The sequence below is a fragment of the Rhinatrema bivittatum genome, chromosome 5 (assembly GCF_901001135.1).
Source record: "Rhinatrema bivittatum chromosome 5, aRhiBiv1.1, whole genome shotgun sequence".
NCBI classification, from domain to species: domain Eukaryota; kingdom Metazoa; phylum Chordata; class Amphibia; order Gymnophiona; family Rhinatrematidae; genus Rhinatrema; species Rhinatrema bivittatum.
Window position 1 is genome coordinate 153325303 of NC_042619.1, and position 72089 is coordinate 153397391.

The window sequence follows — 72089 nt, forward strand, 5'->3', positions numbered from 1 at the left end:
AGCTCCACCGTGGAATGCTGGGGATCATGTTGTCATGAATTCATGAACCAGTGAAGAATGCACTCCCAGTTGCAGGCTCCTCTGTTCCCTGTTGATCAGGTTGAATACACATATATCCTCTCCCTGCTGGATGGCACAGCAGTGGCCTGGGCGTCTCCCATCTAGGAGTGAGGGGAACCCCTCTTGCTCACCCTACAACAGATCATGGAACAGTCCTGTACTGTCTTCAAGGAGCCAAGCCATGTAGTAATAATGGCCTCTGATCTGCTACACCTCCATCAGAGTTCCCAAAATTTAGTTGAATATGCAGAGGAATTCTGAACATTACCTTTAATAACAGAGCACTCCAATTGTCTATAGGTCACCAAGACAATCACAAATTTGGATCTCATGGGTACATACAACCTCATCTGCATCAAGCCTAGCGATGAATGGAAAACAGTATTTAACACTTGTGATGGACATTATGGGCCAGATTTTGTAGCTACGCGTGGGCGTAGATTTGTGCGCGCAACCCAGTGCGCACAAATCTACACCCGATTTTATAACATGTGCGCGCAGCCACGTGCATGCTATAAAATCTGGGGTTGGCGTGCATAAGGGGGTGCACACTTGTGCACCTTGCGCGCGCCGAGCCCTAGGGGAGCCCCGATGGCTTTCCCCATTCCCTCCGAGGCCGCTCCAAAATCAAAGCGGCCTCGGAGGGAACATTCCTTCTGCCCTCCCACCTTCCCCTCCCTTCCCCTATCTAACCTGCCCCCAGCCCTATCTAAATCCCCCCCACCTTTGTTTTATTATTTGCGCCTGCCTCTAAGCAGGCGTAGGTTGCATGCGCAGGCCGAGTTCTGGCATGCGATCCCTGGGCCCAGCGGCAGTGGTGAGGCCTCTGGCCATGCCCCCTACCCACCCATTTTTAAAAACCCCGGGACATACACACGTCCCAGGGCTTGCGTGCGTCGCTGAGCCTATTCAAAATAGGCTCAGTGTGCGCAAGAGGGGTTTTAAAGGGTTACACACGTATATTATGCATGTAACCCTTTTAAAATCCGCTCCTATGAGTATTTGGTCATACCCTTTAGACTTTGCGATGCTGTGGAGGTTTTCCAGAAAACGGTGAACAAGTTCTTTTGGGACCTACTGTACCCTTGTGTGATTATACACTTGGATGACATATTAATCTTTTCTCAAATGCTGAGCTCCCACTGAAGAAATGTTTGCATCATACTGCAAAGCCTGCAAGAGAATAATCTCTATGTCAAACTGCTCCACTTCCTTTCGTACATAGTCTTACAAGATGAATAACGGATGGACCCTTAAAAGATAAAAGCTATCATGGGTTGCTCTCACCCTGTGGGCCTCTGGATCTTGCAAAGGTTCCAGGGATTTGCCAGTTATTACCATCAGTTAATTCCAAATTACTCCTCTATGGCAGCCCCATTTACTGCTCTTACCCGCAAGGGTGCAAACACCAAAGATTGCCTGCCCCAGGCTATCAACATTTATTTATTTATTTGTTTGTTTGTTTAATTAAGAGTTTTTGTATACCGGGATACGTTGGGAACATCATCTCGGTTCACAGATAACTAAACATAGCAACAGGCTTTACATAGAACGAGTTACAAGGTGAACGTTAATAAAGGTAACCATGATACCTTTATTAACGTTGAGCAAGTAAACAATAGGCTATAACAGAACTATAATAGGCTATATATATGGAACTAATTACAAGGTAGCGTTGATATAAGGCAGTAATGCATGAAGACTAATGACAGTTTAAGTTTTACAGAGAATAAAATTGAAACATGTGAGTTAATAGAGGGTAACAATGAATATTAGCGACAGGTAATATAAATGGGGGCTAAAGCAGAGAGAGGGAGGCAAAGTGCACTGGGGTGTACTGGAGTATACCTGGAATAAGTGGTGGCTGGGAATATGGAGGGGAGGGTGGGAAGGGCAGGGGGAGGGGGATAGGAGGAGGTGAACTAGCTGGGGCATATTGAATAATGCAGTAATATTTCAAAGGAGCGAAGAGGAGTTTATAATGAAATTATGCAGGGGGGTTAGGTAAAAAGTTAAAGAAATCCTTTGCTGACAAGCCCTGCCTATGTCACCCAGATATTACATGACCCTTCATCTTAGAGGTAGGTTCCTCTACTCTGGATTACAGGCTGTCCTCAGCCAGCACATCCAGAAGGGCTAGTCCATCCATGTTCCTTCTTTTCTAAGAAGTTCTCCCCAGCTGAATGCAATTACAGCATCAAAGATTAACAGCTACTGGCTGTCAAAGTAGCTTTCGAGGAATGGTGCCACCTATTTGAAAGAGCTCAACACTATGTTACAATATGCCCAGACCACAAAGTACTTTGAACAGGGGCAGCTCAAGGCAATCTGCTGCCTGAGGCAAAGGATGAAATGCCCCCCCTCCCACCTATGGCCCAGTGCAGGTAAAATCACAAAGGGCCAGGGCAGGGTGAAAGCAATGGAAGGTGAAGTGATTTGCCCAATGGTAATAGGATTTGAACCCCAGCTTCCCTTGTTTGCAGCCCACTGCTCCAACCACTCAGTTTTTGGGCCTGCTATATTTTTGTTCTCAGTCTTTGGCATCCACACTAGGGGGTGCCGAAAAAATGTTTATTGAGGCAGGGTGACCTTTTGCCACCCCACCTCCTGGGTCAAGAAATAGAAGTCCTCCATTCCCTATTGCCCACCTCCCACCCTTCTCCAGGATCTTCCCCCTGGTGGTGTGAGAGGATGGTGAATGGTGGGAGTCTGTATGTGTAACACACTCTCTCTTAGGGCTGATACAAGGGTATTAGAATCCCTAGACAAACTTTACAACCTTTCATTCCTCCTTCCCTCTCCTAACTACATAATTAAAACATGCATTCTTTTCCATTTTAAAATTTATTAATTTCCCTAACCTAAAAAGGCAGATTACATATGGAAAATAGAAATCAAAGTACAATCTTCTGAAGTAAAAATATCACTTACAATAACATATGTATTATAGAGATGTGCATCACCCGAACCATTCGGTTCGGGCTTTGGTTTTGGCCTGCTGCAGGAAATTTCATTTTTCCCGCAGTTTGGGCTTTTTTTGGGGAGAGGAACCCAAAATTTCGGGTTAGCATGCACTAACTCCCCGTTAGTGCACACTAACATTTAAATGTTAGCGCACAGTAATGGGAGTTAGTGAGCACTAACCCGAAAAACAAAATTTTCCACATTTTTAGAAAAATCCTGTTCATTTTTCGGGTTCCCCGAAACAGGATGAATTAGGCAATTTTGTTGAAATTGCCTAATTCATCCAAAACAAATGCACATCCCTAATATATTATATAGGCATAGACTGCAAAAAAACACACTTTGAATAATAATAGTTTAATAGACTTAATAAAATACTTTTCTCATAGTAATCAAGGTGGCTTTCTGGATCCCATATGGTATTAGGCCTATGGTAAAGTGCACTGGGAGTGGACTTGGCCCACAGAAAGCCAGGAATAAACTGAACTACAATTCTAATATAGTAAACATTCCATATCATAACTGCCAGCACTTAACTTATGAAAAAGCCATACTGCAAATATTACATCAGGCTCTAAACACCAATACACCTCCTATTTGGAAAACAGATTAAAGCCAGGTTGTTGTAAATCCCTACACAGAAACTACATGCTAGCAGAATACCTAAAACTTCAGTCACACAAGCAGAACACAGATAGACTCTCATCAAATACAGAATAAAGAGATCATAAAATATAAATTGAAATGTGCAGACAAACCTGAACTGAAAATCACAAGAACCCTAACTGTGTAAGCAATGCAAACACAATAAAAAAAATATAAAACATTAAACATACCATAAAAAGAATGTCAAATCCGCTAATAAATTCACCCAATTAAAAACATATAAAAATGTTTAAAATATTATCAAATACTAATAAAATATTTCAAAACAGCAGATACATAACATCCAATAATTAAAACTAACAAGGATAAAAAAAATCTCCCACTCTCCATAGCTGGGAACTTTAGATTTCCATTCCTTTCCATAGATTGGGGGAGAATGCACAAACTTTGACCTCTCTCACACACATATATGCAGGTACTCCAACACACGCATGCAAACACATACACATATACACACACAAAAACCCTCTCGCACACACATACACCACCCCACCACCCTCTCATACACGCACACATACCCCATCTCGATCCCCAGGACCCTGGGCTGCAACCACCATGCTGCCCTGCTCTCTCTTGCCATGCTGCAATTTGTGCCACAGCCACCACGCTGCCCCACACTCTATCTACCATGCTGCACTCTGCGCCGGCACTGCCACTGGACCTTTTTGTGGAGGGGAGAAACCCTGCCAACACGTCACAAAGCCATGTCACCGTGGGATGCCAGGAGCTATCTTTGGCTGGCAGGGAGTAGATAGCCTTCCAGCATGTTACAATTCTGTGCCGCTGCAGGCTGCTGGGACCTTTCTTTTGCTGGCAGGGAGTGGAATCCCCACCAGCATGTCCTGCTCCACTCCACCAGAATTTGCCTGCATGAAGGGTGAGATGGCTGTTGCAGGAAGATTTCAGGGGCAATTGTTTTGCCTCAAAATCTTGTCGCCTGAAGTGGTTGCCTCACCCTGCCTCATTATAGAACTGCCCCTGACCTTGAACCTCTACAACAAGCTCAGCAGCTTAATGCAAGCCAGGCCTACTGGTCTTAAATTTTGAATTATGGTATTGCCCAGTGATCAAGAGCAACAGGCATATGTTCTCTCTCACTCCTTACAGTCTGAGGATATTCCAGAACCTTCAATGTACATCAGTCCTGCAAAGATATTTCTAGCCACTATGATACTCTTCTCTCTAGGAAAGACAGTCATACCTGGAGGGTAAGACCCAAACATTAAATAGCATCGGATCTACTTAATGTTTGGGTACTTGCCAGGTACTTATAACCTTAATTGGCCACTGTTGGAAACAGGATGCTGGGCTTGATAGACCCTCAGTCTGACCCAGTATGGCAACTTCTTATGTTCGAGATTGCATGAGAATGTGTTGAAATTGTCCCATGACTCCCATGTCTCAGGTCACCCTGGACAGTTGTGAACCTTTGAATTGATTCAGTGACACTACTGGTGGTCCCCAATGAAGCAAGACATCAAGGCCTATCTTGACTCATATCCCACCTATGAACAGCAAAAATCACTGCATGGCTGACCTTGGGGGATGTTACAGCCATAGCCAGACCTCCCCCCCAGGGAACCCTGGACCCACCTGTCCACGGACTTTATCATGGATCTCACAGTCTCTTAATGGTGCCACCATTCCACTTAGACTGATCTCAGTCAGTCTTTGAGTTAAAATTTCTAAGTTAACTGTTTCAAAAGCTGTGGAAAAATCTAAAAGGACTAAAATGAAAGATTCTCCATTATCAAAACCTCTAAGAACAATATCGGATAATGCTAAAAGAAGGGATTCTGTGCTAAAATATTTTCTAAAACCAAATTGTGAAGGGTATAAAATTTTGTACGAGTCTAAATAAATATTCAGATAATTGTTTTTGAACAGCTTTTTCTATTACTTTTGCAAGAAAAAGGGAGGTTAGAAATTGGACAAATATTATTGGAAACTGTGACATCTTTTTTGTTGTTTTTTAAAATTGGTTTAACTATGGCACAATTTAATGGCACTGGAACATTACCTTCAGAAAGAGACAAGTTTCCTATGTCAGTGATAGTGGAAGTAATGCAATCAAGGCAGGATTTAAAATATTTGAGAGAAATCCGATCCCATGGATGATTGGCAGGTTTTAAGTTGGATAAAGTGGATCGAATTTCAAGAGAGCTAACAAGTTCGAAGGATGACCAAGTTTTAGCTGGCTCACTGGGTAATGTGATCTTTGTATTCGATTTGAAGGAAATCTTTAAGAAATTCACAATTATTTCCTTAAAAAACTTAGAAAGGTCTTCACATTTCTTTTGTGGGTTTTCAAAGTTAAGGACTAGATTCTGACCAGATGGTGAGATAAGAGCTTATAAAAGGGGAAAAAGAGCTTTAGGATTAAATTTTAAATCATTAATTTTGTTTCTGTAATATATACATTTAGCATTGTTGATTGCAGTTTATTTATTTATTTATTTATTTATTTAAAGTTTCTTTTATACCGATGACCGTTTACACATCGCATCGGTTTACAGTTAAAAAGGAACAAATGGGCAGAACCCTTACATATAACATTGAAAAAACAGGTTAACTTTTGGGCAGGGCCCTTACATGTAACTGAGAACAAGGTGGTTAAAAGTGGGATAGGGTATAGAGCTGACTATGCCGCGAGCGTCCGTGATATCAATAAATAGATACAGCAAAATCAGTAAAATCACAACTATTTACAAAAGCTAATTACATAAGTAGCCGAGTCAAAGTACAAAATCGATGGGCATGAGACATATTCCGAGAAATAGATTCCTAGTCATGTAGCAAATTCTTAGTTACTCAATTTTTAGTTAAACAGTGGGGGTTTATGTAATGGCAGGTGATGTGTGGTAAGCTTGCTGGAAGAGCCATGTTTTCAGTTTTTTCTTGAAAGTGGGTGTGTATGTTTCCAGGCGTATATCGGGAGGCAGGGAGTTCCATATGGAGGGGCCAGCGAGAGAGAAAGCTCTGCTTATGGTAGATGATAATTTGAAAGATTTGATGGGTTGGGCACGTAGGGTTCCTTGGAGGGCTGTACGTGTGGGTCTATTCGAGGTACGGGGGAGGAGTGGGGGGTTAATCCAATTGAGGTTAGAGTTCAACAGACTTTTGTGGATGATGGAAAGGGCTTTATAGAGAATTCGGGAGTGTATAGGGAGCCAATGAAGTTCGATAAGTGTGGGGGTGATGTGATCTCTTTTTTTTGAATTTGATAGTATCCTAGCGGCAGCGTTTTGTAGTAGTTGTAAGGGTTTGGTATAGGTGGCGGGAATGCCTAGAAAGAGTGCATTACAATAGTCTACCTTAGATAAAATGATAGACTGGAGTACAGTGCGGAAATCAGAAAAGTGTAGCAGTGGTCTGAGTTTTTTTATGGTTTGGAGCTTGAAATAGCATTCCTTGATGATAGATTTGATGAAGGGTTTGAAAGTAAGATGGTTATCAATAAGGACACCAAGGTTGCGAACGTGTGATGGGAAAGATGTGGATGAGTATGCAGGTGGGATGTCTGGGAGCGGTGGCCTATTAGATATGATTAAGAGTTCAGTCTTGCTGGGATTTAGAGCTAGTTGCATGTCATTTAGTAATTTGTTGATAGAGGAAAGACAGGCTTCCCAGTTAAGCAGAGCAGTATGGAGAGAGTCAGAGAATGGGAAGATAAGTTGCACATCGTCGGCATAAATGAAATGCTTGATGTGGAGGTTAGTGAGGAGGGTAGTGAGGGGAAGCATGTAAATATTAAATAGGGTAGAGGAGAGGGAGGAACCTTGGGGAACACCTTGGGGAAGATTAATGGGGTCAGATTCATTGTTATCTACTAATACAGTGAAAAGGCGATCCTGGAGATATGATCGTATCCAGGATAGGGCATTGCCAGTGATCCCGATACTCCTGAGTATGTTGAGGAGGGCATCGTGATTGACTGTGTCGAATGCCGCCGAGATGTCAAGCATGGCAATAAGATAAGAGGTACCTGAGTCGGTTCCTTTAATGAGGGTATCGTGTAGGGAGAGCAGCAGGGTTTCAGTACTTAAGTGCTTTCTGAAACCGTGTTGTGTAGATGGGAGAATGTTGTTTTGTTCCAGGTGATCGGAGAGACGGGAGTTGACAACTTTTTCAATAACTTTAGCTAGGAGGGGTAGGTTAGAGACAGGTCTGTAATTGGATAAGGTGTCTGGGTCAAGATTGGGTTTTTTGAGTAGGGGTTTTACTACTGCTTGTTTAAGAACTTTAGGGACTGTGCCATGCTCTAGGGAACAGTTAAGGATATTTGAGAGGGGTTTGGCAATCACCTCGGGGATAGCTAGCAGGAGTTTTGTGGGGATGGTTTCGGAGGGATGAGATGATGGTTTTAATTTTTTAAGGATGTTTTGTACTTCAAGGGAGGATGAAGAGTCAAAGATGAGAGGGAGACTGGAGAGTTGATGGTGGGCAGACAGATATTGCTGTTATTCTGTGAAAATTGTGCAGTGATGGAAGAGACCTTGTTTTTGAAAAATTGGGCTAATTCATTGCAACGATTTTTAGAGGGATTAGCAGGTAGTTGTTTGAGGGTAGGAGAAGTGAGGTCCGCAACCATGGTGAATAGGGCCTTAGGGTTATATTGCATACCATGTATTTTTTTAGCATAGTAATTACGTTTAATCTGAAGGATGGAATTTCTATATTCATGCATTTGTTGGTAGTATAATGTTTTAGTTGCGGGGGATTGGTATTTGCGCCATGACCTCTCAGCTGTTCTGAGTTGGGTTTTAAGATTCCTAAGTTCAGGCGTATACCAGGGTTTTCTGTTTCTATGGTTTGGGTTGATAGTTTTTATTGTGAGGGGGCAGTGTTTGTCAGCAATGCTGAGGGTGAGGTTGAGCCAGGTAGAGATGGCATTGTCTGGGGATGAGACGTCAATGTGACTGTCTATGTCAGCGCATGCTTGTGAGATGGTATCTATAGCGCATGGTTTGCGGAAGTTAAATGAAATGGGCTGATGGGGCGTGGTGGGGGAGATTTGCGGGAGTGAGAGTTTAGTCTGAATAAGGTAGTGGTCAGACCAGGGTACTGTAGTGCATGAAGGGGGATTGCTTATGTTGATGGGGGAATTGACAAAGATAAGATCAAGTGTGTGGCCAGCTTTGTGTGTGGGAGAGTTCACTATTTGTTGGAAGCCCATTGCTTCAAGGGAGGAGAGGAATGCTTCACATGCTGGGGATTGCGGGGAGGTATCCACGTGTAAGTTGAAGTCTCCTAGGAGAATTGTGGGTATGTCAGGGGATAGTGAGTTTGCAATAAATTCGATAAGAGGGGATGAATCTTTCTCCAGGAGACCTGGGGGTGTATAAATGAGACACAGTTGGAGTGACTTCGATTTGAAAAAGCCAATTTCGTACTGGTTTGGAATATCACATTTCTGGGATAGTAGTTGAAATTCCTTTTTTACAGCCAAGAGTATGCCGCCACCTCTTTTCTTTTTCCGAGGGATAGAGAAAACATCGTAGATTTCTAAAGGTAGCTGGTTGATGAGGGGAGTGTCATGTTGTTTGAACCATGTTTCTGTGACAGCACATATTTCTGGTTTAGAGTCTGTAAGAATATCGTGTAAGAGATGGGTTTTCTTTTGGAGTGATTGTGCGTTAAATAGGATAATGGAAATGAGTGATAGACTGATGGCTTGAGTGCGTGTGAGGGTGTGTATTGGGATAAGCCTTCTTTTGCTGAGCGTGGTCTTGCGGTGTGTGGCCTGATGAGAGAAAGTAAATGGATAAAATGGGATGTGTTGCAGGTGGCAGGCTAGGGAAAAGTTTCCAATTAAAGGGGGCATTGTTGATCTGTGGTGTATTGAAAAACTAGAGTTGGATGAGACAGTTGTAAGGCAGAAACTACCGAGAGCTAGTATCATGCACTTTACAGGCAAAACACCATTCTAGTATAGTTCCAGGCAGACTGATAAATAAAGCATGTTGTACATCCGTTATACAGTGATGACAGAATATATCTCGTTTTAGGGTATCTGGATGAGCAAAGAATGTGAAAACTTGATATTGCTAACGTACATATGCATTACAATCTAGCAAAAAGGCATGAGAGTGGTTTGTTCCTGAGTAAATCCTGATAAGGCACAGAAAACGCATTAATCCAACTAACGTGTTGGGAAAGAGAGAAAAAATGGTACTGAGTGCTAGAGAGACTTCAAATATTAAGCAACAGACTCATGAGGCACATTGAATTATTGTCGTTTAGGAGTTCAGATTACCAGTGGCTCACTGACAGGTTTTACATACTTTGCTAGGCTTACTGTTAGATGTTGTTAAACGTCCGTACTGTTAAGCTTTTCTGTGCTTGGGCTGGACCCGCTGGGTCATGCGGGGAAAACTTTGGTGTTGATTCCGTTACTTATCAGACAAATAGTTTGAGACTTACTCCGACCTCTTTAGATACGACTGGTTATGACAGTCACACAGGCGAAGTCCTTTCGGCCTGTTGAACGGGGCTGCTCGAAGGGGCGCTCAAAGGGGCAGGCCCCTTTGACACGCTCCTTAGACGCGCGACGCCAGGGATGTGAATCGTGTCCTCGATCATCTTAACGATCGATTTCGGCTGGGAGGGGGAGGGAATCGTATTGTTGCCGTTTGGGTGTTTAAAGTATCGTGAAAATCATGAAAATCGTGAGCCGGCACACTAAAACCCCCTAAAACCCACCCCCGACCCTTTAAATTAAATCCCCCACCCTCCTGAACCCTCCCCAAATGCCTTAAATTACCTGGGGGTCCAGCGGCGGTCCGGAACGGCAGCGGTCTGGAACGGCCTCCTGCAATTGAATCGTGTTGTCTTCAGCCGGCGCCATTTTTCAAAATGGCGGCGCAAAATGGCGGCGGCCGTAGACCAACACGATTCGACTGCAGGAGGTCGTTCCGTACCCCCGCTGGACTTTTGACAAGTCTTGTGTGGGTCAGGAGGCCCCCCCAAGCTGGCCAAAAGTCCCTGGGGGTCCAGCAGGGGTCCGGAAAATGATCTCCTGCTGCGAATCGTTTTCCGTACGGAAAATGGCGCCGGCAGGAGATCGACTGCAGGAGGTCGTTCAGCGAGGGTTCCCGCGGGAACCCGTTCGTTCAGCGGGAACCCTCGCTGAACGACCTCCTGCAGTCGATCTCCTGCCGCGAATCGTTTTCCGTACGGAAAATGGCGCCGGCAGGAGATCGACTGCAGGAGGTCATTCAGCGAGGGTTCCCGCTGAACGACCTCCTGCAATCGATCTCCTGCCGGCGCCATTTTCCGTACGGAAAACGATTCGCGGCAGGAGATCGCTTCCGGACCCCCGCTGGACCCCCAGGAACTTTTGGCCAGCTTGGGGGGGCCTCCTGACCCCCACAAGACTTGCCAAAAGTCCAGCGGGGGTCCGGAACGACCTCCTGCGTCGAATCGTTTTGGTCTATGGCCGCCGCCATTTTGCGGCGGCCATTTTGCAAAATGGCTCCGGCTGAAGACTACATGATTTAGTGTGTCGGTTTCCTGCTCTCCCCCTTCCCCCGATTTAGCTACGGACCGCCGCTATGGAGGTAATTTAAGGCTACGGAGGTAATTTAAGCTACGGACCGCCGCTACGGACCCCCAGGTAATTTAAGGCATTTGGGGGGGGGGGTTCGGGAGGGTGGGGGATTTAATTTAAAGGGTCGGGGTGGGTTTTAGGGGGTTTTAGTGTGCCGTGTTTTAGTGTGCCGCTGGACCCCCAGGTAATTTAAGGCATTTGGGGGGGGGGTTCGGGAGGGTGGGGGATTTAATTTAAAGGTTCGGGGGTGGGTTTTAGGGGGTTTTAGTGTGCCGGCTCACGATTTTAACGATTTTCACGATACTTTACACACCCAAACGGCAACAATACGATTCCCTCCCCCTCCCAGCCGAAATTGATCGTTAAGACGATCGAGGACACGATTCACATCTCTAGTGACCAGTGCACAGCACCTCCGGCATTGTGTTCGAGCTCTTCTGCCCATGCCCCCTAATGACATCACAGCTGGGGAAAAGCCAAGGTTGGAAGGAGAAGGCAGTCATAGTTCCGGATGGCACCAGTAGTAGCAAGGCAGAACAGGAAGGTTAGAAGGTGGGCTGGAGGTATGAGAAACCAACATCTTTTGGCCTTGGTGGCTTAAGAAGCAAGCAATGTCAGTTCAAAGCAAGGGGCCCTTTAAGAATGCCTCTGGCATAGCGTACAAGCTCTTCTGCCTGCGTCTCCCGATGTAGTGTCATCAGCATCCTGCTGGCAGTATCCTGTCATGATGAAGAGCGGCATCCAGCTGCATGTATGACTGATGGCATTTGCCACATTGAGGGGAATAAAAGCCAACCCAGCCGGGGGAGATGAATGGAGTAGTTATGCAAGGATAGCCTGTTGACTGACAAATAGAAGAGTACTCCTCTCATAAGCTCCCTCCCTGAGGTTCTGGGATTCCTGGGGTACTGTTGATGAAAGTCATTCTTGAGATTGGTGTCCAAGATGGTGAAGGATGGTCCCAAGAATTTCCTTCTGGGCCATAGTTTTTCCAAGAAATTAAGTACTCAATCTTTTCCCCCCTCCGGTGGGAATTCAGGACTATTTTCTCCTCTAGCGGGAATCCAGGACTTCTTGGGCTCCCTCCTGGTCCCTGGGTACGACTGACTGCTGCCTGCCTCTGACCATTGACTGGACCCCAGATACAACTGAATGTGTGCATGCCTGGGGGATGGGGAGGGAGTGGTGTGAAAATGAATGGGTGCCTGGCTGGGGGTCAGTGTGAGAATGACTGGGAGCTTGCCTGTGTGAGTGTGTTTGTGTGAGAATGATTGGGAGCTTGCTTGTGTGTGTGTGTTTGTGTGTATGTGAAGGAGCCAGTGAGAGCATGAGTGTGTATGAGAAAATCCAGGGGAGTAAGAGTGTGTGTGTGTGGGGGGGGGGGGGTGTGGAGTAGGAGAGAGTGTCTTACAGCCTGAGAGTGTGTCAGTGTCTATGAGAGCAAGAGGTTATGGTGAGTATAAGAGCATGGATGTGTATGTATGTGACAGTATATGTGTGAGAGAGAATGAACATGTGAGTATGTGTGAGAGAGAGAGAGGATAACCTCCTAATCCTCAACAATATCAGGGTGACTGGAAATCAAGAGGTCCCGTGTATGGACAGGAGGAGCTTTTTAAAATCCTATTAGTTTTAATTATTGGGTGTTATTTGATATATATGCTGTTTTGAAATATTTTATTGTTGTTTGGGAAATTGTAAAAAATGTATATGATTTTAATTAATAGAAATTAATAGAAATTAATAGAAACTACTCACTAACCTTAAGCTAAGACATTACCTATACGCGGATGATATTCAAATCCTCATCCCTATAGAAGACTCCCTACACAAAGCCATATCATACTGGAATAAATGTCTGTCTGCTATCAACAATGTACTCACCAGCCTCAACTTGGTCCTAAACAAAAACAAAACCGAAATCCTCATTATAGCACCGGAAAACTATACCCCCCCTTCACATTCTAACACTAATCAATATCCGGACACCACCGGGCACTTCATCACGCAACAAGTTAAAGATCTGGGAGTCATCATAGACAGTAGACTCAATCTCAACAAATTTGTCAACAACACAACAAAAGAATGTTTCTTTAAACTTCAAACATTAAAGAAACTTAAACCACTCCTCCTATACAGGGACTTCCGCATGGTTTTACAAGCCATCATACTCCCAAAATTAGACTACTGTAACTCTCTCCTCCTAGGCCTACCAGCATGCACCACCAAACCACTTCAGATGGTCCTGAACGCCTCAGCAAGAATTCTCTCAAATGCCAAGAAAAGAGATCATATCACCCCAATCCTCCACTACCTCCACTGGCTTCCAATTAAATTCAGGATCCAATTCAAGTCTCTAGCGATGATACATAAGGCCTTATACAACATTGCGCCTCTCAACTTAACATTTCAAATTCAACTACACACATCCGTAAAACCTACCAGAAGCGCTTATCAGAACAGACTAATCACACAACCGGCGAAATCCGCTCTAAGGAAACGTGCACTGTCGACAGCGGGCCCTTCACTTTGGAACTCGCTCCCTCCAGAACTGCGTCTGGAACCATGTCACACTACATTTAAAAAGAAACTTAAGACTTGGTTATTCAAACTAGCCTTCCCCTAGAACCAAGAACAGGAAAAAAGTCTTTTCACTCCCACAATGATATTTTTCAGATCTTTTTTATTCTTCATTATTCAATTAGAGATTCACATATTCATGCTGTCTACATACAGTGTACATACATATATTCATGTGGACTTACATATCTCCATGTTATTTTTTGATTTATTAACCGCATGTCTATTAATGGTTTAATAGTATTTACTATTTGCCTACTTCTATTAATTTGTTTCAAAGTAAAAACTTGTTTACTTCGTTTGTTTCAATGTTAAAACTTGTTTACTTATTTTTGCTCAATGTTAAACTTCGTTGTTTAATCCTGTTCTATGTAAACCGCAAAATGTAGCGATTGTTACTGTTCTTTGTAAACCGGGGTGATATGTATATTATACAGGAACCTCCGGTATATAAATTATTTAAATAAATAAATAAATAAATTCTATTTATCAGTAGTTTTAAAATATTCTTTTATTAGTATGGTTTTACTATTATAACTGATGCTTTATATTTCTTGATTTTATTGTTTTATGAGGAATGATAGTTCTGTTTGCCATTGTTAATACACAGAGTCTGGCTTCTTGGGGTTTCCATTTCAGATTTTTCTAATTTGTGCTCCTTTATTTTGTATTCTGTATTTGGTGAGGGTCTGTCTCTACTCTGTGTGTGTGACCATGATGAGAGATTCTGCTAGCATGTAGTGTCTGTATAGGGATCTATAGCAATCAGGTTTATTTTGTTTCCTCAGTAGGTGGTGTATTGTTATTCTAGGACCCAGTGTAATATTTACCCTTGCTTATTCACAGGTTGGGTTATTGTTATTTGAGTCCTTGGTGTTATTACTGTTATGTCATGATGGGATTGCAGTATAGATTTTGAGTGTCTTTTTTGCGGGGTTTTGTGTTAGTTTACAATGTGTCTGGCAGTGGAAGGTGTTTGGTGCTGCTGTTACTGTGAGGTGACACCAGAATTTGAAAATATCTTTTAGTATGATGAGCTGTAAGGGAAACAACCAAGCTCCATTGTTTGGGGGAATTTCAGTGGATGCACAGTGTTACAGAGCTGGAGGTGGAGGATTTGTATTGACATTCTGTCCCTTCCTATATATTCCAGACTTCACTCTCATAGTCATATAGAATTAGTTGAATGAGGCTATCAAAAATGTTATAGTGTGAAACCGGCCAGCTTTTTAAAATTACGCAGAAGACACTTTGGACTTTTTTATTATACTTTTATTTTATAACCAGTTTTAAAGCAGGATCCATGCTATAGAGGTGGGTGTGATGAAGAAATGTCATTTTGGCTCCCCCCCCCAAAAAAAAAAAAAATTTCTTCTGTCTAGAGACACCACTGATTTTCTGTGACCTTAAGCATTAGCACAATAAGGATTACGGGGGGGGGGGGGGGGGGGGATGCTGGAGAGGCACACAAATGCATTGGCCCCCGGGCGCCGGAGCCCCATATGGCTCGCACCCCATATGGGTGCGAGCCATATGGGGCCACAAGTGGTGGTAAAAAGGACTGGAGATTTGGCAGACCTCAAGCAGTGCCCAACCTGCTCATGACCCAGAAAACCACACAGTCAGCAGGCGTGATCGAGAATGAGGTAGGAGTCGGGGCCGAGACTGGGGGGTGGCGGCGCAACCGGGAGGGGGGGGGGTGCAAGGGAGAAGGCCCACCTAGGGCGCCAAATCCTCTTGCACCAGCCCTGGGTATGGGCATGGTCTGGTGGGGCATGGGCATTCTCCATGTGTAAATTAGTGTGTAAATACTTATGCACACAGACCTGCACTGGGGTCCTCTGCTGCATAATGTTACTTCTACTATGGATTATGTGGAAATTGTAAAACAAAAACTTCTAGGTAGATGAGCGGGGTTTTAAAGCTCGGGGCTCATAGGGGAGGAAGGAGGTTATTAAACTAGGGGTGTTTGGAAATCCTATCCCTTACTTTGGCAAACTGGGAAAGCTGGTAATGGTGTCAACGCATGTGTCTATTAAAATCTCCCTACTTACACAGTAGAAATTGAATTTGTGGGCATATGTGTGTGTCCACTTAACATTGCACACACATGCACATGCAGTCAGCCTATTTTATAACATGCGTGAAATTATGTGTAAATGTTAGAAAATGGCCATGTCCTTAGGCACGGGCCGACAAATGCATGTACATGTGTGCCAGCACACAAGTTTAAAAGTTATTGTCATAAAGTTTCTTATAAAGTCAACATTTTATAAATTGTGTATTTGAAGATGAATAAGACCTGTTTTGAGTTTAGTTTATATGACTTTCAGATAGTATTCAAGCAATAATCTTCACACATTTGGATTATTGCAATTCAGCTTTTCTTGGTCTTCCAGCAAATGTATTGTATGCCTTACAGATTGTTCAAAACTTGGCCACCCACTATTTTAATTGGTAAATCTATTAGTGAACCTATCTTTCCATGCCTTTACTCCCTGCACTGGTTATCAGTGAAGTGGAGAATTAAATATAAGGTTGCCATATTAATTCATAGACTTAAGTCTAAATTCTTCACCTTGGGTAAATGCCATGCTGTGAATTTATAAACCCTGTCAATCATTAAGATCAGCACAGCATGGTTTACTAGGTGTCCCATCTCCTCATCTCACTAGACGAATGGGCTTTTTCTATCACTAGCCCCAATCTCTGAAACAGTTCCCTGATGTTATATGTCTCTTGGCTAATACTCACTGCTTTAAGAAAGCCTTAAAAACATATTTGTTCCAACAGGATTTCCCATCAGACCTACATTAGGTAGATGGTTTTGCCTGGTTCCTTCTTGCTTCATCTCACACCATTTGTTTAAATCATGAATGTATTTATATATTGTTTTTGCATATTGTTATTTTGTTGCTGCATTGTTCTTTTATGTTTGCATTACATATTATTTTAATATGAATGTATGTTTGATTATTGTTCCCTACTTTGAACCTTGCAAATGTAAGGGTTATATATTTTCAAATAGATAAATAAAATAAATTAATGGTAAGAATGCAATTGATTAAGGTTGGGGAGTATGCACAGTGAATTTTATGGACAAAATATTGGTAAGCAAGAGAGAGAATGACAATAAAACCATGAACTCAGTTTTGTGTGAAGGTATAATTACAGATGTTGATCTCTCCTTACCTCTTTCAAAACATTTTCCCCTAAGAGTGATCTTGTCTAGTTACAGAGGTTTAAAAAAAATGCCTAAAAGACTTATATAGAATATTACTGTTTTATTAATTCTAATTTTTGTGCAATCTCATAAGAATTTATACCCTTTTTTGTGTTGCTCTATCTTGAGGAAAAGAAATACAGTATATTGATTTTTTCCTGAGAAAAGCACTATATAATACAACGTGATGTGGCTGACTGGCTTATTTCCAATGTGAACTCGAATGGTTTTGAAACAGCCAGTGGCCAAAAAAAAAAACAAGGTGGTAGTGACTTTGAAGTGGACTAAAAGGCTTTAACCTCTGTGTGGAAGACTGCAGAAACCCTTCCAGCTGCTGGCACAGGTAATTTATAGATTGCATTCTTCATTAAAACTAAGCCTGCATATCATTTGATCTTTTGACAATAAAAAAAAAAGGGTCCTGATCCTGTATCTCCTTCTTTTCTATAGTCCTGGCCTCCACCAACACATTCTACAGAATACCCTCATTAACTGCACTCATAGCAGCACTTTTACCCATCACTACTACACCCCAACCCACCTCCAACAATACACCCACAGTCACCACTACTACATCCACACCCAGCACCCATTCTGCCATACCCACCATCAGTACACTCTGACAGTTCACCAGTTCAGCTAGACCCTCTACCTGAACAGCTGGCACAGAGACTGTCCAACAGCAAGCAAACACAGAAGGAACACACACACTGTCGAAAAGCAGGTACACACAATGAAGAAGCAAGCATACAAGCTCACAAACAGAGAAGGCAGATAAACTGATACACAGAACAACATATAACTGACAAATATAGAAGAAATTAAAGAAAAAGCAGGCACACAAACAACAGATAATTACAGTACTTACAATAATTCTATAACAAACTACACACAACAAACTTTAGCATCAACCACCATTTCATAAGTACATAGGATTTGCCATACTGGGTCAGACCAAAGGTCTATCAAGCCCAGTATCCTGTTTCCAACAATAGCCAATCCAGATCACAAATACCTGACAGAATCCCAATGGGGTAGATAGATTCCAAGCTGCTTATCCCAGGGATAAGCATGGATTTCTTTTTTTTTTTATTGAATTTTAACATAATTTACAAGAACTTTCTTGTTCTGGCAATTTTGGTGCATTACAGCAATTATTCATGTATGAAAACATTAATATATATCAAAAGAAAAAAACAGCCACCAAATTTAACAAAAGGAAATGTGGGAGCGAGACATCGAAACTATGAGCATCCAAAAAGTAACTTTCCACAAAATATCACAATGAACTACCCCAACTTAATACTTAATGTCAGATGCTCAAATCACAAACCTAAGAGCCCTTTAAGTTGATCTGGATCTGTGAATATGTGATTTTCATTATTATATATGACTATACATCTGCATGGATATTTAAGCAAAAACTGTCCCCCTTTATCAAGTACATCTTTATAGGCAAGGGATTTTTTCCTGCACAACTGAGTGTTTCTGGCTAAATCTGGATAAATCCAGACTTTCTGACCATAAAAGGTTAAATGTCTATACCTAAAGAAAAACCTTAATACATTTTCTTTATCTGTTGAAAAAGCAAAGTTCACTATAAAAGTCCCTCTTTGTTTAATCTCAAAGTCTTGAGAGCTTTGAAGGAATTCCGATATATTCAATGATGTATCTAACGGTGTTAAATCCTTTCTCTCATTTCCTTCGAGTTGCATTTGTTCTTTCTTCTGAGGGATATAGTAAACTTTAGTTATCACTGGCATACATCCTGATGGCATCTTCAAAACGTATAATATATAATTCTTGAACAATTCAACAGAGTTCATCTGCTTTATAATAGGGAAATTTAATATTCTCAAATTTAATGCCTGTATATTATTTTCAATATATTCCATTTTTCTCACGGTTTCACTCAACCTTTATTTGTTGAAATTGAATTTTTTCGACTTGGTTAAGATGATTATCCAAACTCTCAGTTTTCCCTTCTTGCCTCTTTAAAGATTTAGTATTTAATTTTAAAGTATTATTTGTTTCTGTCACTGCTTGAGTCAGCGAAGATATCGAGGAATCAAATCTAACGATTAGGTTCCATAATGTTTCCAAAGTAATTACTGGAGGTTTGATAATTACAGTCTCACTGACCTGTGCTCTTGGGTTTGCCCCCAGTTCCTGCCAATTTTCCCGATCAGTGTCCTTCGAAACCGGCATACTAGCCTCCATAGGTATTAGGGGAAGTGTTCCGAAGGCCTCGGAGGCAGGCATCTCCAACATTGCCTGCCAGCCAGATTCCTTCTCCACACTCAGGGCATCCTCTCCCCTTACTCTCTCCGAAGGTCCACTGATAAAATGGCAGTCTATCGGGTTTCCCCCGGCTCTTGCCCTAGAGTCATTTCACCAGCGCCGGGGGGAGATGGTATATCTGGAGCTCCAGGGCTTAATGAGATCTCCTCAACCTGGAGGTTGAGACCTCGTTCCAATTCCCCTCCCTCAGTGGTCCTCACATTGGGAGGATTTGGGGGCACAGCAAAACACTCCAAAATGCTCCTCTGCATCGTATCCACACTCGAGGTAATTGAAGGAAACTTTAACTTTGCTTTTCTTTTCATGTGTGGGATATTAATTGTCAAATAAGAAATATCTTCAGCAAAAAATTAAACTTGAGAACCAGAGCAGAGTGTTCACTTGTTGTTCAAGGGGCAGCCATTTTGTCTCCCCTGACAAGCAATGGATTTCTATAACCCCACCTTAATAATGGCTAATGGACATTTTTTCCAGGAACTTCTCCTAACTTTTTTTTAAATATACTTATACCAATACTTTCACCATATCCTCTGGCAATGAATTCCAGAGCTTATTTATGCATTGAGTAAAACATATTTCCTCTTAAGAGTTTTAAATGTATCATCTAGTAACCAGGTGCCAAAAAACAAGTGAAGTTTACATTCCACAGGTTAAACAGCAGGTGCAAAAGTGTGCCCACAATGTTTGATGATGTATTCACAAGCTACACATATAAAATACATAAAGATCGGTGCACTTACAAACCCCACCCTGGAAGGTGCTTGGAATGCCCTGTTTTATGTACAAAACAGCAGTCCACACAGTTTGCCGAGCTTATGAAAAATAACTTGGACAGCACAAAAGCGACTTATGTGCATACATTCCACATAAGTCTTTGAAAATTAGCCCCTAAAAAGCAAAATATAGGAGGTAAATATAAAATTTTAAAATATTAGGAAACAAACTCACAGGAACTAAAAGTGTGTAACATTGTATTTGCCTGGACATTGAGTTAATGATTATTTTCACCTTACAATTAGATAGTAGTATAAGTGAAATGATGGCAGGGACATGACATCTAGCACTTGACAACCTCATTCCATATTTACTTTTAATTCTTCTCAGAAGCTTATTATTTTCAACATTCCAATGCAGGTCTTTACTGCCCAAGGTAGCTAATTAAAGACTATCTGGATACTGCATACACACAAGAATACTGAATAATACATGAAGATTGACCGAAGTCAATATCTTTATATTTTTTTTTATCTTTTATTCAACAGGATTTTAGAAAAACAAAGTAAAAAAATGAAATGTCACCATGCTTCACAGTTTTCAGCAGCATTTTAAATAACACTGAAAAGCAAAATTGACGAGTTAAAATATCTAGAACTAAAATCCTAATAAGCCATCAAAGATTTGCAGTAATCAGTAAGTTTAGTGTGGCTATGTTCAATATGTTCTGTTAAGCTGACCTATTATAATATGAGGAGAATTTTCAAAGGCACATATGTGCATACAACCTGTTTTCTTGTAAGTAGATGGCCCTACGAATATAGCCTTGTGCTTATGTGCACAAATAATGCATGAAACACATTTTATTTCTGCTTTTACACACATGCTGAGCAAGAGTTCTGGTGAGCAGACTTAGGATGGGTATTTGGTATTTGCATGCATATTTTTGATTTTCTGAATGTATGCATGTAAATCCACATGCACTAAATTATACCTTCTCTGGAGCATATGTAGCTTTTTGTTTGTATGCCACATGGAGCTCTATGCAAATTTGTACATTTGAAAATTTTGTCTAAAGTCTGCAGGCAAAACGTCCCACAGACCTTAGCCTGTATGCGCTGTTTGAAAAGTACTCTCAATATGACCATTCTACATGGTGGTATTGAAAAGAATGAAGATGAGCATGTCATTGTATGGATTAGTTCACTTTAATTTCAGGAACTATGGTTCAAAGAACCTCTGCTAGTGAGGGACCTTGTAGCTTAAGTGCTGTACATTTCAATGCTTATTATTGTCATAGAAACATAAAATATGATTGTCCTGTTTCCACAAATTTTTTTTTTATCCCTTTATTCATTTTTACAAAATATTAACAAGAGAAATTATTGAACAACAAATTACATAGAATTAGTGCAATTAAGCAAAAGCTTATCATTAAAAAAAATGTTATCCATTAATAAAGTCATAATGCAAGAGCCTGGGAAAGGCAATAAAAAAAAGAAAGGAAAATGCAACAAACCTTCATACAATTATTATACAGCACACTTATCTGATATTAACTGGACATTACACTGTTGGAGAGGATTGCATTTTGTAAAATACCTTCTAAATGATGAGGATTATAAAAATATATATTTTGCATTCTCAATACATTTACATATACAGGGAGTTCTCAAAGTTAATGTTGCCCTTGAAGGAATGACCTGCTGCATCTTATTTAGAAATAGCTAGTGTCTTTGCAGTATAGCCCTAGACACATCAGAGAACAGAGCAACATTATGAAATAGGACATTATTTTATTGGGCTGAAAACATTTTCATGTTCCAATTTTTATCAGGTACTAAAGAAAAAACAGCCATATAAGATCAGTGTAGAGATCCTGTCAGATACCTACTAGGAGCCATTCAGAATATGTCATTTATGTGGGGAGAAAACATAATGAAAATGTGATTATGTAGATCCACCTTGTGGGGGAGAGTATTTGATAGGTTTCTCTGGTATAAAATGGCAGGCAACCATCTTAGGGTATGGATTTTCAGTTTTTCTTTTCAGAGGAGGCTGCTGTCTCCTGAATTTTTTGTTGTTTAAGTCTTAATGCCTCCATGGAGCCTTTTAGTTGAATGGTAGTTTCTTTCCATTCTCTCAAGCCGCTTTTTTCAATTCAATATGTATTTATTTAGATTGTGTTCTTCCATTCAGGCATTTCAAAGTGGGTTACATTCAATTACTGGAGGTATTTCCCTGTCCCTGGTGGGCTCACAATCAAAGGGACTGATACAATAAAGTGCGTCCAGTCTAGCACACAAGTTTACACGTGGTTGGATATGTGTTTTGGATGCAATAGACTAGCACCCAATGTAATAAGGAGATCAGCACATCCAAAACACACACCCAAACAAATGCATTGCCAATAGCGCCCATCACATGTAAATTCCATGTAGATGAGGCAATTAGCTATTACTTCCCCATGCAGAAAATTGAGAGATGACCAATGCATATTTTTTAATGCAGAAAATTGAACTCCAGCCCCAGAAGTGGCATAAAGTCAATCCAAGGGTAGAGGGCTCATGATAATTTTAAAAAATATGGTCCTCTGTGGTTCCTCCTACGTAGTATCATTGTGACACATACATTGCTGCTTGCAGTGTTGAGAAATAAATTTATATTGGCTTGATTTTAAAAAATAAAATTCTTCTGGATGCATTATTTAGATGCCCATAGATAGGGGCACTTAGCTATGGGTCTCTTCAGCAACCTCAACAAAATCAGCTGGAAAAGGGATAAAAACAGATGCAATTGTGGGTGCCCAATGCATTTGAATGCTAGGGATGCACAATTCTCCCCTAGTGTATCCTTTTCTGTGCAGCCCCTCATTTAAATACTACATTGGGCAGCCAGGGGATGTGGTTGCATGCCTAATACCCGCGCCCATTTTCAATGTGCATCTTCTTGCATCAGCCCCTAAGTTTTGTACCTGAGTCAATAGAGGGTGAAGTGATTTGCCTAAGGTAAAAAAGGGCGGCAGTGGGATTTGGACCCTAGCTGCCCTCATTCATAGCCCACTGCTCTAACCATTAGACTACTCCTCCACTCTGACTCAGCTATTTTCTACGCTTCTCTAACAACAAAAGGGAGCGTTCCTCTTCCCAGAGAAGGAACCTGCGGATCATCAGTATCCAGAGGAAGGACAACTTACTGCTATCTAAAGAAGAAAAAGGAAAGAAGGGAAAGAGGGGAAAAAGGAGTTGGGATGGACTCCACTAAGGCCTATGAATATTTACTAGATATTTGGAAAAGATCATCATTTCGGGAACGCCCCCGACACGCCCCCTCCCCACCCCTTTTACGAAGCCCCGGGACTTACGCGCGTCCCGGGGCTTTGCGCGCACCGGCGGCCTATGCAAAATAGGCATGCCGGCACGCGCAGGACATTTAAAATCCGCCCCAATATGCATACATTTGCATTAAAAATAGTCATTTCCTGGGGCATTTCAGCAGTGTGTTTAGAATCTACTTGCACGACTTACATTTTCAAAAAGCAAACGTGTAACTAGCATGCCAATTATGCATGTAACTTTACACCATTGCTTCAAAATGGGTAATTCACATGCATTTATTTAGCCGCATAAAGACCTGGTATTTAAACAATATTTCTATGTGTATCTTATACTTGAAAATCAAGTTGTTTAATATGTGCTTATATAAATGCAGGCAACTTTGCAGCTAGATTCTCTACTGAAAATTAACACCTAAATGTATACAGACCAGAAGGATAAATTTGTAACAGCCCACATACAAAAGTCAGCAAATAAACACATAAGTCCAAATTCCAAAGAGAACCTTTTTAATATATTTTTGCCTTAAAAGTTTTCCCACAAAAACGACCTGCACACAATTGCACCTGATGATTTATGTGTATGAAAGTTTCAGGAAAATGTGCATGCATACTTTAGAAACTTGAAAATTATCATGTAAATCCAAACCCTCTTCCAACTCCACCCTCACCCGTGGGAACACCTCCCTTTATGATATTCTTTTACTTATACAACCATAAATGAACTCTTTTCTGAAAAATCAAGGTATCAACAGCATCTGTGTCAAAAAACTGTATTCCATAATTCATGAATACCCAACACTGCCATGTTTTGACAAATATGTCTGCATCATGATTTTGCATTTTATTTTTGCAGTTTCTTCTGATGCATTTCTCTTGATGCAGACAGACTTTGTCGAAACATAACAGTGTTGGGGGTTGGGGGGGTTCATACATTATGTAAAAAATCTTTTTCAGGCAATGCTGTTGATGCATTGATTTTTCAGAGAAGATTTTTCATTTTTAGTTCTTTAAGTAAAAGGTTGTGATGCATTGTTTTAAGTATGGTTAGTCTTTAAAAAATGGCAAATGACAGATTCAAAAGGGCCTAGAGCCCATTGCATAACATAAGGCTGCTGATCTGAGCTTATGCACATGTAAAGATCTGATACCATTTTTATGAGATTATTTTTTTGAATTACTTATAAATGTTGCTTTTCTTTTCTCATATGGGGTAGTCAGTTTTATAACAATTGATTTCCATAGGTGAAACATTATTTTAGATCCCTGCTTGTTTAGTTCTAGACTAATTTTTTAGTTAAATTAATATTTTTACTCATGTAAAAATCCTTATAAACTATTACAAATCAAATACTGAATGGGAACTCTATAAAATAAAACTATTTTCAAATATAACACCATCAAGATTTCAGAAAGAATCACACAGGTTATTCCAAAGGCCCAGGACAGCTAAATTAACTGCATATCCTGCCAATAAATTATGCAATAATTCAGCCATTTTTAAAGGGAAACCAGCAAGGCAGGAGTGACTAATAATTGTTCTTTTCATGTTTACAGATGGACTAGAGATATAGACGAGGTAAGAATGTAAGGACTATGGGGGTAGCCATTTTTTTTTTGTTTAGTTATTTTTTTCTTTTGAATTTAATGTTTGTTTTTGCATGGCAAACAAACTGAAGCAAAATAAACATTAAATAAAATTAATTCTGAATACAAATAAAATAATAAAAAATAAGTGGAAGAAAAATGTGGTTTCCCCACATCCTAAGTACCTAACATTTTACCTGTCCTAATGCCACTTGTGTGGCTGCCTTCTTTTTAGGAGTCTAACTTTTGGTATGCTATTAATTTGCTTGATTTTAGAAATATTTGTTTAGTTCCTAGTGCTGAAAATTTTGCTAAGTGAACATCTTTTTTCTAAGACCTAACTATCCATGAGATTGCTCACTTCTTATGCACCCTAATTTAGTTGCCTAGTGAAATACGGCTCCTAAACTTAAGTGTTCAACCCTATTCATTTTTCAAAGGGGCTGATTAGTATGCCTATATTTCAAAGTTAGGAACATTATTGGATCTGCTGCTCACAAACGAAGATAGTATTTTTAATATCTGGGTAGGTGCCCATCTGAATGCCAGTGATCATCAGAAGATATGATTAGATATAGCAGCTAAGACACAGAGAAGTCACATTAATATCAAAGTCATAGATTTCCAAAATACAGACTTTGTTAAAATAGGGAAGTACCTTGAGGAGGAGCTAGACAGATGGGAGGAAATGAGAAAAGTGGAACAGCAGTGTGCTAAATTAAAACGAGCTATAACAAAGGCAGGAAATGTTTATGAAAGAAAAGTGAAAAGGAAAAGGAAACTGATATGGTACTGTAAAGAACTAACTGAGAAAATAAAAGACCAGCATTCAAAAAGTACAAAGGAATACAAGAAGTGCTCATTAGGAAGAATATCTGGTGAAACTGAAAGAGGCAAAAAAAAAAAAAAAAATCAGGATGGCAAAAGCTTGAGTGGAAGAAAGGATCACCAAAGAGGTAAAGTGAGGTGACAAAATATTTTTCTGATATATCAGAGAAAGGAAGAAGACTAGAGGTGGAAATGGATGATTGAAAGGAGACAATGGTCATGGTGTGTAAATAGATGAGGAGAAAGCAGAAACATTAAACACTTCATTTTAGTGTTCACCAAAGAAGACCTTAGGGGAAAGCCTGGTGCTGGTTGGTAAGAGCACAAATGGGAGTGAGGTAGATACCACTCTAATTAGGGAAGAGAGTGTGTGGGAGGCACTAGTGAAACAAGGCCATGGGGCAAGATGAGACATATCCTAGGCTATTGAAAGAGCTCAGGGAGGTGCTGGTGAGTCTACTTAAATGCCCGTTCAATACATCCTTGGAAATGAGAGTAGTGCTGCAAATTTGCGGAAGGGTAGTGATCATTCCACTTTACAAAAATGGTAGCAAGGAGGAGCCTGAAAACTACAGGCTGATTAGCCTTACCTTGGTGGTGAGAAAACTATGGAAATTCTTCTGAAGGAAAGGAAAGGAAAGTACATAAGATCATAAGAATATAAGAAATTGCCATACTGGGTCAGTCCAAGGGTCCATCAAGCCCAGCATCCTGTTTTCAATAGTGGCCAATCCAAGTTACAAGGAGCTGGCAAGTACCCAAACACTAAGTAGATCCATGCTACAGATGCCATTAATAGTGGCTATTTCCTAAATCAACTTGATTAATAGCAGTTAATTGACTTCTCCAAGAACTTATCCAAACCTTTTTTAAACCCATCTACACTAACTGCATTAACCACATCCCCTGGCAACAAATTCCAGAGCTTAATTGTATATTGAGAGAAAAATATTTTTCTCCTATTAGTTTTAAATGTGCTACTTGCTAACTTCATGGAGTGCCCCTTAGTACTTCTATTATCTGAAAGTGTAAACAACCGATTCACATTTACCCTTCTAAATTTCTCATGATTTTAAACATCTCTATCATATCCCCCCTCAGCCGTCTCTTCTCCAAGCTGAACAGCTCTAACCTCTTTAGCCTTCCTCATTATCATATCATTTTGTTCGCCCTTCCCTGTACCTTCCCCATCACAACTATATCTTTTTTGAGATCTGGCAACCAGAATTGTAAACAGTACTCAAGGTGCGGTCTCACCATGGAGTGATGCATATGCATTATGACATCCTTTGTTTTATTCACCATTCCCTTCCTAATAATTCCTAACATTTTGTTTGCTTTTTCACTGCTGCAGCACAATGAGCTGACAATTTCAATGTATTATCCACTATGATGCCTAGATCTTTTTCCTGGATGGTAGCTCCTAATAGGGGTGTGCATTTGTTTGCAACGTATTGGCAATCCGCAACGTATATGAAATATTCGTTGTATTCGTGGGGGTCACGAAACGTATGTCGAACCCCCACGAATTCAACGTATCACTAACGAATAAACCCTCACCGTCCTGCCCCCCCCCCCCCAAGACTTGCCAAAAGTCCCTCGTGGTCCAACGGGGGTCCTGGAGCGATCTCCTGCAATCGGGCCATTGGCTGCCGGTATTCAAAATGGCACCGAAAGCTTTTGCCCTTACTATGTCACAGGGGCTACCGGTGCCATTGGTCGGTCCCTGTCATATGGTAGGAACACAAGATGGTGCAGGCCGTCCAGTGCTCCTACCATGTGACAGGGGCCGACCAATGGCACTGGTAGCCCCTGTGACATAGTAAGGACAAAGGCTATCAGAGCCATTTTGAATACAGGCAGCCGACAACCTGAGTGGAGGAGATCGCTCCAGGACTCCCGCTGGACCACCAGGGACTTTTGGCAAGTCTTAGCGGGGGGTTCAGGAGGGTGGGGGTTGTAATAAATTAAATTTAAATGGTTGGGATGGGGTTTTTTTTGGGAAATGAATATATATATATATATATATATATATATAAAAAACTAATGAACGGATCGTGATCCACCGAGAACAGATGCAATGGATTTGGGTCCCGACAAATACGAATACCGAATGGGACAAATCTGTCCCTGCTGCACATCCCTAGCTCCTAATATGGAACCTAACATTGTGTAACTACAGCATAGATTATTTTTCCCTTTTCCTAGCGTGTAGCCAGATGGACTCAGAACAAGTGGGTATAGTGTGCTCGTGCTAGCAGTTGGAGACGGATATGACGTCAGCACGGGTACATATACCCCCACAGGAAGTGAAGCAACTCAGTAATTTCCATCTCCAAAGCAGTTTGGAGCTCCTGCACGCTCGTTGAGCTTGTTTTCCAAATCTACTTTCTATTTTCTACTTTCTACTTACAAATTTCTCAGAAGACGAGCCCTGCACTCCTGCGGTGATACCCTCGGGTCCCTCCCCCAGTTGAGTTTCCCGGGGTGATTTCCGTGATCCCTCGGAGGTCTACGCCTCGGTCCGGTGGCCGAATCGCGGCAGGGATCTAGCCCCCGAGCGAGAAGGGCTCGGGCCTGGCTGAGAGGCTCCTCGGTCCCGGCATGGACTTAGCCCCGAGCGAGACGAGTTCGGCGGCTTAAGGCAGCTGGTGCATTTCCTCAAGCGCGGCGGTGAAGGTATTTCCCCTCTCCCCCCGCAGCCGGAGACCGCCCGGGTTACAGCCGGGAAGCGCCGAGGATCAGGTAAGGCGTACATCTCTTACTTTTTGGTCTCCGAGGTACGAGGATCGGCGGCATGGCCTGCAAGTGGCACGCCGTGGAGGTCGCCATTTTGTCTGCCTTGTTCAGGTATTGAGCGCCCATGTTAGGCTCCTGTTGATGGGCGCATATTACTGACCGCATATTATTGAGCGCATATTGTACATTATTGAGCGCATATTGCTGACCGCATATTATTGAGCGCATATTGTATATTATTGAGCGCATATTGCTGACCGCATATTATTGAGCGCATATTGTATATTATTGAGCGCATATTGTATATTATTGAGCGCATATTGCTGCCCGCATATTATTGAGCGCATATTGTATATTGAGCGCATATTATTGAGCGCATATTGTTGTTGAGCGCATATTGCTGATATTGGCAGCATAAGCACCGGCGCTCTGCATTCGCAAGCTGTGATGGAACATTTCAATGCCCGGTGTCCTCAGAGGCGGCACCTCCTGATTCCGGCGTGAAAGCTCTCGGCCTCTGCTCAGCGTGCCAGCTTAGAGCCACGCAGAGCGAAGAGCCAGACTCCCTTTGTGCCCAATGTGAGGAGGTCATCGGAGCCTCTGGCCAGGACCCGTCTCAACCGAGGTTTACCGATAGTTCCCCAGGGGCCACCCCGGATCTAGCGGGGCGTCCTGAACAGCCAGGAATTCCGGGGGACTTGGTACCCCGACAGCTAGAAACCGCTTCCATTTCCTGGGTGGACTTATTTAAGGGGATCCATGCCTTTGTTCAGATGCAGTCAGCTTCCCGTCCAGGCCCTGCTGTCGCTTCAGCTGACCCTGCCCCTGGACCTTCTCGCCCTTATCGCGGGCACCCGCCTCCGGACAGTCCGGCTCATGCAGACCCTGATGTCTCGGAGGACGATTCCGAACCCCCCGAGGAGGGGGAACTTTCCTCGAGGATAGAGCCATACCGAACTATGAGGCGGTTCTTTCCCAAGGAAGATCTCTCCAACCTGGTTTCTCAATGCCTGACGGAGTTGGCGATTCCAGGCCCCAGTACTATGGAGGCATCCACGCAGAACCCCCTGCTGGAGGGTCTTCGTCCCACAGCCCGCCATTTCCCCTTCCTGCAAGCGGCGCAACAGCTGATCGATTTAGAGTGGAATGCACCGGAGGCCTCATTCAAAGGGGGTCGGGCCCTGTCCGGCATGTACCCCCTGGACCCGGCAATCAAGGATATGCTGGCGTGCCCTCAGGTGGACGCCTTGGTTAGCGCTGTGGTCAAGCGCACTAACATTCCAGTGGAGGGGGGGGGGGCGGCCCTCAAGGAGGCTTATTACCGACGCCTGGATGCCATCCTGAAACAAACCTTTGAGGTGGCAGCTCTGTCTCTGCGAATAGCAACCTGCTGCACAGTGGTAACGCATTCCTGTTTGTCACAGGTCAGGAACAATGCTCCGGCAACTGACATGGAGTCAGCTCTCTCGTTCCTTACGGATGCCGCCTCCGACCTAGTCCGTATGACAGCCAAGGGGTTCTCATCTTCAGTGGCAGCCAGGAGGCAGCTCTGGATACGGAACTGGTCAGCCGACGCCCCTTCTAAGACACGTCTCACTTGAATGCCGTTCAAGGGGTCTCTTCTGTTCGGCAGCGAGCTAGATAAACTGGCCAGCACATGGGGCACCTCTCCAGTACCTCGACTGCCGGAAGACAGGTCCAAGAGGAACCAGCGCACCTTTCCGAGGCCCTCCAGAGGTAGAAGCTCCCAGCGCTTCACTCCCTATAGGGGTCGCTACCAGGCACCTTGTCCTTAGGCCAGGAACCAGTCCTTTCGGACCAAGCAGCACAAGAGGGGAGCCGGCTCGGGTTCGGGTCCCGGCCGCACCCCGCAATGAGAATCAGCCGATCCATCCGGGGGTCGAAGCCATAGGGGGCAGGTTAACCCTCTTCTACCCCAGATGGGTCGAGATTACGTCGGACCAGTGGGTCCTCGCCATCATCCGAGAGGGGTATTATCTGGACTTCCATCACATACCCCCGGACAAGTTTGTGGAATCTCCATGTCCAAGCCACAAGAAGGCAGCATTGGAAGCTACCCTGGTGAGGCTCCTGTCCTTGAAAGCCATAATCCCAGTACCTGCATGGGAAATGGATTCTGGGCACTATTCCATTTATTTCATGGTACCCAAGAAAGAGGGCACTTTCCGGCCCGTATTGGACCTCAAGTCAGTCAACCGATACTTAAGAGTTCCGCGGTTTTGCATGGAAACTCTGCGCTCAGTCAAGACCGCAGTACAGCCAGGGGAATTCCTCATGTCTTTAGACTTGTCAGAAGCCTACCTGCATATCCCGATCCATCGGGATGATCAGCGCTACCTACGCTTCAAGGTTCTGGGACAACACTTCCAATTCCGGGCTTTGCCCTTCAGGTTAGCCACAGCGCCGCGGACCTTCACAAAGGTGATCGTAGCAGTAGCAGCGGCGCTCAGAAGGGAAGGAATCCTTGTCCATCCCTACTTAGACGATTGGCTGATCAGAGCGAAATCACGAGAGGAGAGCCATCGGGCAACCAACAGAGTGATCGCCCTTCTGGAAAGCCTGGGATGGGTAGTGAACCTAAGCAAGAGTTGCCTACAGCCTTCCCAATCACTGGAATACCTGGGAGTCCGGTTTGACACTCAGGCAGACAAAGTCAGCCCAACCACCAAGAGAAGGTTAAAGCTCCAGACCCGTCTACGGTCCCTGATGGGAGCCAGCCGGCCCATAGCCTGGGATTACCTGCAGGTTCTCGGTCTCATGGCATCCACCCTGGAAGTGATACCATGGGCAAGGGCTCATATGAGACCGTTAAAACACTCCCTCCTCTCTCGGTGGAGCCCATGTTTACAGAACTACACCGTGCATCTACCTCTACCCGCCAGAGTGCGGACCCAGCTACGGTGGTGGTTGCAGTCCGACCACACGAGCAGGGGGTCGAAGATGTCCTCCCCCACGTGGACTCTGCTCACCACAGATGCCAGCCTGAGCAGATGGGGAGCACACTGCAGAGAGCTCACTGCCCAAGGGCGGTGGAACAGAGAAGAGTCGGGGTAGAACATCAACCGCCTAGAGGCACGGGCAGTCCGATTAGCCTGCCTGCAATTTGCTCACAGATTGAAGAACAGAGCAGTCAGAGTGATGTCCGACAACGCCACCACAGTGGCATACATCAACCGACAGGGCGGAACCAGAAGCCAAGAGGTGTCCCTAGAGATAACCCCGCTGATGGCCTGGGCAGAAGCGAATCTCCAGGACATCTCCGCTGTCCACATTGCCGGAAGGGACAACAACGCGGCAGACTTCCTCAGCAGGGAAAGCCTAAGTCCGGGAGAATGGCAGCTGTCCACCACAGCCTTCCAGAGGATTGTGGATCGGTGAGGGACTCCGGACATGGACTTACTAGCGGACAGGTCCAATGCTCAAGTAGCCAGATACTTCAGCCGCAAGCGGGATCCATTCTCTCACGGGATCGACACCCTGGTTCAGCTATGGCCTCCAGGGACTCTGCTATATGCCTTTCCTCTGTGGCCCCTGCTGGGCGCCCTTATACACAAGATTCAGAGGCACAGAGGCCTAGTTCTTCTAGTGGCACCAGACTGGCCAAGAAGACCCTGGTATGTGGACATGAGAAGACTACTGACAGGGGAGCCTCTTCCCCTGCCTCCTCTCAGGGACCTGCTACGTCAAGGTCCCATCCTCCACGAGGATCCAGCTCAATTCTCTCTTACGGTCTGGCCACTGAGAGGGCTAGACTGAAGAAAAGAGGTTACTCGGAGCCGGTGATAGATACACTCCTCCGAGCTCGCAGGTTTTCCACATCCCTCACCTACATAAGGATCTGGAGAGTATTTGAAGCCTCATGCGACACTCATGGCACCAATCCACATGCGACCACAATTCCTGCAGGATGGGCTTCAGAAGAGTCTCTCCCTCCGCTCCATCAAGGTTCAGGTGGCTGCGTTGCCTTGCTACTGTCCCAGGAAGGATGGCAAGACCATTGCCACGCACCCAGATGTTGCCCGCTTCCTGAAAGGAGTCAAGCACATTCATCCGCCACTGAAGTGGCCAGTGCCCCTGTGGAACCTCAACATATTTTTGGATTTTCTCGTGGGATCCACCTTCAGACCCCTTCGGGGCCTGTCTCTCCGTTCGCTAACTTTGAAGATGGTTTTCTTGCTGGCGGTGTGTTCCGCATGTCGCATCTTGGAGCTACAAGCGCTGTCCTGCCGTGATCCCTTTCTCAGAATCACTCCAGAGGCTATCCATCTTCACATGGTTCCTTCTTTCTTACCTAAAGTAGTCTCACAATTTCACTTCAACCAAACCATATCCTTGCCAACCACGGCGGGTTTGAAGAAATCAGAAGAAGGGCGTTTGCTACGCCATCTCGACATCGGCAGATTGCTGCCAAGATACCTGGAAAAGACAGAAGCAGTACGAAAGACGGACCATCTGTTCATCCTTCACAGCGGGAAGAAGCAAGGGGAAGCGGCCTCTCGGCCCACCATCGCCCGCTGGATCAAGGAAGTTGTCAGAGTGGCCTACGTAGAGGCCGGGAAGTCACCACCTCTGCAGGTCAAGGCTCACTCCACCAGAGCGCAGGCGGCCTCTTAGGCAGAATCTAGGATGCTGTCGCCCGCAGATATATGTAAGGCGGCGACATGGTCCTCCCTCCATACCTTTTCCAGATTTTACCATCTGGATGTTCAGGCCAGGGAGGACACAGCATTTGCGAGGGCAGTCCTACGCGGTCCTCAGGCAGCCTCCCGCCCAGTTCGGGAGTAAAGCTTTTGTACATCCCACTTGTTCTGAGTCCATTTGGCTACACGCTAGGAAATGTTGAGATTACTTACCTGATAATCTCTTTTTCCTTAGTGTAGACAGATGGACTCAGCATCCCGCCCGGCTGCCGGTGTACATGGGTTTCACCGATTCAAGGTACGCCATGTCATTTTCTTACATAAGAGCGTCCACTCTACCAGGTGTCGACGCCTTCCGGTTGGAAGCGCTGGCGGTCTCCAGCTACTATCAATCGGTCAGGGGAATCCTGTTTCACTAATTCATTGATCGTCAGTACACATATATCCATAATAGCTTTTGCAAGGAAGATTACTGAGTTGCTTCACTTCCTGTGGGGGTATATGTACCCGTGCTGAAATCAGATCCGTCTCCAACTGCTAGCACGAGCACACTATACCCACTTGTTCTGAGTCCATCTGTCTACACTAAGGAAAAGGAGATTATCAGGTAAGTAATCTCAACAATATGCATCAGCTTGCAATTGTCTACATTAAGACAATCTTCCAGTCTTGCAATCTTCCAATCTTCCAATCTTCCAGTCTTGCAAGGTCCTTCTCCAATTTATCATAATCCACTTGTGATTTAACTACTCTGAATAATTTTGTATCATCTGCAAATTTGATTACCTCACTTGTCTTATTCCTTTCCAGATCATTTATAAATATATTGAAAAGCACCAGTCCAAGTACAGATCCCTGAAGCACTCCAATGTTTATACTTTTCCACTGAGAAAATTGACTATTTAATCCTACTCTCTGTTTCCTATCAACCAGTTTGTAATCCACGAAAGGACACTGCCTCCTATTCTATGCAATGCAGGGGTTTGCATGATCCGAGACAACATGGTTTTACTAGAGGAAGATCATGTCAGACAAATTTGATTGGCTTTTTTGATTGGGTGACTAGAGAATTAAATCAAGAAAGAATACTTCATGTGATTTATTGGGATTTAAATAAAGCTTTTGATATGGTCTCACATAGGAAGCTCATGAACAAATTGTAAAACCTGGGAATGGGTCCCAAGACGGTGAAATGAATCTGAAATTGGTTGAAGAACAGATAGCGGTGAGTAGTCATAAATGGAATCTACTCTGAGGAAGGAAGAGTGATAAGTGGAATTTCTCAAGGATCAGTTCTAGGACTGGTTCTGTTCATTATCTTTGTGAGATATATTGTGGGAAAGTTAGAAGGAAAGTTAGCAGATGACACTGACATCTGCACCTGAAGGAATAGAAAGGTTGAAAATTGATCTATGAAAATTTTAAAATGTTAAAACACGCATGCTGCACACATTTTTTGAAATACCTGGTCACGTGCGTAACCCCCTTTAAGTACCAAAGTGCCAGGCCTCTAGAAAGGGGCGGTCCAGGGGTGTGATCTGGGCAGGGAAGGACATGCCAGGACAGTGTCATTTGATGCTGTCATGGGGAAGCACGCCAACATCTGGCCGCATGCATGCACGAGTAGCAAAATAAAAAATTTGGGGATAGTTAGGGTAGGTTTAGAGAGCAGGGAGGAGAGGGGAAGAGGGAGGAAGGATAGAGCTAAGGGTAGGGAAGTTCCCTCCCATTCCGCTCCTTAATTGGAGTGGACTGGGAGGGAACTGGGGAGGCCCGATTGCATTGCCATGTGTATTTTTCTAAAATTATCTCCTGTACGTGGAGCTAGCCACCCGCCCTCACATGCGCGTGCTGACATGAAAATCTGACACGCATGTGTTTGCAGGACCCTTATTTTAAACATGCACACAGCAACATGTGCATGTTGTAAAATTGGCACAGCCATGTGCATGCACCGGGAACCACACGCACATGGACAGGTACGCGGGTCTTAAAATTGACCCCTGTCATTTGAAGAGGAAACTGGAAGAGCTATTGTATTGCTAACATAGCATCAGTCCTCCTAAAATACACTAAATACACAAAAAGAATCATTAATCTAACCTATCTAAAATGTAATAGGTTCTTTTAAGACTTCTGTAATAAGGGAACTTATTGCTGAGTATGGCAAACAAAAGGACAGGAAGCCAGAAGGGGAACTATAAATAACCTTCACGTGGCTCCTTCAATTCATCCATTCATGATTGCATAGTAATTCTGGAAAACTAACATCTCCCCATCCTTTGACTTGATAATGTAAACTGCCGCCCCTGTGGGATGGGATCACTGTCGTGACCGGGATTGGTGTTGAAAATGTAGTCTTCAAAAATAGGTAGGCTCCTGTCACATGGAAGGAGCAATGGATGGCCCGTGCCATTTTCTAAGATGGCGCTGGCCATCCATTGCTCCTACCATGTGACAGGGCCGTCACTTGGTAAGGGCAAAGTGCCACTGGTGCCATTTTTATTTCTGGCAAGCCCGATGGCCCGAGAACATAAGAACATTCCTGGGAACACCTCTGGACCACCAGGGCTTTCAGTAAGTCTTGGGGGGATCGGAATGGTGAGGGGGGGGGTTTGTAATTAAGTAAATTTGAAGGGTGGGGTGGGTTTGGGGTTTTTTTAAATAAATGTGCCCCTCCCCCTGTGCTAACCTGAAAAACGATTTTCCCAAAATTTTGGGGAAAGCCCGATCGTTTTTCGGGTCCTCCGATCCATGCCGACTTGGACAATTTCATTGAAATTTTCAATTCAGCAAAAACTAATGCACATCTCTACTCTTTAATTCCCCTTTTATCTCTGTATTAAAGTTAATGTTCCATATATTGTTTCTTTTAACTAAAAAGAATTGATTCTTTGTGGGGGGGGGGGTTTCTCTCATTTTTTTTTAGGTCCAGTATTCCTACTTCTTTCCTTGGTATTCAGGTAAGTGTAATTCTTTCAATATAGTCTTTTCTTTTCTCACTTTATCTTAGCTTCTATTCTTTTGCTGTATTTTCTTGTGTTTTATCTTTAGTAACTCACGATTGATGTTCATATGTGCTCAGGCCTGGCTCAAGTGTTAAGTGTTCTTTAGGTATGAAAACTTATCTATTTCTTTGTCTGTCGGTGCTGGCCAGTTTTCTTTTTTCTTTTCTTCTTCTCCTTTTTCTTCTTTTCCCTACTAACTTATTCTTTAACAAAATCAACGAAAGAAACTTCCTCCCTAAAACTGCTCCAGGTCCTCTGTAAGCTAGTCAGTGTGTTCCCTTAGGGGTAGATTTTAAAAAATTGCGCGATCACATACTTTTGTTCGCGCACCAGACGCGAACAAAAGTACGCTGGATTTTATAAGATACGCGCGGCTACGCGCGTATCTTATAAAATCCGGGGTCGGCGCGCGCAAGGGGGTGCACATTTGTGCAACCTGCGTGCGCCGAGCCCAGCGCGCGCTGCCTGTTCCCTCCGAGGCCGCTCCGATTTCGGAACGGCCTCGGAGGGAACTTTCCTTCGCCCTCCCCCCACCTTCCCCTCCCTTCCCCTACCTAACCCACCCTCCCGGCCCTATCTAAACCCCCTCCTTCCCTTTGTTGGCAGATTTTCGCCTGCTAAAAGCAGGCGTAAATCTGTGCGTGCCAGCAGGCTGCTGGCGCGCCGTCACCCGACCCGGGGCCTGGTCCGGAAGCCTCGACCACGCCCCCGGGCTGGCGCCACGCCCCCGGGTCCGCCCCCGAAACGCCATGGCACACCCCTGAAACGCTGCGTCGTTTCGGGAACGCCCCCAACATGCCCCCTCCCCACCCCTTTGACAAAGCCCCGGGACTTATGCGCATCCCGGGGCTCTGCGCGCGCCGGCGGCCTATGCAAAATAGGCGCACTGGCGTGCAAGGGCCCTGCGCACGTAAATCCGGAAGGATTTACGCTCGCAGGGCTTTTAAAATCCGCCCCTTAATGTAAGTGTCTTTGACAGCTTATTGTTACTGAATATCTAGCTAAGATAAATCAAAAAATAATTGAAATGACCCTATATCTCTTTTTATATGAAAGAACAACTCACAAAACAATAAAATAACTTTTGTCATTCAGTCATCCATTCTTCTTTTCCTGCCATATTACACTTAAATATTCCATTTTTCATTGATCATCAATAATAAGGATCACGGTCACTCACACTCTCATATTGATTCTACTAATTGCTGTGCTAAGACGCGGTACAGCAACAAACTTTTATTTAAACTTCCCTACTTCCCTAACTTCCATCTTACTTTTAGCAGGATTTACACGTGTATGGGGGTTACGTGCGCCGAGCCTATTTTGCATAGGCCCGGCGATGCACGCAAAGCCCCGGGATGCGCGTATGTCCCGGGGCTTGGAAAAATGGGTGGGGCGTGGGTGGGGAGTGGATGGTCCGGGGTGGGGTGGGGGCAGGATGGGGGCATGGCCAGAGGCCTCTGTAGGGCCACTAGGCCGGGGGATCGCGTGCCAGCACTCGGCTGGCACACGCAACCTACGCCTGCCTAGAGGCAGACGCAACTTGTAAAACAAAGGTTAAGGGGGTTTTAGGTAGGGCTGGGGGTGGATTAGGTAGGGGAAGGTGGGGGAGTGGAAGGAAAGTTCCCTCCGAAGCCGCTCCGATTTCGATTCGTCCTCGGAGGGAACGGGGAAAGCCATCGGGGCTCCCCTAGGGCTCGGTGCACCCCCTTGCACATGCTGACCCCGGATTTTATAACATGTGCACGGCTGCGCGCGCATATTATAAAATTGGGTGTACATTTGTGTGCACCGGGTTGTGTGCACAAATGTATGCCCGCGCGTACGTCTTAAAATCTGGCCCTCATTCTTTCCTATCAGTGTGAATGTTCTTTCATTACTTAAATGGGTTTATTATACTTTATATAGACCTTGAAGTCAGAGGACCTTGACAGCACCTCCACTCAGTAAGTCTTCAGGCTCACAACTGTTTTATTATATAACTGCTTTTTTTCTTTTTCTGAGCTCAGCAGATCCCTACTTTTGCTGATGTCACCCTATTACGTTATATACTAGCTATTTCTATTTAGTATTATCAAGATAATTTTTATCTGGGTTTATTATTTTTATCCTTAGAAAATGTTTGGTACATCTTTTATTAATCAAATTGTATTTTATTTCTCTTTTTAATCTTGCACTGCGGCTTAACCGTGTATACCTGAGCTCACCACTGGTTTCTAGGGAAGCCTTCGTCAAGGCTTCATGATTACCTCCTATTTTTTTAGATGTTGTGGAATGTACCATCCCAATTAGGGATGTATGGACCATACCAATAGCCTTTTTAATTAATTCCCTTACCATTTTCAAACTTTTACATTTTCTCTAAACCCATTAAATATATTTATTATATTTATTTTTCACTTTTCCTACATTTTTCGCCCTCTAAACACATAGGGGCGGATTTTCAGAGCCCTGCTCGCGTAAATCCGCCCAAAACCGGGCGGATTTACGCGAGCAGGGCCCTATTTTACATAGGCCTACCGGCGCGCGCAGAGCCCCGGGACTCGCGTAAGTCCCGGGGTTTTCGGAGGGGGCGTGTCGGGGGTGGGCCCGAACCGCGCGGCGTTTTCGGGGCGTGTCGGGAGCGTTCCGGGGGCGGGCCCGGGGGCGTGGCTACGGCCCGGGGCGGCCCTGGGGCGTGGCCGCGCCCTCCGGACCCGCCCCCAGGTCGCGTCCCGGCACGCAGGAGGCCCGCTGACGCGCGCCGGGACGCGAGGGATTTACGCCTCCCTCTGGGAGGCGTAAATCCCCCGACAAAGGTAAGGGGGGGTTTAGACAGGGCCGGGCGTGTGGGTTAGGTAGGGGAAGGGAGGGGAAGGTGAGGGGAGGGCAAAGGAAAGTTCCCTCCGAGGCCGCTCCGATTTCGGAGCGGCCTTGGAGGGAACGGGGGTAGGCTGCGCGGCTCGGCGCGCGCCAGCTATACAAAATCCATAGCCTTGCGCGCGCCGATCCAGGTTTTTAGCAAATATGTGCGGCTCCGCGCGTATCTACTAAAATCCAGCGTACTTTTGTTTGCGCCTGGAGCGCAAACAAAAGTAGGCTATTCGCGCTCCTTTTAAAATCCGCCCCATACAGTATGTGCAATCAGCACAAATGTGTTTCTCAGTTAAACTACAAATTCAAAATTATTCTTAATAATTAAACTTAAGCTCTAAAGTTTCAATAACCCTTTTCTTATATTTTAAAAAAAACTTTTCCCCGAGTTTCACAGGTTATTTTAGTCTCAAATGATTAGTGCTTCTAATGGGGCAATTTGCATGTTTAAAACAGTTCCTGGGACTGTAGAGTTGGTCCCAGTCAGGAGGTCAGGGTCACTTTACTTAAACACCACTGTCATTTCATTTTAAAATTATTTATTTTATTTTATTAAAAATTGGTAGGCCCCCCCCCCCCCCCCCCCCCCACTTAAAGATAGGCTCCTGCTATGTCATTGATGATGTCATCTAAACTGCCACCACCACCACCACCTGCACTGGAACCCCAGTCCTCCGATGTCAGTCAAATTCCCTTTATTTTTTAAATTATATTTCTTCCCCTTCTCTCTCTAACCACTCTCCTTTCCCCTTTCTCCCAATCACTTTTCCAGCCAATACTCACCCAGCAGCTCTCTGATCCTCCCAACACTGCCTCCGAGGTCCTGTGCATGGAAGGGGAAGGCTGCGGCAGCCGTCACGGTATTCAGCTCAGCTGACCACTACCAGTCAGCTGATGCCTCCCGCATCTGTTTCTTTGCCTCTTGTCACAGTCATCATCCAGAAGGCCTCCCTGTATCTCCGTCATCGCCGGGCCTTCCTCCTCTTTCAGCAACGCTGCCTGTCGCAGCGCAACTCTCCTGCACTGTCCACAATCCCTCTCTCTCTCCTCAGTTGTCCCGATCATGGCTCTACCCCCAAATCCTGTCCTGCCCACAACTTTCGGCCCACCGTTCTGTCTCCCGCAGCGGCACCAGGACTGACTCAGCCTCACCAATCGCAGCAAGGTCGACAACAGCAGCAACAAGAACAACAAAAAATTGCCAGCGCCTACAGCACTCACCACCCCCCACAAGGTAACTTTTTAAAAATTTTATTTAAAATAGGGGATTTTGACTTTCAAAAAAGAGAGCTATATAACTATGTATATCCATATGCATCTCAAAGTTTGAGGTCTAACAGCAGGAGACGTTCTACTGAAATAAGTCAAGTCACAGAGCTTTCACATAAAGTATAATGGTCTGTTATGGTGACTCTGTAATGAAAAATGTGTGAAATGGTTTGATTTGCCTATGAATTAGACACATTTCATTTCCAGTAAATCTGCACTGAAAAAATCATCAGCTTTTATGCTTTTGGTATCAGGAAATTTCATAATTACCTGTCAATCAATGGAAATCTGTTTCAGATTTTGAGTGGATCCACGGGTACATTTGCACAAATTTGTCATGGATCTTGTCTAAACTACTTTGTTTCTTTAAAATAGGTTTGCAAATCAATTCAACAAACTTGCAATTTTACCTTTGAACAGAAATTTGTACATTTCCACCTGTGACATCACTGAAGTTAAATAAAAAACTATCCATGCAAGATTTTTGCTGTTTGTCATAAGTGCACAAAATCATATTCTGTGTTTGCAAACAAATTAAGATAAAGCTGTCATTCTTTTAATTATTCATTGCTTTCCTTCTGAGGCTTTCATTTTATTATAATGGCACAGAAACAAACCCTGCTGTTGCTTAGATCCCATAAATGGCTGCATGCATGTTCTGCTAGTTATTGTCAGAAAGTGTTACTTGCTTAAATCTAATACAGTGAATGGATGCATATAGCATAAACAGCTCAACAGTTTCCTTATTGAGATATATTTTGCCATACAAAATGCTCAAAATTATGAAAATATCTTTCATTTGTTTGAAAATTATGCAACCCCCTTTCTAAGGGACTCCCTGTAGAATGCAAGGAGTCATTTTTAGAAGCCGTAGAGTAGGGAAAAACTGATAGTAATTCTTGATCAGGATTCTTCAGTGGGGGCAGCAGAAAAAGCTGAAAGGCCCCAGAGGATCATTCATACCTTCTTTAAATAGAAATTCAGCCAAGATGGATGTTGTTCCAAATATAGGGGTAGATTTTAAAAATTTGCGCGATCGCGTACTTTTGTTCGTGCACCAGGCGCAAACAAAAATACGCTGGATTTTATAAGATACGCGCATAGCCAACCTTTGTTGGCAGATTTACGCCTGCTAAAAGCAGACGTAAATCTGCTGGCGCGCCATCACCCGACCCGGGGGCTGGTCCGGAGGCTTCAACCACGCCCCCGGGCCATGCCACTCCCCCGGGCCCACCCCTGAAATGCCGCGTCATTTCGGGAACGCCCCCGACATGCCCCCTCCCCGCCCCTTTTATGAAGCCCCGGGACTTACGCGCGTCCCGGGGCTCTGCGCGCACCGGCAGCCTATGCAAAATAGGCGCGCCGGCGCACGAGGGCCCTGCGCACATAAATCCGGCCGGATTTACGCGTGCAGGGCATTTAAAATCCACCCCATACTTTTCTGGAGTCAACACAAAAGCCTTGAAATACAAAAATAGAAAAAGATATGTTTAGTTTCTATTGTCCTACAGCACAAAAAAATACAAATTCTCATGCTTTTGAATTGAAGTCATGGGAAGGAGGTGATGTCCTTTCATGGTTTACAAACTGGTTAAAAGACAGGAAACAGAGAGTAGGATTAAATTGTCAATTTTCTCAGTGGAAAAAGGTAAACAGTGAAGTGCCTCAGGGATCTGTACTTGGACCGGTGATTTTCAATATAGTTATAAATGATTTGGAAAGGAATATGATAAGTGATGTAATCAAATTGGTAGATGATACAAAATTATTCAGAGTAGTTAAATCACATGCGCATTGTGATCAATTGCAGGAGGACCTTGCGAGACTGGAAGATTGGGCATCCAAATGGCAGATGAAATTTAATGTGGACATGTGCAAGGTGCTACATATAGGGAAACATATCCCATGCTGTAGTTACTAGAGATGTGAATTGTGTGCCCTATCGTTTTAACGATCAGGTTCGGATGGAGGGAGAAAAAAATCGGATCGTTAGAGATGTGAATTGGAATCGGTTCTGATTCCAATTCACATCGTTAATTTTTTAGTGAGGCCTGAGCAGATAAAAAAAAAACTACCCCGACCCTTTACAAATGAACCCTTTGCTCTCCCACCCTTCCGAACCCCCCCCAAAATGTTAAATTAACTGGTGGTCCAGTGGGGGGGGGGGTCCCGGCGCGATCTCCTGCTCTCGGGCCATCGGCGCCATTATGGCTACCACTGATAAAAATGGCGCCGATGGCCCGATAAAAAAAAAACCCACCCCGACCCTTTACAAATTACCCCTTTGCTTCTCCCACCCTCCCGACCCCCCCAAAAACCTTTTACATGTACTTGGTGGTCTAGCGGGGGGTCCGGGAGCCATCCCTTCAATCATACCCTCTTTGCCGGTGCTGGACTGGTTTCAAAATGTTGCCGATCGCCTTTGCCCTCACTATGTCATTCCATGTGACATAGTGAGGGCAAAGGCGACACAGGTCGCTCCCTGTGACATAGTGAGAGCAAAGGCGATCAGCGCCATACTGGTAGTCGATCGCCTTTGCCCTCACTTTGTCACATTATATTACATTACATTATATTTTATATATTATATTATATATAATATAATAGTATTTTATATTATATTTATAATATAATATTTATATTATATTATAAATAATATATATTATTATATTTATATTATATTATAAATTTATTATATTTATATTCGGGCGGATTTTAAAAGCCCTGCTCGCGTAAATCCGCCCGGATTTACTCGAACAGGGCCTTGTGCACTGGCGCGCCTATTTTCCATAGGCCGCCGGCGCGAGCAGAACCCCGGGATGCGCGTAGGTCCTGGGGTTTTCTGAAGGGGGCATTTGGGGGGCGGGACGCGGCGTTTTGGGGGCGGGCCCGGGGGCGTGGTTTCGGGCCGGGGCATTCCGGGGGCATGGCCGCGCCCTCCGGAACCGCCCCCGGGTCGAGTCTCGGCGCGCCAGCAGCCCGCTGGTGCGCGTGGATTTACGTCTCCCTCCGGGAGGCGTAAATCCGTGGATAAAGGTAAGGGGGGGGGGGTTTAGATAGGGCCGGGGGGGTGGGTTAGGTAGAGAAAGGGAGGGGAAGGTGAGGGGAGGGCGAAAGAGAGTTCCCTCCGAGGCCGCTCCGATTTCGGATCCAGAAATTTGTTCCACAATTCTGGGGCCATGGTAGCAAACATCCTTTACCTGGACCCATGAAGCCTAATTAACTGGGGATTAGGAGTAGCCAAAAGTAATTTTTCTGCTGAGCAAAGGGCCCCGAAGGACAGTATAATTTTAGAAGTGAGCTGATACCTAAAGGAACCTCATTGCTGAGGGCTTTATATACCAGCATCAAACCCTTAAACTGAACTCGCCAGGTGACAGGGAACTGGTGTAGATTGTACAGAACTGTTGTAATTTGTTCATATCATGATTTAACAGTCAAAATGTGGACAGCATAGTTCTGAATCACTTGTAAAGCTTTAATAGAGTAATGGGGACACATAGATAAAGGTGAGTTTTAATAATCCAACCCATTATTTATTTTATTTATTTAAGAAGTTTTTTTTATACTGAGGTATAGCTAGCTGCCTTCACCCCGGTTTACATGTACAACAACGTATTACATATATCAGAGATTGAAGCGGGCATAACAACCTATTACAATTAACAGTGTTTGAAACCTGAAAAAAACTAATTATTACAGTCGACAGCAATATTTATAACATAAATATAATGGGGTAGATTTTTTTAAAAAAGCACTTTTTTTTAAAAAAGCACTTTAAAAAAAGCGCTGGATTTTATAAGATACGTGTGTAGCGCGCGTATCTTCTATAATCCTGGATCGGCGCGTGCAAGGCTGCCGATTTTGGGCAGCCGGTGCGCGCCGAGCCACACAGCCGCTCCGATTTCGGAGCGGCTGTGTGGCTCCATAATTTGAAAGAAGTTGTTAAATTATACTGTAATAAATTACTGTAATAAATTAAATTAAGTCCATTTTTCCTAGATAAATAACATTAAAATCAACATTTTTATTCTGGAATTATGCTTTTAAACACTTTATCTATTAAACGAATCATGATTGTAGAATTGGTTTCTAATTGAGAACAAAGGGCCTAAGAAAGGAACTTATTTACATGCAGCCAAATTTTAACACCCGGGGGGCGTAAAATCTGAGGGTTACGTGCGTTGTTGGACCTTGTGCGTACCGCGCACATTTTAGAAGGTGCCTGACCATGCGCATAACCCCTGTTATGTGCACAAGAGCCAGGCCTCACAAAAGGGATGATCCGGGGGTGGGTAATGGTGAAGCTGGAGGCAGCCGGTACAGTGGTCATTTGCCGCTATCCGAGGGATTGCGTGCCTGCAGCCTTATGGTGCGCACAACTTACGCCAGCTCCTGAGCTGGTATAAGTTCTAAAATAAAGAAAAAAAAAGGTAGGCTGTGTTAAGAGGTTGGGGAGGAGAGGGGAAGAGGGAGGGAGGAAAGGTAGGGGTGGTAGGAAAGTTCCATCCCAGTCCGCTCCTTAATTGGAACAGACTGGGAGGGACCTGGGGGAGCTCCGAGCTCTTCGCCAAGCGTAAATTGGCCAAATCTACCTCCCCTGCACTCACACATATTATAAAATTGTGCACACCGGGTAGCGCACGGCCGCACGCACATGGAGGTACACACATATGATTTAAAATCTACCCCTAAGACTTTTCTCCCATTCTACGCCTAAGGATGACATGCTTTGTAAATGAGGTCAAAATATGTCAAAAAGGCAGAAAATAATATCCTGATAGTGTTACACATTGGTACTCTAAACATTGCAGCCCTTTCTAAATTATGATGGATTATTGTCATAGATGAGAGTTTAAGTGAGCAGTAAAATATTCAAGCTTTTGTTTTTCTGATATAAAAAAACGTACTAAGTTAGATAAACACATAAGAACAAATGTTTTGTTCAGGATAGCCTAGTTTCCAGTGCATCCATTTTTTTACATTGATAGAAAGTACATTTGGAACCAGAGCAATATCCAAATATAATCAACAATGTGATAAACAAATGCCAACTCCTTTGAACTTTCTAAGGAAAGAAAAAGTACAGAAGATCAGAATTCAATAAGTTTTTTTTTGTTTTTACCTTTGACAAGTGGGAAAAGATGACAGAACTGAATAAAAAATATTCAGGGATATATATTAGTTCAGATTGTGCTACTATCCCCTAAATGAAAAACCACTCCTGTGTTCAGACTGAGCTACCTCTCTCTTAAATAAGACTACTTGAGTATCTAAACTAATCTACCACTCACCCTCATTGAAGAATCACTCAGTGATTGAGAATGCCATATCAAATCACACAACAATTGAAAAATACTTTGAACTTTAGACCAAATTCACACAAGTTAAACAAAGTCATCATCTAAGAAGTAATATTTACGACCATTAAGATCTTCTAAAAAATGCAAACTGCTGATTCAAAGTGTGTTTTGCACTTCAAAATGCAGAAAATACAAAGATCTCTAAGATCTAAGTGATATGGAGGAGAAGAAGACATCATGGTCACCAAGACCACATAAAAGACAAATGAATGCCAGATGAGTCAACAAAAAATATCCAAAGATAAAGACATTTATGTATTTATTTATTTATTTATACAATTTTCTATACCGTCGTTAAGACGAGCCATCACAACAGTTTACAAATTGTTAAATACATAAGATAAAACATACAGGGGTAGATTTTCAAATACCGCGAATAGGCGTACTTTTGTTGGCGCTCCAGGCGCCAACAAAAGTACGCTGGATCGGCGCGCGCAAGGCTATCGATTCTGTATAGCCGGTGCGCGCCGAGCCGCGCAGCCTACCTCCGTTCCCTCCGAGGCCGCTCCGAAATCGGAGCGGCCTTGAAGGGAACTTTCCTTTGCCCTCCCCTCACCTTCCCCTCCCTTCCCCTACCTAACCCACCCGCCCGGCCCTGTCTAAACCCCTCACTTACCTTTGTCGGGGGATTTACGCCTCCCGGAGGGAGAAGTAAATCCCCGCGCGCCAGCGGACCGCTAGCGCGCCGGGACGCGACCTGGGGGTTGGTCCGGAGGGCGCGGCCACGCCCCGGACTGCCCCGGGCCATAGCCACGCCCCCGAGCCCGCCCCCAGGACGCTCCCGACACGCCCCGAAAACGCCGCTGCACTCGGTCCCGCCCCCGACACGCCCCCTCCGAAAACCCCGGGACTTACGCAAGTCCCGGGGCTCTGCGCGCGCCGGTAGGCCTATGTAAAATAGGCTCACCGGCGCGCAGGGCCCTGCTCGCTTAAATCCGCCCGGTTTTGGGCGGATTTAGGCGAGCAGGGCTCTTAAAATCCGCCCCACAATGAACAAAACCTTAGGGGTAGATTTTAAAAGATGCGCGCGTGCATTATAAATGTGCGCAGGGCTGGACGCATTGCGGGTGGCATGTATTTTACAAAGTTCGCGCATATGTGCGCGAACTATGCAAAATACGCACATGTTTCAACCGTGAGTTGTGCGCGTCCGTTGTGTGCAGCACGAGCTGATATGCACATGTATTTGTGCATGCCCTGCATTCACACGCACCATCCACACGTCAGCATGAGGGCGGGACATCAAGCTCCTCCACTGCATAAGCAATGGCTGGCAGGGGCAGGCAGCCAAACTTCACCACCATGGTTGTAGCTCTGCCAGCATCCCTGGTGGTGGAAAAAGAACACCTACTATTTCCTATCAGGGGTCATAGAACCCATTACCCAAGGCTGAGATGGGCCTGGAGGGAGCTGCAAGCCCGATTCAACCAACGAGCTTCTCACCCACTTAGAGTAAGTAGACAGACTTTACAATTATGTAATCTACTGCAGATGGGGGTACTGTGGGTGTGTGAAAGCCTGGGAGGAGGAAAGCTAGTGAGAAACAGTGTTATAGTACAGGGTTATGGATGGAAAGTGTAATGTAAACCCCAAAGATTATTTGCATTGCTTATTAGCTCCATGACTATTGAACCCCAGTATCATGGTTCTTCATGGTTGCAAAATGTAGTTATAGCACTCATTGTCACATACCAGCATGCAAGTCCTATTAGCACCTGCAGAGTATACTTATGGTACTCTTTCCTTTTTTTCCACTAGATAGAGGACCTGAAGAAGGCCCAGTGGGCTGCACCTAAAGAGGAGGTTGCTGGAGCTGATGCGGGCAGAGCGGGCTGGATCTGGTGGTAAGTGATCCTTCCATGCTAATGGAATGTTCTTACATGTTTTTCCACATGATTGTACAGTTTATCATGACCCCTCCTTTTGTTTTACTGTGCTGCAGAACCTGAACAGGAACAGTAAAGGCCAGGCCCAGCTCCAGCACCAGAACCAGCTGCAGCTGCTTCAGGGGAAGGGGGAGCTGGAATCTCCCACCTCCCGAGGCAACATTGCAAGTGGCAGCCACCTCCAAATGAAGCGCACCCTGGGCCTCTCCCTAGCCTCCCCCCCCCCCCACATAGGGTGTCCTCCCCATTTTGCCCAGGGACTTAGGAATGCGGGGACACAGGCGGGCCAGCCTTTGCTAGTCCAGGAAGGCATACATGGCCCTCTGGTTCCTCTATGCTCTCCCTCACATCAGCAGTGCAGAGACTCATCATCGGGAGCACCTTCTCCTGTTGATGAGCCTCTGAGTAGGTGGGAGTTTTGGGCTTTCATGAGGGGGGTGCGAGAGTAACTGAGGAGCATGCATGCCTTCCAGGAGAAGATGGTTCTGAACACAGATGGGATACTCAGGGCGTAGCTGTAAGGACCCTGGGTGTTCTCATCCATAGGTCCTGACCATCCTCCCTTGTCCCTGCCTCCCTAACTCCCTGGGGTTTTTTGTTTTCTGTAAATTGTTTTGGTCCCTAGTTCTCTCCTTCCCATCCTTTTTTTTTTAAGAAAAACTTTTATAATGTTAAAAGAACTAATATTTTTGGACAAATGTTTTAATAAAAATTGTTGTTGTTTTCCACACGTGTGTTTATTTTAGATGAGGGCAGGGTGATTGAAGGGAGGGGATGATGGATGGAAGGGGGAGAGGGTCATGGAATGGATGGGTGGGGTTCATGGATGGAAGGGAGGGTCATGGAAGGGGGTCATGGATGGAAGGGAGGGTCATGGAAGAGGGAACAGGATCATGGAATGGATGGGTGGGTCATGGAAGGGGATGGGGGCTCATGGAAGGGGAGATTATGGATGGGAGAGTGTTGGCAGGGGGTGGGGGTAAAGCAAGGGTAGGTAAAGGGGAGTATAGTTATAAAAAAGAACATGCATAAAGAAAATGAGACTGGTTTCTTTGATGGTAACACTTCAACAAATCTTCCAGTGGTCAAGGAGGAACAACAAGCTGACAAGCCAAGGAGGTGTGGCAGAGTCTGCATCATCAGCATTGTAATGAAGATTGGCAGCACCATCACCAGCTACACATACAGCTGTGATGTCCAACTACATGGACATGCAACACATATAGAAAAACACATAACTAGGAAATCCATAGCAATCTTCTTATTATTTCTTCACAGCTGTGGGCCGCAGGGAGGCACTCAGGGCTGTGTAGCAAAAACATTTTTTGGGTATGTTTTGATTTATGTGTTTATTTATTTTATACATTGTAACTGTAATTCGGCTGACAGAGGAAAGATTAAACATTCACAGGGTGTAATCGTAGTGCACATATGGATCATTAATAACACATGATGAAGGAGGAACTGCTGAGGGACAGAACACCAATGTACTCACCAGCCCTATACCTTTTTCTACTATTAGACAGAATGCCTACTCTACAGTACTATACAGACTGTGAAGCCATGATTAGGGGGCAGGCATAGGCCAAAATATATCAGGAAATCACAGACTCTTCAAATATCACAGCATATACATAGTCAATTATAGAAAAAGAGTACTCATTTTTACCTATCAATGTACTATTTTTTCATATCCACATTTTTCATCTTGTACACCGCATCCACATGCTCATATTGTTTAGTACAAGAAAAGCAAAATAGTTTTTATCTTACCACTTTTATAGAGCTTCAGGTTGCCCCCAGCCTGGAAAAAAAGACTAATCTGTCCCAGGTATGTAATACAGGTCCCCTCTACCTCTCAAAAGGCTTCAACATGCAAAGCTTTGAATACCATAGGGCTACAAGATATTTAGCACAGCTAGTATAGTGGGAAGAGATTCAAGTGACATTCAAATGTTAGCAGCTACAATACATTGATTATTGAACTCACATAGGCATGTGAGAAGCAGACAAGACATGTTTGAAAGTGAAAGTCTGGCATGGATCCTTTAACAGAGAAAACAATGAAAATTCCAAATTGGAGATACAAACTCTCAATACAAATATCCCAGAACAGATAAACATTATTAACATTATCCCCTAGGCATAAATTTGCAAATCATTCTTACCTAAACATTTTACTCTTGTTCCTATTGCCGCAGCATACAACACACTAGTATGTGCACAAACGTGAATACTGCAGGATCTGCCGTGCAAGGTCAGAGAGAAGATCAACTCAATGATGGCCAGCTGCTAATCAATAGAGATGTGAATCGTGTGCCAGATCGTCTTAACGATCAGATTCGGCTGGGGGGGGGGGGGGGGGGGGGCGCAAATCTGATCGTTATGATATGTGAATTGGAATCGTTTCCGATTCCAATTCACATCGCTAATTTTTTTTTTTAGGGAGGCCTGCGCCGCTATATCCCACCCCCACCCGACCCTTTAAATCAACCCCCCCAAAACCTTTTAAAGTTACCTGGTGGTCCAGGGGGGCCTCGGGGGGCCTCAGGGAGAGATCCAGGGATGCCTCGGGGAGAGGAGAGATCCAGGGGGGCCTCGGGGAAAGATTTCCCATTCCCATTCATCAGCTGTTCTAAAAAAAAAATGGCACCGATGCCCCTTTGCCCTTACCATGTGACAGGGTATCCGTGCCATTGGCCGGCCCCTGTCACATGGTAGGAGCAATGGATGGCCGGCGCCATCTTTAAAGATGGCGCCGGCCATCTTTACTCATCAGCCCCTATTATACTATGGGCTGATGAGTAAAGATGGCCCCTATTATACTATTTTCGGCACGAAATAGGTTTGGTTTGGTTTCTAAGTTATCCATAGTGTGCCAATATTTTACAGTTACATAGTTCAATAATAAACTCTAGATGAGAATTAGGTTGGGGTAACTATTTATATGATTTTGGGATAATCATATATGTGTATACTGTTTTAATTTAATATTTAATTATAGGTAAAAATAATAAAATTGTCAATTCTACCTTTTTTGGTCACTTTCAGCTGCTCTCATTGTGAAATGCTTTTTTGAAAAGCCAAGTTTTTAGGCCTTTTTTGAAGAGTTTTAATTCTTTCATTAGTCTTAGTTCAAGTGGTAATGTGTTCCATAATAGCGGACCTGCCAAGGATTGTGCTCTCTCTCTAACTTGGGTCAACTTTGCTGTTTTGACTAAGGGGATGATTAGTAGTGCTTTATTGGCCGACCTGAGATTTCTTTGAGGGACATGTAATCATATGGCAGTGTTTAGCCAGTCGGCGTTTTCGTCATTTATTTGTTTATGAATTGTGCATAGTGTTTTGAATTGTACTCTTTGTTCTATTGGGAGCCAGTGTAAATCTTCAAGTGTTTGGGTGATATGATCTCTTCTGCCTTGAGCATCCAGCCCTTCCAGCAAGGGTGTACTGACCTCACTGTTAAGAAACTGGTCAGAACTGACAAAAATCTCGACAACTCCACAACTTCTAGATTTCTTGGTTAGCCATGAGGTCTACCAGAAATTCCACCTTAATTCCAAACCATTTTGATTGTCTCTAATAATTTCTCTTCCCACCTCTCTTCAATAGCTTTCTTTGAGCACCTCATATATAAAGGGCAATAGGGATGTGCAGAGGGACGCCATACGTTGCATTCGTGATTCGGTTCGTCGGGGAGCAGATACGTTGCATTCGGCCATATGGCGCCCCGATGCGTTAATACGGCGATTTCTATTCGTGTCCCAGCTAAAATTAAAATTAACTACAACCTCCCACCCTCCTGACCCCCCCAAGACTTACCAAAACTTCCTGGTGGTCCAGTGGGGGGTCCGGGACCCATCGCCTGCACTCTCACACCCTTGGTGCCGGTTTCATCATGGCACCGTTAGCCTTTGTCACAGGGGCTACTGGTGCCATTGGTCAGCCCCTGTCACATGGCCATCAGCGCCATCTTGTGACAAGGGCTGACCAATGGCACCGGTAGCCCCTGTGACATAGTATGGGCAAAGACTATCGGCACCATTTTGAGTACTAGCATCGAACAGCCGGCGTGCAGGAGGTCTCTCCGGGTCCCCCGTTGGACCCCCAGGGACTTTTGGCCAGCTTGGGGGGCCTCCTGACCCCCATAAGACTAACCAAAAGTCCAGCGGGGGTCCGGGAGCGACCTCCTGCACGTCGGTCATCCGATGCCAATACTCAAAATGGTGCCGATCGCCTTTGCCCTCACTATGTCACAGGTACCGACAGTCGGCCCCTGTGACATAGTGAGGGCAAAGGCGATCTGCTGCCAGCGCCATTTTGAATACTGGCAATACGGCCTGACTGCAGGAGATTGGTCCCGGACCCCCGCTGGACTTTTGGCAAGTCTTGTGGGGGTCAGGAGGCCCCCCAAGCTGGCCAAAAGTCCCTGGGGGTCCAGCGGGGGTCTGGGAGCGATCTCCTGCACTCGTGCCATCGGGTGCCAGGAACCAAAATGGCGCCGATAGCCTTGCCCTTACTATGTCACAGGAGCTACCGGTGCCATTGGTCAGCCCCTGTCACATGGTAGGAACACAAGATGGCGCCAGCCATCCAGTGCTCCTACCATGTGACAGGATCTGGCCAATGGCACGGATACCCTGTCACAAGGTAAGGGCAAGGGACGGCCCGGTAGCTGGAGGACGGCCCGGAGCGGGAGATCGCTCCCGGGACCCCCACTGGACCACCAGGTACCTGTAAAAAGGTTTTGGAGGGGGGTCGGGAGGGTGGGGGAAGCTAAGGGGTTATTTTTAAAGAGTTGGGGTGGGTTTTTTGTTTATCGGCTGGGCAGCCGATAAACAAAACACAATCTGGCCCGATGGGAAAAAACCCACATGTGAATCTAAACCGGAATCCGAACCGATTCCGGTTCTGATTCACATCTCTAGTATGCATACATGTTATAAAATATCCTGTCCACATGCACATGTGCACTTAATTTTAAGTGAGTGAGCGCATGGGTGCACAAATCCCATTTCTAAGTCAGGGATTTTACAAGGGGCATGTGCCCGTGCCATTTTCAGTGTCACCAGTTCATCTACCAATTTGCAGAGTTAAATGCTAGGTCCTTCAGAACTTCCTAGTTTAATAGCTTGCACTTCCCCCAGTTACCCCTTTAAATCACCTCAGTTATAGCTAGCTGTTTTTTGTTTTTTTTTACTTGCACCTCTTTTCATAGCAGAAGTAAACTTACGCACGACTGGACCTGGGTGCTCTCCCTAGATCGTAAATATTCACATGCACATCTTTTGGCCACACCCCAATATGCTCATGCCTTACCTAGACCACGCTCATTCCCTGCCCTTTTTTGAGAACTTTAGACATGTGTGTGCAGCAGGAGATACACATGTATGTGAGAGGCTTTTAAAATTTGTTCGGTGCATGCCAGCCCAATATGTGTACACATCCCCCAATTTATATACATGCTTGGCTTTTAAAATTCACCTCTAATAGTACACACTAAATGGACTTAGAGAGCACTAAATCCAAAGTTAGTGCCCACTATGTCCAGTTAGTGCTTATTGGAGGTTGAATTTTAAAAGCCTGGTGCATGCATCAATTGAGGAATGTGTTCACAAGTCAGGCTGTTGCATGCCAGCTGAATTTTAAAAACTGCCCAGCTATGCGCATATTTTCCCATGCACGCATACCTTAAAAGTTTTAAAAAGTGGTGGAATGTGGGTAAGGTTTGGACAGAACATGGGTGTTTCAGTGCATTGCAAGAGGTTTGCCTAAATACTTACATGCCTGGGTATGCACCCAAGTCCAGTGAAACGTAAGTTTACTTCTGTTATTGAAGATGTGTAAGGTAAAATAATAAACATACAGAACCATTTCTCAATAGGGGTGTTCAGGGAAAAAAAACATTTTTTGGGGGTTTCATTTTCAGAAGGGTTTTTCCTACAAATTTCAGTTTGTGGAATCTTTGATTCATGAAAAAAGAAAAAATCAAACATAAAAAACAAACAAACCATAAAACAACCTCAAAGCAAAAACAGGGTTTCCCAAGGCTTCCTGTCCTGTCCTCCTACCCATCCCTCCAACCTGCAAAAAAAAGCTGGGGCCATATTCCCCCCCACCTACCCGGTCCAGAGGTGATCTGCCACAGGCCAGACCTAGGCATATACCAAGGCCAAGGTAGGTTGCCATAAACTTGGCAGGACCCAGGCCCAGGCTTGAAGCCACAGCCCAATCTGGAACTTGGGTTCTGAAACCAGTGCCTCAACCAAGACACAGGCCTTACACTGGGGCTTCGACCCAGACCCAGGCCCAATGCCAGGACTGGCCCTCAGCTTAGGCCAAGGTCAGGGCCCAGTCCGATGCTACACCAAGCCCAGAGGCCTACTCTTGATATCGGAGATTTGGAATGGACCCAGGCCCCATACCAAGGCCCGTCCTGGAGGCTGATTCCTTATGCCTGAGCACAGGTAAGATGCTGCGGCCTCACCCAGAGGCTGGGTTCTGTTGCTGGGGCCTTGGCCTATACAAGCCTGACACTGGGTCCCGGCCTGGAGGATAAGTCTTGATGCTTGGGCCTTGGCATAGGGTCAGGAACAGGCCAGGAGCCCATGCCTCAGAGATCCCACAAAGTGCTCCTCTTCTGTCTTCTTTCTTTGTAAACTGACATTGTATGATGGGGTCATGCTGAATTTAATTAACTCTGGCATGTTCTCCCCAGAAGACAGAATCATTTTTATATATGTCAATGCCTTACAAAGCTGTACATCAAAATGGCGCTGTGAGCTGGGGTGAATGTGCTGGGGTTAACTCCAACACAACCTAGGTGCATAGTATTTAGTTTACGAACAAAGAAGTCAGAAGACTGATTCGTGGAAGCTCCAAGGCCTGGGTTTTGGGCCTGAGCCTGACCCTAGTCCAAGGCCTAGATATAGAGACTTGGCTGCCAGGCTGGATCCCGTCATCGGGCCTGGGTCTGGGCTGAGGTCCTGGGATCAGGAAATGGACTCTGGATCAGGCTGTGGAATCAGGCCTGGCATGGATCATGGCCTAGACTGAAGCCCAGGCATCAGGACCCAGGCTCGGCATGGATCATGGCCTAGACTGAAGCCCAGGCATCAGGACCCAGGCTCCAGGCCAGGCCACAGCATTGGGCCTGGGTCTGTGTTGAGGCCCCAGCATTTGGACTTGGCCTGCATGCCAGTCTGTTGCATTGGTTCTGAACTCAGGCTCTGGCCTGAGCATAGTACCAAGCATTGGGACCTGGCCTGGCCTTCATATGCCTGATAGATCAGGTAATCAATTGTTCCTGGGGGGGCGGGGGGGGTCTTGCATCTTGGCCGAGGCCTTAGCATTGGTCTGAGCCTCACCTGAGACCCTGTTGTCACACTTTGGCCTAGGCCGCATCCCCTATTTTGCAACTTGGCCTATGCCCTAAGTGAGGCCCTGGCTTTAGGCCTAGGCCAAGGCTCTAGTGTCACACTTGGCTGCAGTTTGTGGGCCCTGCTTTGGCCCTTGGCTTATGCTCTAGGTGAAGCACCAGCCTCAGTTTTAGGGAGAGCTTGAATGGCAAATCATAGAACACCTGATCCAAAAATGAATGGATAAGCCACAGAATCTAAAGAAATCCATTCATTTTTGGATCAGGTGGTCAATGTTTGCCATTCAAACTCTCCTCAAAACTGCCACTGTCTTCTAAACACATTGCTATAACCAGCACCACATAAATGGTCTGCCTCTGCTAAGGGATGCTCACTCTCTGTCCTAGGATTGTGGGTTTCAAGTGTAGAAAACAATGTAAGAAGTGAATAAATATAGTTATATTTTAAAAGCCCATATACATGCATAAGTGGGCAACACTTGAGCAACACAGATTTTAGGAAGCTGGCATGCAAGCCAAGTCCAAATGCTGGGGCCTCAACACAGACCCAGACACAATGCTGTGGCCTGGCCTGGAGGCTGTGTGTCCTAATGCCTGGGCCTCAGTCTAGGCCATGATCCAGGCCAGGCCTGATTCCACAGCCTCAAACAATGTGCCCTTATTCATAGTGTTTTTGAAAATAATTTGAAACAAATGCATATCCCTATTTCTCAGGGGTTTCAAAGGTCTGGGGTAACTGGGGGAGAGTGCAGACTGTCAAAACACAGGAGTTTGGAGGACTTAACTGTTAGCTGGCTTAGTGATCGAAAAACTGGTGTAACTGGCAATGGTGTACATGCACGTCGCATTTAAAATTCCCCAATTTATGCAGTAGAAGCAGGATTTACATGAATAGGCATGCACCCACTTAAATTTGGGCACACGTGTAAGCATAGTGAGGCTATTTTATAACATGCACACATATTCTTGTGCATGTTATAAAATGGCCACACATCTTGGCATGCACACATGCCAATTATCAATTGCACACTGATTTGAAAGTTACGATCTAAGTCCAGTTAGTGTGCACTAACACAAAACTAAAACAATACAAAGTTTTGTTGTTTTCATTTGTTTCATAGTGTCAATAAAATGAAACACAATTGACAATGTCTCAGAAGAAAATCTTGTTTAATTGATTGTTTCTAACTGGCTATTAAACTTTTTTTTCTTAACCTGATGTATCACTTTTTGCATCATGGCATTCTGACCAGTTAAATCAATTTTTGTTTCTTACAGTGGTGTGTTCACATCTCCTGAGTCTTAAAAGCATTTAAAGGCCCCAATATTCTATTGTTAAAATTCAAATCCAGTTTCAAAGAATTATAAGTTGGCAGAGAGTCTTCTAACAGAGAATTTGACATGTGTGAGCCGCTAAAGAAAAGATAATGCTGAAAGATCAAAAGAAAAATCCTTCCATATATATTTGCATTTCATAGAGATCTCACATAATTGTCATATGTCCTGAAAAAATATGAAACAGTCCTTCTATTGTGTAGCATGCACCATGATCTAGGAGTGGGAGGAAACCAGAAGAAACCAGACATAATAATGGATTACAATGGATAATTTGGCCACCTAGTGCACATAACAATGTGATGTAGAAAAATAAAAAGTTGGCTGATGGCACTTTTTTTCAGACTCTTGTATATTGATGCTATAGTCAGCTACATTAAATGGCCTGCCAACAATTCCACCTGGAATGTCAGAATACAGTTGGGAAGACATTGGCAGTTTTAGGGAGACCTTGAATGGCAAGTCATAGAGCACCTGATCCAAAAATGAATGGATACGCCGCAGAATCTAAAGAAATCTATTCATTTTTGGATAAGGTGGTCTATGATTTGCCATTCAACTCTCCCCAAAACTGCCACTGTCTTCTCAACACATTGCTATAACCAGCACCACATAAATGGTCTGCCTCTGCTAGGGGATGCTCACTCTCTGTCCTAGGACTGTGGGTTTCAAGTGTAGAAAACAATGTAAGAAGTGAATATTTATAGTTATATTTTAAAAGTGTTGCTCATTCAAAAATGCCCATATACATGCATAAGTGGGCCACGCTTGAGCAACACGGATTTTAGGAAGCTGCAAAGTACACGCGTACATACCCATGTGTAAAGAATAAGAGGGTGGGAAAGGGGTGGGGCATGGGTGTTCCTGAGTGGACAAGTCTATGTTTTAAAAAGTGTGATCGTGGTGTGCTTTAGCTTTTTATTCGCATACATTTATTGCTGGTCCTGAAGAGGAGAAAGTCTGCAGATCTTGAGTTTTAGGACTTTTAGCATACCTTGAGGGTTCAGGGTAGTGGGCTTGCAAGATGAAGAACCAGAGGCGTCTTGAACATGTGGATATGAACTGAGCAAACCGGTGGAATACTTGGAAAACTGGTTTTTCCCTCGCTCAAGCTTGTTTTAAAATCCACCCACATACATGCGTAAAAGCCACTGAAGCCCTAATGGAAATACGTGCAGGACATTTACACGAGTCACCTCTTAAGATCAGGTGCACACATATGAGTGAGAGGGGTAATTTTAAATGGTACTTGCATGCACTATCTAAAATTGCTGTGTATCTCCACTTGTGCACCAATATGTGCGTTTATGGGTGCATGTGTGATCCTTCAAAAATAACCCTGTTTGTTTTGTTTTCCAAAATAGGCTTTCTTTCACTGATTATTGGTATAGGGGTGGGTGGCTGGGATCCCAAAGTCCCCCATGAGGAAAAAAAAATGCAGTTTTTTGGGAGTCAATGCCTCCCATAAGATCATTTAATAGTTAATAAAATTCTAGCTAGGGAATTTCTGAAATTGTTCCATTTTAATTCTCTAAGGAATCACATTATGTTACATTATACTTTTAATATTAATTATTTTCTGATATGTTTAAACCTCCTGAAAGGGTTTATTTTTCAAAATTCCAAGATATTTATCAAGGTAATCAGAAATACTTCTAACTTTAATAACATCAACTTTAAACTGAGCATTGAATAATTGTCACATGTTTCTGTTTCCCTGGGGAAGCATAGGATGCTGTCTTAAAACAGCTATAACAAATTTCTAAAGTTCCACAACCAAAACAAAACATAAGCAGCTATTCCATTTAATATTTCTTGGTCATGTTTATCCATTTTATGGACTGAATCACTATTTGTGCAAAAGATTTACTTTCAAGTAAGTCTGTGATAGCATTTCAAAACCCTACTGAAATCTACAGGGAATTTAAAAACAGTAGCTATGACTTAAAATTATATATCAGAGCTTGTCAAAATTTATATTTTCAGATTGGTCTCTTCAGTACCTTTAAAAAGAGCCCCTGTTTAGCTCTCTAGCTCTTTCCTGGTCTGAGCTGCAACAGTTTAAATATTTATAGTAGTTTAAAAAAAAAAATTCCCCTACAAGAACTGGTGCTGACAGCTCCTTCATGATGTGCCAAGCCCCCTCCTGCAGCATCTGTTAGAGTTAACCACTACAGTCCCACTCTGTCATCATGTACTCAAAGATTTTTTATTTCCATTTGCTGTCCTAAGCTGCTTCTAATAGGGACCCAGTAACAAAAATAGACATCGGCGCGGGCTCCATTCCTCTTAAAATAACAAGAGGAAAAGAACTAAGTTAAAAAATAAATTTTTCTTATTGACATTATATTTTTGTTTTGAAGCCTAAATATCCCAGTATAACCAAGAGAGAAGCAGGAGAGAAGGAGCAGGCCAGGCAGCAGCAGCAACTACAAAGCACTGAGAGAAAAATGTGTGGGCATTGCATCACAGTAGCTGTGCACTCCTCTGGCCATTCATAGAGATTATTCAGGGAAACCCAACAAATACCTGTTTAAACAAAACTACTTTTACTTCTTTGCTAAATTTTAAATAATCTTGCTCTTGCCTTAACACTGGATTATGTGTTCCATAACAGGGGTGCAGCGATTAAGAATGCTCTTAACCTAGTATCTTGAAGATGGTAATCACAAATCTATGGAATTTACAGCAACATTGGTGAAGAAGAGCATAAACAATGCTCAGGTTTATGCTCAGGTTTAAAATTTCCCCCCAAAGGGGTGAGACTTGAAATTAATGGTCTTATAAACTAGTGAACAAACCTTGAATTGTATCCTCTGTAATACTAATAGCTAGTGAAGTTCCTTCATTCCAAAAATGGTTCAACAGAGGCATGTTGCACAAGCTTCAAAACTTTAACAAATAAGTAGATAACCCCAAATAAATGGCAATACAATAATCTAAATGCTTAAAACTGTTTTTAAATCATTAATTGACAGCAAAGTTCTTTATGTGCCTAGCAGTTAGCAATTTATAGAAGACTGTCCTGGCTACTTTAGAGATCTGAGCATTTAGTGACAACCTAGAATCTAACACACCTACATTTATAGAATCCTCTTTAATATCATCTACTGAAATATTCAAGGGAAGCTCAAGGTGGTTCTAACAACCCAATGAACAGCAATTGTGCTAATAATTTAATCAACAGCCCATTTTCTACAGCCATGATTGAACTTGACTAAAACAGGTATTAAACTGTTCTAAAGGGACCTCACCTGGGGTTATACTAGGGATAAAAGAAAAGCACATGATTAGCATATAGCTTATGAATAACTCCTTATTGAGATAAAATAGCAAGGGGACTCATAAAAATATTAAAAAGCAGTGTGGAAAGCACAGACCCCTGTGGTGCCATTGGCCGGCCACTGTCACATGGTAGGAGCAATGGATGGCCGACGCCATCTTAAAAAATGGCGCGGGCCATCCATTGCTCCTACCATGTGACAGGGGCCAGCCAATGGCACTGATAGCCCCTGTCACATGGTAAGAGAAAAGGGCCATTGGCGCCATTTTGTTTACTGGCAGCCAACAGCACAAGAGCGGGAGATCGCTCCCGGGCCCCCCGCTGGACGACCAGGTATTTTAAGAAAGTTCTGGGGGGGTTGGGAGGGTGGGGGATGCTTAATAATTAGATTTAAAGGGTTGAAGAGGAGGTTTTTTATTGGCTCGGGACAGCTGAAAAAAAAGCGGTTAGAACTGTGGGAAATGAGGATTTTACACGGTTCTATGAACACGATACCGGAAACGAGTCCGGTACTGATTCACATCCCTAGTAAATGCCTCTCCGTGCAGGTTACTCCATGTTTCTGGTAAGGGTAGTAACTAATGCTTTATGCAGGTTACCCCCATGATTCTGTTAAGGGTAATAACTGCCGCTTCATGCAGGTTACCTTCATGATACTGATAAGGGTAGTAACTGCCGCTCATGCAGGTTACCCCCATGTTTCTGTTAAGGGTAGTAACAGCTGCTTCATGTGGATCCACAGTGTGTATCCCATGCCCCTTTGAAATCCTTCATGGTTTTAGTTAGATATCGTGCTACATTATTCATTAACTCTGAGGGCATAGCAAAATCTTTCCTAATGGGCTGTACAACTGCATGTTCAATATATGCAGAACAGTACCTTGTGTTAATGATAAACTGATCATCTTCATCAAGTACTCTTCAAATGTTGGGCCCCTTGGAATTATAGATATATGGCTCCTTTAGCTATGTGGGGAAGTATATGTAGTACTTTTAAGTGAATTGAATTTTTATGGAATTAAGCTTGGATTTAAATCATTATTGAAATATATCTGACTTTACCAAGAAAGCAATGGGTGAATCATTATGTGCACAAGTTCTGATGCATTTTATTTGAAACAACATTTATTAAAACCAGGTAATTGAAAACACACAGAAAATGAATAAAACATTTATGGAGGCAACACATATTATTATTATTATTATGGGAATAATAATATAATAATATTGTTGATTTTGTTATAGTTTTTTAATATTTACTTATTATTTGTACATTTTATTGTAAATTGTCTTGACCTTTGAATTGTGTGATAAACAAATCATTTTAAATAAAATAAATAAGCACATTCACCATTATCTCTACTTTCTGAATATCTTGTTCAGCCACTGCCACATAGCCAGATAACTTATCTGGCAAAGTAGTTAGCCGGATGTGTGGTGGGTGGGATTTGACCAATGGGCAAAATGCTATATGAAGAGACACAGATAGCCATATTTTGGTAGGTCCTATCTGACAGGGTCAAAGTTGAACTGGCTGGCCATGGCACACCCATTAAATTGGATTCCTGTTGCATTTATAATGTCCAAATAAACAGTTTAATTACAAAAAAAAAAAAAAAAAAAAATTGGATTCCCTTGTATCCCTGTTATAAAAACTGAATTCCAATCTCAAGAGAGGTCCTGAGAACAGAAGCCCTCCTACCAAAATACTCACTTGGCACCCAGCTATCAAAGACCTATGTTGTTCCCTATATAGCCCCCTTCACAGTCTGCAGCCAAGGAGAAACCCAGGAAGCTAGGGTTATCAAAGTTATCAGAAGAGCATCAGTGTAGGCAAGGGTAATTATGCCTCCTTCTCTCCAGAGAAGTCAGAAAACTCCCATGCCTAGAGTTGATAGGAGAGGCAATTCTAAGCACTACTCATCCTTCCCTCCCATGTCAAATTATGTTGACTGTTAAATTGAAATTTGGAAGTAATAAATTATTCTCAGAAGGGTTTTTGGAGTCTGACACTATCAGGAACTTTATCAATGAATCGCTGGTGGAAACATTTCATATACCTCTGATACTATTGAAACCTTCTCTCTGCATTTCTTCAGTCTACAGAGAACTATTGCCAGGACCCATTTGCTATACTACATGACCCATGATGTTACAAGTGGGACTCCTGCATGAACAAAACATCTTTTTCTTGTGCTTTGGAAAGCAATCAACCCCGTTCTGTTTGGTATACCTTGGTTACAGCAACTTTGATTATGAACTGGTAAAATGAAGATATGCAACTCTGATCATCAGATCCATCTTCATCAAGATTTGCCCATGTCTTACTTATTGTTTCCAGAGGTCTTTAGTAAACAACGGGCTAGGACTATCCCACCAAATCACCCATACAATTGTTTCAAAGACTTAATGCCTGGCAAAATACTGCTTTGGGGTGCAGAGTATTCACTATCCATCCATGAGACTGAAGCAATGTCTGAGTACATCTGGAAGAATCTCAAGAGAAATTTTATCAGGCTGTCCACATCTCCTGCAGGAGCAGGATTCTTCTTCATTGGCAAGAAAGATGGCTCTTTGAGCCCATATATTTTACTGGGGTTTGAATGCCATAACCATAAAAAAAAATAACTCTTGCCATTGATATATAAATTGTTTGATTGATTTCAAAGAGATTCAGTCTTCACAATTTTGGATCTTCTGTGGGCATACAATCTCATAGGCATTCGAGAAGGTGATGAATGGAAAATTGCTTTGAATATTTGAGATGACTACTACAAGTATTTGGTGATGCCTTTTGGCCTGTGCAATGTACCAGTGGTCTTCCAGAATTTTGTGAATGACATATTCAGAGACTTGTTGTATACCTGTGTCATAGTATATCCAGATGACATTCTGATCTTCTCATCTGATCTTCAGTCACACCATTCTCATGTTACGGCTGTGCCTACAATGGCAAAAAAAAAAAAGTAATTCTCTACATGCCAAAATGGAAAAGCGTGATTTTGAACAGTCAGAACTTCCATTCCTGATTATGTTATCTCTGCACAGGGACTTTGAATGGGCCCCTACAAGCTATTGGCAATTATGGATTGGCCACAACCAGTAAGTCTCATAGTGATCCACTGCTGTCTAGGATTTGCTAATAATTACAAGCAGTTCATCCACCATTATCTACTCTTATTGCTCCTTTCTCCGCTGCTTTTTATAGAGGGGATAATACCAAGGACTGGTCATCCAAAGCAACCCAAGCTTTTGCACTTCTGATATATGCCTTCTTTTCTGCATAATCTTCACTGACTGTAAGAATCTAGTATACCTCAAAACTGCCAGAAGTCAACCCATGCCAAACCTTGTTGTTTGGTTTAACTTCTGCCTAACCTACCAATCGGCTGTAAAAAAATCTTATTTTTATTTATATTCTGCTTTTCAGCACTTCAAAGTGTACATCCAAGTGGATTACATTCAGGTACTATAAGTATTTCCCTATCCCCAAAGGGTTTAAAAATCTAACCGGGTCATTCATCAAAATGTGTTATAGCATTAAGGCACACGATAATGTTTTAATGCATATGATAATAGTGTTAGCGTATGGTTCAAATGCAAATTTTTAGAATGAGTGGTATCAGGGAGACTTTTAGGCAGGATTTAGTAAAATGAGGGGCAATATCACATGTCCATTTGTGGGATAGAGAGAGAGAGAACCTCTGGGGAGGCCCTCAAAGTATGCAATTATTTATATCTCTATAGGTGGGCCATCTAATAGGTCGAGTTGAGGTGTTGGTGGTGGCTTAGGATTTAGGGGTTAGTTTCTCATGTAGCGTAAGACGTATTAGCAGCAAAGTACACCTCGGTAAAGATTTGACATCATTTAGAATGAGGTAGGGATGTGCAGAGCAAAAGTTTAAGTTCATATGTCCATATGTCCAAAGGGGGTCCCATTTGCGGTCAATATGGACATAAACAGAATTCAATGAGTTGAGTATATGTCCATATGTGCAAAAAAAAATTTAAACCCCCCACCCTCCTTAATCCCCCCCCCCCCCCAAGACTTACCACAACTCCCTGGTGGTCCAGCGGGGTCAGGACGCCATTTCTGACCAACTTTTCAAGGAGCACGTGATGTCAGCGTCACGTCGGAGTGACGCGGCGTCACGTGATTCCCTGCGGGTTCGCGCCGGAACGCTCGTTCGGCCCAAAAGGAACTTTTGGCCAGCTTGGGGGGCCTCCTGACACCCCCAAGCTGGCCAAAAGTTCCTTTTGGGCCGAACGAGGGTGCCGGAGGGAACTCGCAGGGAATCACGTGACGCCGCGTCACTGTGACATGGCGCCGACGTCACGTGATTCCCCGCGGGGTCGCTTCCGGGATCCTCGTTCGGCCCAAAAGGAACTTTTGGCCAGCTTGGGGGTGACAGGAGGCCCCCCCAAGCTGGCCAAAAGTTCCTTTTGGGCCGAACGAGGATCCCGGAAGCGACCCCGCGGGGAATCACGTGATGTCGGCGTGACGCGGCGTCACGTGATTCCCCACGAGTTCCCTCCGGCACCCTCATTCGGCACAAAAGGAACTTTTGGCCAGCTTGGGGGGGCCTCCTGACCCCCCCAAGCTGGCCAAAAGTTCCTTTTGGGCCGAACGAGGATCCCGGAAGCGACCCTGCGGGGAATCACGTGACGTCGGCGTGACGCGGCGTCACGTGATTCCCCGCGAGTTCCCTCCGGCACCCTCGTTCGGCCCAAAAGGAACTTTTGGCCAGCTTGGGGGGGCCTCCTGACCCCCCCAAGCTGGCCAAAAGTTCCTTTTGGGCCGAACGAGCGTTCCAGCGTGAACCCGCGGGGAATCACGTGACGCCGCGTCACTCCGACGTGGCGCCAACGTCACGTGCTCCTCGGAAAGGCTTTCAGAAATGGCGTCCTCACTCCTCGCTGGATCACCAGGGAGTTGTGGTAACATAGCTATGTTGAATAAGTTGGAAATCCGATCATTTATGTCTTATCACTTTTTTAAGTTAAAAAAAAAAAAAGTAGCGTTTTACATTTATGTTCAATACGAATGCACACCCCTAGAATGAGGAAAGTCTCACGAAGATGCCATTTCCGACTGTTCTCTCACCCTAGCATGATGGACTCTATAACAGGGTACCATCAAGCTAGAGTGAGAGAACATAGTCAAAATTTCCTCATTCTTCTTCACCAAGGTATACTGTCCTGTTCGTACATCTCACTCTACATGAGAAATTGGTCCCTAAACCACCACCAACACCTCACCTCAACCTATTAGAGGGCCCTCCTTTAGATATATAAATACTAAAATACTATGAGGACCTTGTAGATAGTCTCTCTCTCTATGCAAAAATAGGAGTTATCACAGGGCACAATAAGTTTACTGCACTATGAAGTACTACTGATATGAAGTGGTATGTTATTGCATGGTATAGTAATTCTAAAATGTCCTTAAACACACCCCTTTTTCTTATTGAAGGCATTATCAATGCATTACTAATTTTACCTGAGGCAACACAGGGTAAAGTTAATTGCCCAAAGTCCCAAGAAACAACAGAATGATTTGAACACTGGTTTCCCTGGGTTATAGACATCTGCTCTAACTACTAGGTTACACCTCCTCTTAAAGCTGATACCCTTTCTAGATCTTTTGTCTCTGCTGATCTCTCCAATGATTGCTAGTATCTCAACCCAGCCAAGATTATTGTGGTCACCCCTTCAGTACCAACTAGAACCCTCCAGAAAAGAATTTGGTACCCAAACTTTGTAGATGGAAAATCTTGAAATGGGCCCATGATTTTAAATTGACTGGTCACCAGGGCATCCTCAAAACCTTAGACCTCATCTTGCAACTACTGGTGGTCCAATTTAGTCAAGTATGCTCATGACTATATATCCACCTGAGCTAATTGTCCACAAAATAAGACCTCTCATCAATGACCACTGAGCTTACTCAAGCTTTTACCGATACACAAGAAACCCTGCACAGTAATGAAATCAGATTTCATTACTGATTTACTCCCTTCTTTGAGCACACTGTCAATTAAAGTTGTTAATCAATTCTCCAAGATGACCAAAATGTCTCATTTTGTTCCATTTGTAACCCTACCTACAGCCCTCTCGAACTGTTTTCTTCCAATATTTATTCTTGTTACATGGGCTTCCTCAAATATCATCAGCAACTGAAGAGTACATTCACATCAAGGTTCTGGGGTGCTCTTTGCAGAAAGCCAAACTGAGGAGGTTAACTAGATTCTTGAGAACTTCCTTAAAACCTACGTGTCAGCCAGGCAGGATGATTGGATATAACTGCTCTGATAAACCAATTTTTGATACAATAATTGAGTCAGTAAATTATCTGGGTCCTCTCTATTTTACATCATGTACAACAGACATCCTAAAACACCTATGCCTCTCTTTCAATTTTTAAGAGATTTGGAAGAATACTCAGACTCTCCTCATGAGAGCAGCTGACTGTTAAAATGTGTGTTGACAGAAAGCTTATACTGATGCTTCAATTTGCTCCTTGAGATAAGGTTTGGATCAGCACTAGAGACATCTGACTCATGGTACCTTCCTCTAAATGTGCTCCTAGATTTATTAGACCTTACCAAACCATAAGATAACTTAACATGGTCACCTACAAAGTCAAGATTACCAATTCCCTTCATATTCCTAACTCTTTCTATATCATCTTACTTAAACCACTCCTCACTTGTTTGGCCCTGATGCAGATTTTGAGATCCTTGAAATCATCAGCTTCATGGTAGTGAGAAACAATCTTTATTACTTGGTTGATTAGAAGGATTAAGGCCCTCAGGAAAGATCATCAGAACCACTAAAAAATGTCAATGCCCAGCAAGAGTTTTTGTTGCCTTTTCCCCATAAACAATAACATAAGAAAAGGAATCTTAGAAACAATGCTAGTTGGGGGATTGGGGATACTGTAACATGCCACCAACCATGGGGAAAATGTTTGTATGTATGTTCATGTAGTTAAGTGAGATTGTGAGGTTTTGAATGAGTGTGCCTACTTTTATTAATACTTGTTCTTGTGACTTACTTTGTGATGATATGGGCCATGGCTATCAGAGATGAGTTCAGTACAGTGGCTCCTACAGACAGCAACTGTGTGGGCTTGTTCTAGGCCAGTAGCAATGTCTGGATAATAGTTGAGTGCTGTTGAGTGGTGAAAGGAACACAAGAGTGACTAGAAAGAAGTCTAGGGCTAGTGGTGCTAACAGAAAGTGGGATGTTCAATCATTTAGGACGAATTAGGGAAACCCGAAAACCGAACCAAATTTTCCCCACATTTCAGTAAAATCCTGTTTTTGGGTTAGTGCGTGCTAATGTTAAAATTTTAGTGTGCACTAATGGGGAGTTAGCGTGCACTAACTCCTGTTGGTGTGCACTGACCCGAAATTCGGGTCCCCAAATTACAAAAGCCCGAACGGCAGGAAATAAGAAATTTTCCATGCAGGCCGAAAATGAAGCCTGAACCAAAAGGTTCAGGTTTTGCATATCTCTAGTGCAGCAGGCAGTCAGGTGTCACTCTACAAATTGCCCATGTGATGTATTTTGTACATATATAACCACCCAACCCGTGATGTTCACAGACCCAGTACATTTAGGCAGAAACGGTAAGTCAGAATTTTTTATATATAGAAATAGATATATCAATTAATTAAAAAAAGCATAGTGTTTCATTACACAAGAAAGTTAGTTAATCAAAGCAAAAATTGGTTTCATATATGCAGTATAAAATCATATCATGAATATTTTAATACAAAACTAATGCAAATTTCAAACTGCATCAGTGCATCCTTGTGCAAAGATTGTTCATATATATATATATATATATATATTGTTTCACAGAAAATTTCATTAAAATAATACCAGCTGTGTCCCTCAATTTTTCAACCAATAAAGAGGAACACAGAAACTCAAAAGCAGAGGGAAAGCTCAAAGTTCATGTATGTGAATGGAAATATAAATTAACAACTGTCAAGAAAGACAAGCATAAAGTGATAAAGTGAACCAGGTAACACAAAGGTAACAATTTATTGAAGCAGATGCCTAATGAAGTCATGGGTGAAGAAATTCAAGATGAATGGTAAGTTTTTGAATAGGGATTCTTAAAATGGACCTTTCCTTACAATAAAGCTAAGTATTTTTCCTGAATATATCTGTTACAATACAAAAGAAGATATTATTCCTGTATATGTATATGTTACATCGGGCAGTTAAGGGGGGGCAGCCTACTAACATCAGGAGCCCTCAGAGGCAATCCTGGGCTGAAAAAACAAAACAAAAAACTGAAAAACCGCCATGAAACTTACAACAGAGGGAGCCCTCGGAGAAGATTGGACCCGCCTACATTGACATCATGACGCTAACGGCAGAGCCGGTAAACGACGCCGTTACATCTGGCGTCGTGCGCCGAAGGGGAGTGTGTGCTCCCCTTCGTGCTAACCATCATGCTTCTTGTAAAATAAGTTTAGTTATGTTTATTATTTAATTAACCTTTATTAAGCTGTCTAAAAAAGTTTGCTTTTATATTTTTCCAGTTCTAGATGTTCAATGTATTAGACTAAGGAATTGTATTTCCTGCTTGTTCAATGTTCACTGTAAACCGGCCTGATTTGCATTTTATGCAAGAAGGTATATAAAAATTAAAAATAAATAAATAAATAAATATATATCCTTTACAAAAAAGTTATGGGTGACAATGCACTAAAGCATGTTAACATCGATCATTAACGCACGTGCACAGCTTTTTTGCACTTATCGACTGATATTAATGAGATGCAAATGATGAATGTTAATGAGATGCAAATGGAAATGATATGAAAATTACTGCATACAGTAAATTACATGCATACAAGTACATACATACATGAAGATGGCATTGCAAAAATGTAGCTGCATTTTCCAAAGTATAATTACATTCTTTTTTTGCATTGATGATTTGTAATTAATTTTGTACATTTTAGCACACATACTTTGTTGCTGTATTAATAGGTAATAAATTAATTTGCATAATTTTGCCTCTCATTACCTCGTAAGCAGATGACCCCATGCAAATTATTTGAGTATTAGAGTACACGTGACACAATCTGAGAAGGATGTTCATCTGATTTGCTCTGGGAACTCACCTCCCAAATTGTTCTTTTTTATTTAGTTTTAAGCATGACATTTCTTTAAAAAGTTTTAATATAGCCACTGGTGTTCTTCATGGGTCTTGGGGGACTAGGATGTGATCATTTCCTAAGCATGACAGTGAGGTTACAGAGTAGCGATTGGGGTAAGATCAGGGGCCCAGATGAGAAAATGGCAGATAACATGAGCAGCCTTTCATCACCGATACTCAACAACCTATGGTAAAGGAAGTGGCCTTGGCAGTGGCCCAAATCTTGGAAGAAAATTTTGAAAAGTTCTACATGAAATTTAATGAATGGAGTCAAGTCTCGGCAGTCAATAACTGCACGGCTGCCTTGAAATCTGAAGTTCTTGCTTTGATAGCAGCTCAGGAACAGCAGACTGCCAAATTAGAAGATTTTGAAAACTGGGCATGGAGAAAAAATCTACACTATATAGAAATTCCAAGAAAGCAATTCACGATGATGTATTCACCAACCTATTGGAGGAATGGCTTCCTCATGCACCCTCCTAAAACTCCCAGCATGGTGCCATTGAAATTGAACAAGCACAAAAGGTGGGCCCACCACTGCTGCAATACAGCAAGCCCAGACCAGTGATTGCAAAATGTTTGAACTTTACGCAGAAATCTGAAGTAATACATGCCTACTACAAGTGCAGAACATGGAGCTGTGAAGAATCACCCATTTTGGTGTTTCAGGACTTCTCAGTAAATATCTTAGCACAATGGAAGTCATTTGCAGAGATTTGAATGCAGTTTTACAACAAAGTATTTTATTTGTGTTCCAGTATTATGTCAAACTTAAAATCACATATGCCAACCAAATCTCTTGGTATGACATAGTAATGGAGAAGATTTTCATGGGTAATGATTCAGATGGATTGAATCAAATCACAGTGAACCTAGAAGATGTGGTAGGCCTGATTGACAAATTGAAGAATAGTAAATTACCTGGACCGGATGGTATATATCCCAGAGTTCTGAAGGAACTAAAAAATGAAATTTCAGACCTATTAGTAAAAATTTGTAACCTATCATTAAAATCATCCATTGTACCTGAAGACTGGAGGGTAGCTAATGTAACCCCAATATTTAAAAAGGGCTCCAGGGGCGATCCGGGAAACTACAGACCGGTTAGCCTGACTTCAGTGCCAGAAAAAATAGTGGAAAGTGTTCTAAACATCAAACTCACAGAAGATATAGAAAGACATGGTTTAAAGGAACAAAGACAGCATGGCTTTACCCAAGGCAAGCTTTGCTTCACAAATCTGCTTCACTTTTTTGAAGGAGTTAATAAACATGTGGATAAAGGTTAACCAGTAGATATAGTATACTTGGATTTTCAGAAAGCGTTTGAAAAGTTCCTCATGAAGGCTTCTAGGAAAAGTAAAAAGTCATGGGATAGGTGGTGATGTCCTTTCATGGATTGCAAACTGGCTAAAAGACAGGAAACAGAGAGTAGGAATAAATGGACAATTTTCTCAGTGGAAGGGAGCGGACAGTGGAGTGCCTCAGGGATCTGTATTGGGACCCTTACTTTTCAATATATTTATAAATGATCTGGAAAGGAATACGATGAGTCGGCCGACGGTCGGCCCCTGTGACATAGTGAGGGCAAAGGTAGCGACGGCGCCATTTTGAATACTGGCAATACGGCCCGAGTGCAGGAGGTTGCTCCCGGACCCCGGCTGGACTTTTGGCAAGTCTTGTGGGGGTCATGAGGCCCCCCAAGGTGGCCAAAAGTCCCTGGGGGTCCAGCAGGGATCCGGGAGTGATCTCTTGCACTCAGGCCGTATTGCCAATATTCAAAATGGCGCCGGCGCTACCTTTGCCCTGTCACATGGTAAGGGCAAAGGGCCATCGGCGCCATTTTTATTAACGCAGCCGATGGCCTGAAAGCGGTAGATCGCTCCCCATGCTCCCGCTGGACCACCAGGTAATTTTAAAAGGTTTGTTTGGGGGTGGGGGAGGTTAAGGGGGTCATTTTAAAAGGTCAGGTGGGTTTTTTTTTATCGGGCCACAGGTGCCATTTATATTAGTGGCAGCCAAAATGGCGCCGATGGCCCGAGAGCGGGCGATCGCGCCGGGACCCCCCCCCCACACTGAACCGCCAGGTAATTTAAAACATTTTGGGGGGGTTCGGGAGGTTGGAGGATTCGTTTTAAAAGGTTGGGGTGTGTTTAGGGGTTGTTTTGGTGTGCCGGTTTTCCCGCCCTCCCCCCTCCCTCCTCCCCCTCCCCCGATTTAAGGTTTTTCACGATAAATCGTGGGAATTTCTATTGTATCACGACTGTAACGATTTTTGACGATTTAAAAAATATCTGACTATTTTTTTAAATCGTCAAAAAAAGATTCACATCCCTAAATGTTACTAACATTATCGTCGGCAGTAGCGAGCCAAAAGCCGGCACCCGGCGCACCACTGCGCTGCGAAGGCTGCAGGCTTTTGCAGGCCCGCTGCCCATTTTCGCAGGATTCATCATTCTGCAAGGAATGATGAATCCAGGCCTAAATTTGTCTGGACATTTTTACACCTGCTAATTGACTTGCACAATTGAAATCACACTTGTCTTTTTCCTAAACATTTTAGATTGGAGGTTTGAGTGAACTGGTGGGTCTCATGGTGAAGTAGTTGACAATCTAGGTGAACTGGTAAATGTCTGGTTGGACTGGTGAAGGTATCGGCAAATTGGTGATTCCACATACACATACAGATATTTTCAGAAGCAGAGTATATGCATACTTTATACATACCTTCCCCCACATTTATTTCTGGATTATTATAGGTGTAAAGTATAGATGCATATTTTTCTAAAATGAGAAAAGAAAGCATGACTGTTCTTGCATTGCAAATATGTGCATACTGAAACTTACACACATATTTTGGGGGCAGAAATACATGGTATTTTATAAACTGTGTGGTGGAATCATAAATCCCTGTGGGTCCACAGATTTGTGCAAATGGTTTTCTACAGAAAATTTAAAAAATTTTGCTCTAAAAGTGCTATGAAAATCAAGCCCATAATAGTCTTCTTTGTAGGACATAGCTAATTCATGAAATCTGTAGAATGACTAAAAAGATTTCAGTTTCTGATATGAGTTTAAAAGGATCAAGAAAACTGAAAGTTCAATTCTATTAGTTGATTAGGATCAGGTATGATAAGATATGCTCTGAATAACTTATGAATTGTTAAATTTATTCATTTATTATCTGCCACTTTATTCATACATAAAGTTTGTATTTCAAATAACTTTGTATCTATAATATTGTATTTGAAGTATAAAAAGCTTCTTATTCATAGAAAAGGATAGATAGAAACTAAACATGAAAGACTAGCTGTTGATCACAAAACA

General features: G+C 43.5%; 1 long non-coding RNA gene across 1 annotated transcript; it reads left to right on the plus strand.

Moving 5' to 3' along the window:
- Positions 1-39916: 39916 nt before the first annotated feature.
- On the plus strand, positions 39917-48212 carry LOC115091527. The gene is made up of 3 exons (XR_003856750.1): positions 39917-40301; positions 47458-47543; positions 47642-48212. It is a non-coding gene; the product is annotated as an uncharacterized LOC115091527 (long non-coding RNA).
- Positions 48213-72089: the final 23877 nt, after the last annotated feature.